The sequence below is a fragment of the Lathyrus oleraceus genome, chromosome 2, assembly GCF_024323335.1.
Source record: "Lathyrus oleraceus cultivar Zhongwan6 chromosome 2, CAAS_Psat_ZW6_1.0, whole genome shotgun sequence".
NCBI lineage: Eukaryota > Viridiplantae > Streptophyta > Magnoliopsida > Fabales > Fabaceae > Lathyrus > Lathyrus oleraceus.
Window position 1 is genome coordinate 21,240,589 of NC_066580.1, and position 72,089 is coordinate 21,312,677.

The 72,089-nt window shown below is 38.5% G+C and overlaps 3 protein-coding genes and 1 non-coding gene across 5 annotated transcripts; 3 read left to right on the plus strand and 1 right to left on the minus strand.

Moving 5' to 3' along the window:
- The first annotated feature begins 29,268 nt into the window (after positions 1-29,268).
- On the plus strand, positions 29,269-29,375 carry LOC127124690 (small nucleolar RNA R71). The gene has a single exon (XR_007804150.1). It is a non-coding gene; the product is annotated as a small nucleolar RNA R71 (small nucleolar RNA).
- Positions 29,376-47,325: 17,950 nt separating this feature from the next.
- Positions 47,326-47,869, plus strand: LOC127117768 (uncharacterized). The gene has a single exon (XM_051047875.1). The coding sequence runs from the start codon at positions 47,413-47,415 to the stop codon at positions 47,677-47,679; it is 267 nt and encodes an 88-aa protein (XP_050903832.1). The 5' UTR covers positions 47,326-47,412; the 3' UTR covers positions 47,680-47,869.
- A 9,015-nt stretch (positions 47,870-56,884) lies between these two features.
- LOC127117769 (conserved oligomeric Golgi complex subunit 5) lies at positions 56,885-64,306 on the plus strand. 2 transcript variants are annotated; one of them, XR_007802032.1, is made up of 4 exons: positions 56,885-58,086; positions 59,952-60,425; positions 61,979-63,048; positions 64,011-64,306. XR_007802032.1 is itself a non-coding variant. In XM_051047877.1 (3 exons), exons 1-3 carry the CDS (start codon positions 57,019-57,021, stop codon positions 62,915-62,917), a joined length of 2,481 nt encoding a protein of 826 aa, XP_050903834.1. In that variant the 5' UTR covers positions 56,885-57,018; the 3' UTR covers positions 62,918-63,270. The 2 variants fall into 2 exon arrangements, 1 of the variants encoding a protein (XP_050903834.1); XM_051047877.1 differs by lacking the exon at positions 64,011-64,306 and having other exon boundaries at positions 61,979-63,270.
- Positions 64,307-64,538: 232 nt separating this feature from the next.
- Positions 64,539-66,467, minus strand: LOC127117770 (GDSL esterase/lipase At4g10955-like). Its single transcript, XM_051047878.1, has 2 exons — positions 66,330-66,467; positions 64,539-66,095 (listed from the first exon to the last, which is right to left on the minus strand). The coding sequence occupies exons 1-2, from the start codon at positions 66,413-66,415 to the stop codon at positions 64,541-64,543; spliced, it is 1,641 nt and encodes a 546-aa protein (XP_050903835.1). The 5' UTR covers positions 66,416-66,467; the 3' UTR covers positions 64,539-64,540.
- Between the last annotated feature and the right edge of the window lie 5,622 nt (positions 66,468-72,089).

The following is a 72,089-nucleotide window of genomic DNA, read 5'->3' on the forward strand; positions in this document are numbered from 1 at the left end:
CCACCTGGTCATGTATGCCAGGAAAATGTCGACTCGGACCGATAATGACCAATTGCTCATCCACTACTTTCAGGACAGTTTATCCGGTGCTGCTCTGCGTTGGTACATGGGTTTAGACAGTGCGAACATCTGATCCTTCAATGATCTTGGCGAGGCCTTCGTCAAGCAATACAAGTACAATGTGGGTATGGCTCCCGATAGGGATCAATTGAGGGCCATGTCCCAGAAAGACAAAGAGACATTTAAAGAATACGCCCATAGGTGGCGAGAGGTAGCAGCACAGATCGTTCCTCCGCTAGAAGAGAAAGAGATGACTAAGACCTTTTTGAAGACCTTGAGTTCTTTTTATTATGAGTGGATGATTGCTAGTGCTCCTTCTGACTTCACCGAGATGGTGAATATGGGATGCGTCTAGAAGAAGGGGTCAGAGAAGGGCGTCTGACAAGAGAAGAAGGCTCTTCTGCCAAACGTTATGGGGCGTTTGCAAAGAAGAAAGATGGAGAGGCACATACTGTGACCTCCCATGTGAAACCAAGAAGACCCTCTGTGAGGAGGAAGACCGTGCGTCCCGCCGGTAACCAACACCAAGTGGCTCATATAGCACCTGTCTTCAGAGATAATCAGCAGTACCAGCAACATAACAACAATCAGCAACCACCTCCGCAATATCAACAACAACAGCACCGTTCGCAACAGCATGCCTACCAGCCTCGAAACAGTAATCAAACCAGCACGAGTTACGAGAGGAAAAGGGTCACCTTCGATCCTATTTCAATGACGTATGCAGAGTTGTACCCCTCTTTGATAGAGAGGAAGTTGGTTACTCCGCGAGACCCACCGGCTATACCTACTAACCCCCAGTGGTGGTATAAGCCTGAATTACACTGTGTTTACCATTTTGGTGCTCCCGGCCACGACGTGGAGAATTGCTACCCTTTGAAGACCAAGGTTCAAGACCTTGTGATGTGTGATATTTTATGTTTCGAGGACGTAGGTCCTAACGTGAAGAAGAACCCATTGCCCGAGCATGGGAAATCTGTCAACATGGTCCAGGGATGCCCTGGCAAATACAAAGTCAAATACGTCAGTCACATTCGACAATCTCTGGTCGAGATGCATCGTTTGCTATGTGAATACAGTCATTACGAGCATAATCATGATGGATGTCGAGTCTGTTCTGTTAATCAAAGGGGTTGTCGCCAGGTGCGCAAGGATGTTCAGGAAATGTTGGATGAATGAGTCATTGAGATCCTTCAGAATAGGAATGTCGATGAAGATGAGCCTGAGGTCAACGTGATTTCCCCGGTATTCCGGATACCCGAGCCTGTTATCATCAAGTATGATGGTAGCAAGCAGAAGGCTTCTCCTGCTCTTGTCATTAAGCCTGCCGGACCAATACCATACTCTTCTGAAAAGGCAGTTCCCTATCGCTACAATGTTGTAGCTGTGGAAAATGGGAAAGAGGTGTCCTTGCCTTCTTCGTCTGTTGTTAACATTGCTGATGTTAACAATCTGACACGTAGCGGTCGTGTATTTTCAGCACCACAAAAGCCCCAAGCTAATGTTGATTCTGTTGAACGCCCGATTGGGAATGCGGTGAGCACTCCGAATCCGGTACTTGTTGTTAAGCCCTCCTCTACATTGAAAATTCCTACTTCTGTTGGCCCTAGTGGCAATACGAAAGAAGACTGTGATGAGATGCTGAGGCTCATCAAGAGGAGCGAGTACAATGTTGTAGACCAGCTTCTACAAATGCCATCCAAAATATCTGTGTTATCATTGCTTTTAAATTCAGAACCACATCGAGAGGCTCTGCAGAAGGTGTTAGATGTGGCATATGTGGATCACGATGTCACGATAGAGCAATTCAATAGCATTGTTGCAAACATTACTGCTTGTAACAACTTGAGCTTTTGTGACTCTGATCTCCCCGAGGAGGGAAGAGACCACAACTTGGCATTACATATATCTATGGGTTGCAAAGACAACGCCATGTCCAATGTGCTGGTGGACACTGGGTCCTCACTAAATGTATTGCCAAAGACCACTCTTACAAAGCTGTCATATCAAGGGCCTCCCATGAGGCAGAGTGGAGTAGTTGTGAAGGCTTTCGATGGGTCTCGCAAAACTGTGATTGGCGAGGTCGATCTCCCAATCAAAATTGGACTGAGTGATTTCCAGATTACCTTCCAGGTTATGGACATTCACCCATCGTATAGCTGTCTCCTAGGCAGACCTTGGATTCACGAGGCAGGCGCCCTGACATCCACCCTACACCAGAAATTGAAATTTGTGAAGAACAAGAAACTGGTGGTGGTAGGGGGAGAAAAGGTTCTCCTGGTTAGCCATTTGTCTTCCTTCTCATATATAAATGTTGAGGATGAAGTTGGAACTCCTTTCCAAGCTTTATCTATTGCTGAGCCTATTGAGAAGAGCACTCCTTCATTTGCTTCCTACAAAGATGCAAAGTTGGCCATTGAGCGTGGTGCAACCGCTGGTTTAGGAAAAATGATTGAGTTAGAAGATAACAAGTCCCGGGCTGGCATAGGCTTTTCTTCTGGGGTTTCCAACGAGCGAGGGTTATTCAAGAGTGGAGGTTTCATCCACACCGATCAAGACGAGGAGGTTGCTGCTATCTTGGAAGAGGATACAGAGGATTCTGGCAATTTCGTCATCCCTGGAGGGGTCTACAATAATTGGGTCGCTGTGGATATTTCAACAGTTATCCATAAGTCAAAGTAATGTTCATTGTGTTTAAAAACCCTTCTCCCATGCCAAAGGGAGGAGTGATGACATTGTTGGCACATAAATACAATGATATTTTCATTCAATAAATTCATGTTAAATGTTAGTTTTCCCAATTATTTTCCCTTTTTGCTTTTGCATGAAATTGGTGATCACAAAAAACCCTAAAAATAAGAATAAAATCAATCTTTTCATCTGCATAATGATTTGCCTTGTTTGAATTCTAAAGCTTTTCATATCCAAAATCGTTATGCAGGTTGATCAAACCCATTGAACATAATGACCCAACACCATCTACCAACTTTGAATTCCCTGTATTTGAAGCAGAAGAAGATGATGTTGAAGAGATTCTTGATGAGATTACCCGGATACTTGAGCATGAAGAGAAGATCATTCAATCGCATCTTGAGAATCTGGAAACAGTCAACCTGGGTCTGAGGATTGTGTGCGAGAAGTAAAGATTGGGGCACTCCTGGAAGAATCTGTTAAGAAGGGGTTGATTGAATTGCTACGAGAATATGTTGATGTCTTCGCCTGGTCATATAAAGACATGCCTGGTCTAGATACTGATATCGTGCAACATTTCCTACCTTTGAAGCCTGAGTGCGTGCCTGTGAAGCAGAAGCTCAGAAGAACTAATCCTGATATGGCAGTGAAGATCAAAGAGGAAGTTCAGAAGCAAATTGATGCGGGGTTTCTGGTGACTTCTACATATCCTTAATGGGTGGCCAATATTGTGCCTGTGCCTAAGAAAGATGGAAAAGTCCGGATGTGTGTGGACTATAGAGACTTGAATAAAGCTATTCCGAAAGATGATTTCCCTCTACCACATATTGATATGTTGGTAGATAATACAACTAAATTCAAAGTCTTCTCATTTATGGATGGATTTTCCGGATATAATCAGATCAAAATGGCACTCGAGGATATGGAGAAGACAACATTCATCACACCTTGGGGAACATTCTGTTATCGAGTGATGCCTTTCGGTTTGAAGAACGCCAGAGTCACGTACCAACGCGCTATGACCACATTGTTCCATGATATGATGCACAAGGAGATCGAGGTATATGTTGATGATATGATTGCTAAGTCAAGAACGGAAGTTGAGCATGTAGAACACTTGTTGAAGCTTTTTCAATGTTTGAGGAAGTATAAACTTCGTCTGAATCCCAACAAGTGTACATTTGGAGTCCGTTCTGGCAAGTTATTGGGCTTTATTGTTAGTGAAAGAGGTATTGAGGTTGATCCTGCCAAGGTCAAAGCAATACAAGAGATGCCTGTGCCCAAGACTGAGAAGCAAGTCCGAGGTTTTCTTGGCCGCTTGAACTATATTTCCAAATTCATATCCCACATGACTGTCACATGTGCGCCAATATTCAAGCTCCTCCGGAATGATCAGTCTCACGATTGGACCGAGGATTGCCAGAAAGCTTTTGACAGTATTAAAGAATATTTGTCTGAACCTCCGATTCTGTCTCCGCCTGTGGAAGGGAGACCCTTGATTATGTATTTGACTGTTCTTGAAGACTCAATGGGTTGTGTCCTTGGTCAGCAGGACGAAACAGGAAAGAAAGAGTACGCTATTTACTACTTAAGTAAGAAGTTTACTGATTGTGAGTCTCGATATTCAACGCTTGAGAAAACATGTTGTGCTTTGGCTTGGGCTGCTAAGCGCTTATGCCAGTATATGTTGAATCATACGACTTGGCTGATATCCAGAATGGATCCAATCAAGTATATATTTGAGAAGCCTGCTTTAACTGGGATAATTGCCCGTTGGCAGATGTTGTTGTCTGAGTATGATATTGAGTATCGAGCTCAGAAATCTATCAAAGGTAGTACCTTGGCTGACCACTTGGCACATCAGCCAATTGAGGATTATCAGTCAGTTCAGTATGACTTCCCAGATGAGGAGATTCTGTATTTGAAAATGAAAGATTGTGATGAACCTACACTCGATGAAGGGCCAGAGCCTGGTTCCAGATGGAGTATGGTATTTGATGGCGCTGTAAATCAATATGGAAATGGTATTGGGGCAGTGATCATTACTCCTCAGGGCACACATATTCCTTTTACAGCAAGGCTAACTTTCAAATGCACGAATAATATGGCTGAGTATGAGGCCTGTATTATGGGATTGGAGGAGTGTATTGATCTAAGGATCAAGCATCTTGATGTTTATGGTGATTCGGCCCTCGTTGTTAATCAGATCAAGGGTGAATGGGAAACGAATCAGCCTGGTCTTATTCCATATAGGGATTATGCGAGGAGGATTTCAACGTTCTTTACTGAGGTTGACTTCCATCATATTCCTCAAGATGAGAATAGGATGGCAGACGCTCTTGCTACACTTGCTTCAATGATTGTGGTTAGACTTTGGAGTGAATTTCCCAATATCACTGTGATGCGCTTGGACAGACCGGCTCATGTATTTGCGGTTGAAGAAGTGAAAGATGATAAGCCGTGGTATTATGATATCAAGTGTTTCCTTCAGGACCAGTCTTACCCACCTGGGGCATCTGTGAAAGATAGGAAGACTTTGAGGAGATTGTCAGGCAGTTTCTACCTCAATGGTGATGTACTTTATAAGAGAAAATTTTGACATGATGTTGCTCAGATGCGTGGATAGACACGAAGCAGACCTATTAATGACTGAAGTCCATGAGGGTTCATTCGGTACACATTCCAATGGACATGCCATGGCTAGAAAGATGTTGAGAGCAGGTTACTATTGGCTGACAATGGAGTCTGACTGCTGCAAATATGTGAAGAAATGCCATAAGTGTCAGATTTATGCGGATAAGATTCATATTCCTCCGACACTCCTGAACGTGATTTCATCACCATGGCCTTTCTCCATGTGGGGAATTGACATGATTGGCATGATAGAGCCAAAAGCGTCCAATGGACACATATTTATTCTCGTAGCAATTGATTACTTCACCAAATGGGTTGAAGCGGCGTCATATGCAAATGTGACCAGGCAGGTGGTCGTGAAGTTTATCAAGAATCAACTCATATGCCGATATGGTGTGCCAGATAAGATCATTACTGATAATGGATCTAACTTGAACAACAAGATGATGAAAGAACTGTGTAGTGAGTTCAAGATTGCACATCATAACTCTTCTCCTTATAGACCCAAGATGAATGAGGCTGTTGAAGCTGCTAATAAGAATATCAAGAAAATTATCCAGAAGATGGTTAATACGTATAAAGATTGGCATGAGATGCTGCCATTTGCTTTACATGGATATCGTACGTCTGTCCGCACTTCAACAGGGGCAACCCCTTTTTCTCTTGTTTATGGCATGGAGGTTGTACTCCCAGTAGAGGTAGAGATTCCATCGATGAGAGTCTTGATGGAAGCCAAGTTGACTGATGTTGAATGGGTTCAGAGTCGTTATGACCAGTTGAATTTGATTAAAGAGAAGAGATTGACTGTCATGTGCCATGGTCAGTTATATCAACAAAGGATGAAGAAAGCTTTTGATAAGAAGGTCAAGCCTCGCGTGTTCCGAGAAGGTGACCTTGTGCTCAAGAAAGTCTTGTCTTTCGCGCCCGATTTCAGGGGCAAGTGGACTCCAAACTATGAAGGTCCATATGTTGTTAAGAGAGCCTTTTCAGGCGGTGCTTTGATACTTACAACTATGGATGGGGAGGATTTCACTCGTCCTGTGAATTCAGATGCAGTCAAGAAATACTTCGCCTAAAAATAAAAACAGAATAGCTCGCTAAGTTGAAAACCCGAAAGGGCGGCTTAGGCAAAAATGAGCGTCTCGATGGATTGAAAACCCGAAAGGGCGATCCAGGCAAAAATTAGAGATGTAAAAATATATATGTATCCCGCTAGAATGAGTACCTCATCCTGGGGAAATCTAGGCAAAAATTAGGGATTTGGCAAGTAACTGCATCCTGACAAGACTTTGTCCTACGACTGTCATCCTTCAGAGATTCTTGCTCATTCGTCATCAACCAAAGCTTCAAATACATCGGATTCAGAATTGGTGGAGAAATGGTCATTATGTTCAATGTAGCCCTTTTCCAATATATATCACCAATTTCAAATTTGTAAAGATCTATGGAGTCTTGCCATTTGCAAACTACCATTCCATCAAATAAATTTGAGCCTTTTATCCAATTATTTGCACTCTTATTTGTTTCTATTCAACAAATGTTTTGCATGTTTTAATTGAGAAAATATCATTGTTTTAAATAATCAAATTTTTATAATTTGTTTTTAAACAAAGTGAACATTCACAATGATAAGAGGATACTTAGGAGATCTTCAGTGCTCTCCCAAGGATGGTACGATCCCCAACAGGGCAAGACTTTTGTTCATGTTCCTGGCATGCTTGTATCTTATTATATCGGGTCCTTTTTGGTTTTCCTACCAAGCAGAGTGTGTGGAAAGACATTCATCCTTCTTCCTCAGCAGATGTGGTCTCTTCGTTAAGAGCGGTATTTGGTGGTTGATCCCCGAAATTCCTTTATCTCCTTGGATGAATTCCCCAGTAGAGTTGCTTATGTGGTGGATTTTATCTGTGATAAATCCTTCCCCCAGCTGGAATGACTGATGTTCACCTCCCTGTAGAGATCTTCGCTTCCCAGTAACAGTTGCCCTCAGTGGACCTGGCTTTCTCTTGAGATGTAGTACCGAATGTTTGTGTACTTATCCTTTGGAGCTGTTTGTGTTAAAAATGTCTGTTTGTCAGCATTCATCATATATAAACCATGCATGCGTGCATATAATATTTCAAACATTTAGATATTCATGATTGCATTCTTTGCCATATATCTTTGTTTGTTATCCCCTGCTAATGGGTAATACATTTCCCAAGTAGATGTCGGTGTCTGATCCCTCAATATAGAGTCAGCCCCTTAAGCAGAAATTGTTTATCTTTCCTTCCATATTCCCCACCGAGTTATATCCTCGTGGATGATGGTTGTTTCTGTTCCTTCCCAACATATATTGGGATCTGTTTCCCTATTGAGTTATATCCTCACTAGGACGAGTCTTGATTCAGTTTGCCTCTCTGGTTTGATCCTAGATTGGCCTTTTGTGACTTTTTCCTGCACTTCCCTGTGGTATAAATGAATAATTGCTCAATAATTAGTAATCATTCGTATTATCCCAGGTGGAGTCTGTGGTTTTCTACCTAGTATCCGGTAGATGTAATCCCCTCCTTGATGGTTATCTTCATCCAATATTCGGTGTCGATATCCCCTCATTTTCTCGGATAATTGCTTTGATCACGCAATTTATCCCCAGCGGGTCATCTCTCGTCTACCCCTTTGTTGTTGGTAACGATTGTTTCTCTCCTGGATTGGTCATCATTATATACCTAGTTTCGGTATCCCGATGCCTTTTTCTTTTCGGTCGATTTATCCTTTATTAACCCAGTAACCGGTTGTGGATAATCTTCCATGCGAGTATATTATCTACGTTCTGACGGTGATAGATAGTATATCTCATGCACTCTTTGGTCGAAGCCTTTTGTTCTTCCCCAGTTGAGTAAGATTCATAACTCTTTTTAGGAATCGAATGTCCATCCCATAATCGAGTTTGCTTTTAGCCCTCTGTTGGATGATGAGTGTCTTGGGAATATTCCCCAATTCGCGTTTTGGTTGGTCACCTATTATATGCCCAGTAACCGGTATCCCTGGTGTTCCCTCCTTTTGCTCCCTATTATGACTTTTTGTCCCCTGTGGAGTCAGAATCCCTGAGTTGAAACATACCTTTTAGGTCTTCCTCAGACGTTTTGGATGTTTGATAACCCTCACCCTTATACCGGTCTTAGATATTCATTCTCCCAGAGCATGTTTTTCCTTCACCTTGCTACCGATGGGATCACATGATCTCTTTTTGAGCTTATTACCCGGTAACCGGTAATACCTCATTTTTTATTTCCTCAGTTGAGTCCTTAGTGGACACCCCATATGAGTCCGGATTTTTATCCGAAGTATCCGTTGTGGATAGTCTTTGCTGTATTGGCATATTCCCCAATACGTGCATCTTCGAGTCAGCTCGAGTCTTTCCATTGATTTATTCCATGGATTCTCTCCGTGTCTCTCAGTACGTTTCAAGTCGTGACCTGCTCACGCATTTTTCCTTTACTCCTCGGTAGAGTCTCTACCCCATAGAATGAATTATTCATGGGAATCGTCAATGTCCTCCTGATCTTTGCCTTTGTGGACGCATATCCCCACAGAGTATTACCTTTTGCATACATACATTTGCATCATGAGGTCTCTTAGGGACCAAAATTCGTCTCTTTATTTTTTTATTTAAGCCCATTCTACCTCGTCGAGACGAAGATTTTAACCTTCACTTCTCCGGCTAGAATGACCTTAAATAGGGGCATCTGTAAGACCCCTATTTTGGCCCTAAGATCCCTCATGGCATCATAACATTGCATTTGCAAAGCCTCGAGGATCATAAGCATCTTGGTTCCCCTTGCCTTTGGGTGGGACTCCTTGTGAGTGGTTTGAGATCACCAAGCATGCTTGAATTGTATATTATTGCTTTTCTCATTTTTTTTACTAACCAAAATCACAAAAATATGTCACTAACATTTTTTGTTTGTAGCTTGAGCAATCACAAGGTTCAAAGCTTCTAGGAGATCATCTGTGCAATGACATGGTCAAGTGAAGATGAAAGCAAGCATGGCAATGGTTCCCAAATCTCTCATCCATCAAATATGCCTCCCTATCATCTCAATTCATCATTTTGATCAAATCAAGTCAAAGGGTTTGAGGTCTTGTTCTTCAAGGAAACCTTAATTCATCTGTGTACAACAATGCCTTGCTCATGAAGCAACCTCAGCCCATGGTCAAATACAATCAAGGTAAGTTCTTATTTCATCATTTCATGCATATTTGAACTTATTTGAGTATCCTTAACCATCAATTCATTAGGATATGAGTTGTGGACTTGAGAAGTTGATCAGTCAATTCATCTGACTATTTTGAAATGCACTGAGACCTAACTTTTAATGTGCTGGTCAAATGGAGATGATTCCAAAAGAAAGAATGTTTTTAAGGACAATATGAATAACTTTCATGTTCATCAAAAACTAATTTGAAGCTTGGAAGGTCATCATCCATTCCAAGACATTATAGGTCACTTTGACTGAAACCCTAATTTTAGGTCAACTTCCCAAGAACAAAACTCATTCATATTTTATGGTTTTGAGGTGGGATTAAATTAATTGGAAATCTTAAGATGTCTACTTCAAATGTTATGTTGAACAAAATTTCAAAATCTCAAAGGAAATACATGTGATAATGCAAACCATTATAGGTCATTTAGGACCAAATGCATTGAAAGGCAAAAAAGTTCAACTTCAAGTGCCCGTAACTCTTTCATCAAAAATCCAAATGATGCGAAATATAAGTCCATTTTTATTGTCTTGAGAATATCTACAACTTTTATGTTGGAGGTTTTTCCATTTGGAGCTTTCATCATTAAAACAGATGGGCTTGAACATTGGCCAAATTTGGAAACCTTGCCTTTACAGGTTTTGCACCTTGCACTTTAAACTCAAAATTCACCAATTTCCACACTTCAAATGGATGTTTGCCCAGCATAACAATTGTTCCTTACATCAAGACCTTTCCAACCATTACTCACATGATCATATTTGGATTTGGCAAATGATATTTTCGAAGAGGAGAAGTTTTAGGCATGATTATGCATAACATGTTGAAATTCATCACACAAGCCAATTCACTCCAAACTAAACGTCCAAACCATCTCACATTCATACCAGCTTGCATTTGCACCAAGTTTTAAGCCCCACATGCGCCTGTACAGGCCCATGCATGGAGGACCGAATTCACATGCACACGAGTTTTCTCCTTGCTTGCATCAGCCTTGGCTATAAATAGAATGCTTCATTCTCTTCAAAAAGCAACCTAATGGCGTTTGAAGCTCCGCACAAGTGAAATCCCAACCTCCATTAAAGGAATTCTGAGTTTTCCATTTCAATTTTCCAGTTCAGATTTCAACTTCATTTGTTGATCTCTGAATTTAAATTCCTAAGCCTTGCTTCCTTGTTACCTCAAGAACACATTGCACAAAAGATTTGGAGTGGATCAAGACCTGTAAAGCTGCACTTCAAAGGGATTCCAACTTGATCCAAATTGAGGAACCATTACCATGAGCTTCTAAGAGAGAGGGATCCAAGACATATTGAAGAGACTTCTAAGAGTTCATATGATTGTTGATTGCTTGAGTTTATGCTTGTGATTGCTTATTCCAAAGGATGGGAGCTACTTGGATCATCAATATGATCTAAAGAGAGGAACTCCTTGTGTGGTTTTATTCTTTTCCCTCTTACCTTTTGTATGCTTAGGATCTTTAGCCCTTCTTCTTCTTCTCTCCACTCTAACCCAAGCCAAAACTTCTTGTGCAAACATCTAACACTTGTTTTCAACATTAGAAACCTAAGCCTTATGCTTTTGATTTTCAAACTTTCTTTTCATAATACTTATTTTGAATTGAACCTTTAAATCAACTTTGACCATTTTGTACATATTCCTAATTGGTAAATGTGAAATTCTAATTATCAGACTTTAGATGTCACACGGGTTGTTATGACATCCAATTCTGCACAGTCAAGAATTATGCAGAACTTAAAAGTAAGTGCAGTAAATAACACAAGTAATTGTTTACCCAGTTCAGTCCAACATGACCTACATCTGGGGGCTACCAAGCCAGGGAGGAAATCCACTATCTGTAGTATTAATTCAAAGCTAAACTCACCCGTTTACAACTCGTCACTTAATCCCTACCCAATGCAATTTCAATCTTACTCTAAGATCAGAGTTCCTACTCACTCCCCCTCAATCACCTCAGTGATTACTACCTTTAATCAATATTAAAGACAATTTTGAAGTCACACTTCAAACAACTCTTGATTGTGCTTAACAACTTTAATCAAGATACACAGCACTCACGCTTAAAAGCTTTGAGCGACACAACACTTACAACTCAATGAACACCCTATGCCAAAGCAATCATCTACGTGATAATGACTTGGCTTACAAGATATGTCTAATACAAGACTCACAAAAATACAGCAGTGAAGTATGATGGACACACTAACTCTTCACGCCTCAAAATCCCCAGTTCTAAATGAAGGAACGACTTCCTTTTATATTGCAGTACTTGGGCCTTTGCACTTGTATTCTCCTGAATTTAAGGTCACGCGAGTTCCCCTAAATTCCACATCTAGGTTACTAACAAATAGGCTATTTGTTAGGTTCATTAAATGTAGCTTGGTTGTTGATTTCCTGGATTTTCTCTCAGCTGTTGAATCCCTGAAGAATAGCCTGAGAAAAAGCTGAAACAGAAAACTGAACAACCTACAATATAGCATATGCTGTCAGGAATGAATGTCACGACATTCAGCTTGACATCAAGGATCATATGCTAAGTCTGTTTTTCCAGAAAACAGACTGTACAATTTTGCTGACCTGTATATGACCAAAATGACCATACTACAGTAACAGCTTACATTAATAAATGTAAAAGTATCCAATTTGACATTTACACATTTGGCCTTAAGTCAGTTCTGTTATCCTCTTGAAGAACAGACTAAGAAATATGCTGAAGTATAGTAGAACACCACTCTGTCTATTGTTCAGTATATGCTGTCAATGATGAATGTCATAGCATCCAGTTTGACATTCAGTCAGTAGGCCTTATGCCAGGTCTGGTATTTCCTTGATAACCAGACTGGAAATGAATACTAAGTTCTAACAGAACACCAGCTGTTCTATTCCTTAGTATCTGCTGACAGGGATGAATGTCACAACATTCAATAAATCCTGTATTAGCTCATCCTACAGTAACTACTCAAGTGTGTCATGATATCAGTCAAGACATCAGAGTACAGTTAGATATTCTAACCTACAATGCAGTCACACATACACACCATGTCATGACATCAGTCAAGACATTAGAATCCAGCTAGTGTTTTACCATATAATGCAGCCAATTAAACACCTACAAACTCCCCCTTTGGCAAATTTTTGGCTAAAACACTTTGATCCCCATAACAGAGTTCATAGCAGCGGAATCACACATCTAGCAGGAAATAGACCTAGCTAATACACTCAGAGTGGCAGCACACTCACACACATGGAAGTTAAATAAAACTTCACATAGCAGCACACAAACAGAAGTTAAATAAAAACTTCTACACACATCAGCTGCAGGGGAGGGAATCTTGAATCTGTCATGAATATCTGTTTCAACACACTAATCTGTTGTCCTGGGGTATCACCTGTTACTCTCCCTTTTTGGCAAAAATATTGCTAAAGCAACACAGACTTACACATAACTGACAGACTTACAGACTTGGTTTTACTTCACAGTTTCAACCAAGTTAGCACCCACTTGATCTTGCTTCACAGCTTTGATCAAGTAATTACCCACTTTTTCTTTACAGTAGGTACAGCCATATCGGATGCCATGACTTTGTTTCTGACATCCAGAACCACTCCTGCATGAACAGCATCCTTGAATTCCTGCAGGTGCATAGGCCTTCTCACGTTAGGGTGTCTCCTTACCCTCTTGTTGCCACACTTGTTGTACGTGGCATAGCTGTGATTTGTTGACCAATCAGAGCATAGTTCAATTTTTTAATAGGCAGAGATATTAAACAATACATCCCAAACATCAGTGGTTGCTATAAGTTCTCAGAGAGACATATTCCCAGTTTGCCCCTTAAGTTTTCAAACTGAGTAGCATCCAGAGCCTTTGTAATTATGTCAGCCAGTTGAAGTTCAGTGGCTACATGTTCCAAGGTGATCACCTTGTCTTCCACCAGATCTCTGATGAAGTGATGTCTAATGTCAATATGCTTGGTCCTGCTGTGTTGGATGGGATTCTTGGAGATATTGATGGCACTGAGATTATCACAGAACAATGTCATGACATTTTGAGTGACATTGTACTCAGTGAGCATCTGTTTCATCCAAACCAGTTGGGAACAACTGCTTCCAGCAGCTATGTATTCAGCCTCTGCAGTGGACAGAGATACACAATTCTGCTTCTTGCTGAACCAAGATATGAGATTGTCTCCCAAGAAGAAACATCCTCCTGATGTGCTTTTTCTGTCATCAGCACTCCCAGCCCAGTCAGCATCACAGTACCCATATAGGACAGGCTCAGACCCATGTGAGTACAGCATCCCGTAGTCACAAGTCCCATTGATGTACTTGAGAATCCTTTTGACTTGATTCAAGTGGCTCACTTTAGGCTCTGCTTGGTATCTAGCACATACTCCAACTGCATAAGAAATGTCAGGTCTACTTGCAGTTAGGTATAGTAGACTGCCTATCATGCTTCTATACAAGCATTGATCAACACTAGGCCCTCCATCATCTTTGGTTAACTTCAGATGAGTAGGAGCAGGAGTCCTCTTGTGCCTAGCATTATCCATACCAAACTTCTTAACTATGTTTTTGGCATACTTGCTTTGGGAGAGAAACATAGAGTCCTCCATTTGGTTGACTTGCATTCCAAGAAAGTAGGTTAGTTCCCCAACCAGACTCATTTCAAACTCAGATTGCATTTGTTGAACAAAATGTGTTACCATTTGTTCTGACATACCACCAAAGACTATATCATCCACATAGATTTGAGCAATCATGATTTTCCCGTCTTCATCCTTCACAAACAAGGTTTTATCTATTCCACCTTTTCTGTATCCATTTGAGGTCAGAAATTCGGTCAACCTTTCATACCATGCTCTAGGTGCTTGCTTCAACCCATACAAGGCTTTCCTCAACTTGTATACATGCTTAGGTTGGTTAGGATCACAGAACCCTTTAGGTTGTTCCACATAGACTTCTTCATTCAAGTAGTCATTCAAGAATGCACTCTTCACATCCATTTGGAACAGTTTAAACTTCAGAATGCATGATATACCTAACAGCAATCTGATGGACTCAAGCCTAGCCACAGGAGCAAATGTCTCATCAAAATCAACCCCTTCAACTTGAGTGTATCCTTGAGCTACTAGTCTTGCTTTATTCCTAGTAATTACTCCTTTCTCATCAGACTTGTTTTTGTAGATCCACTTGGTGCCAATGATGTTGGTCCCTTCAGGTCTTGGAACTAGCTCCCATACTTCATTCCTTTTGAACTGCTCAAGTTCCTCTTGCATGGCATTGATCCAGTATTCGTCAGTCAGGGCTTCTTTCACATTCTTGGGTTCAACCTTGGAAACAAAACAGGAATTAGAGCTCATTCCCCTTGACCTGGTAGTCACACCACTATTGGGATCCCCTGTGATAAGATCCTTAGGGTGATCTTTCTGAATTCTGATAGATGGCATTTTGGTGATTGCATCTACTTCACATTCAGGAGGAGGTTCCTGTACTTCTTCAGACTTGACTGGAATGTCTGTTGAACTGTCAGGGAATGTTGCAACATCCTCTATGACATCGATTCCTTCCTCTTTATCATCCACAATAACATTTATGGATTCCATCAGGACATTGGTCCTGTAGTTGAACACTCTGTACGCCCTGCTGTTAGTGGAGTAACCTAGAAATATACCTTCATCACTTTTGGGATCCAGTTTCCTTCTCTGTTCACGATCTGTGAGAATGTAGCATTTACTTCCAAAGATATGAAAGTACTCCACAGTGGGTTTTCTGCCTTTCCATATTTCATACAGAGTGGAGGAGGTTCCTTTTCTCAAGGTGACTCTGTTGTGAACATAGCACGTGGTATTCATAACTTCAGCCCAAAAGTGCATAGGGAGCTTCTTTGCATGAATCATAGCTCTGGCAGATTCTTGGATAGTTCTATTTTTCCTTTCAACTATCCCATTCTGCTGGGGAGTTATAGGGGAAGAGAATTCATGACTTATTCCTTCAGACGAGCAAAACTCATCAAACTTGGAATTCTTGAATTCCGTACCATGATCACTCCTAATTCGGACAACACAGCTGTCCTTTTCCCTTTGGAGTCTGATGCACAGGTCTTTGAAGACATCAAATGTATCTGACTTCTCTCTGATGAAACTTATCCACGTGTATCTGGAATGGTCATCAACCACCACGTATGCATATCTCTTTCCCCTCAGACTTTCAACCTGCATAGGTCCCATTAAATCCATGTGCAGCAGTTCCAGAACTCTGGAAGTAGTAGGATGTCCCAGCTTCGGATGTGACATCTTGGTTTGCTTTCCCACCTGGCATTCTCCACAGACTCTTCCTTCATCAATGAGCAGCTTTGGAATTCCTCTGACTGCTTCCTTGGATATGATCTTCTTCATTCCCCGTAAGTGGAGATGTCCAAGGCATCTATGCCACAGCTTCACCTCCTGTTCTTCCTTGACTGAAGAGCATATTGTGGATAAGTTTGAGACTTTAGGTTCCCACAGATAGCAGTTATCTTTGGACCTAGATCCTCTCATAACTTCCTGATTGTCACCATTCGTCACAATACATAGCTCCTTAGTAAACTGAACATAGAACCCTTGATCACACAGCTGGCTTATGCTGATGAGGTTTGCAGTTAGTCCTCTTACTAACAACACATTATTCAGTTTTGGAACTCCAGAGCAGTCCAGCTTACCCACACCTTTTATTTTTCCTTTAGCACCATCACCAAAGGTCACATAGCTGGTAGTGTGAGGTTGGATATCTGCCAATAGATTTTCCATACCAGTCATATGTCTTGAGCATCCACTGTCAAAGTACCAGTCTTCTTTGGTAGAAGCTCTTAGAGCTGTGTGGGCTAACCTAGCATACCATTGTCGCTTCTTGTTGGAGACATGGTGCCTAAATGTCTTATGCTTAGGTCTGACATGAGGGACTTGGTTCGGGTAACCATGAAGCCTGTAGCAGAAGGCTTTTATATGCCCAAGCCTACCACAGTGGTGACATTTCCATTTCTGGAATTTCCTCTTCTGATGATTAGTCATCCTGGTTCCCCGATGTTGAGACATTGGATGTGACTTCCCTTTGAATTTCTGAACTTTAGCCTTTGGGCGTTTGCATTCAGCTGAGGATCTTTTCCCATAGCCTAAACCAGATGTGGTTCCAGACTTCTGTCCTACCTTTAGGATCTCTTCCAAGGTGTCAGTTCCTTTATTCATCATTCTGATGGATTTAGTCATCTGATTCAGCTTGGAGGTCAGCAGGGTTATCTCACCATTTAGATCCTCTATGGCCGTCAGATGCTTCAATTTCTCATCTTCCAGCTCCTTGATGAGTTTCTTCTGCTTTTCTCCTTGTACACGTACTTCTGTACTGGTGACACACAGCTTCTTATAAGCTGCAGCAAGTTCATCTGCACTTGAGTCATCACCAGTGGCACAAACACTAGTTAGTGCAGTGACATGTTTAGCAGATTCTCCTTCAGATTCACTTTCAGAATCTCCTTCAGACCATGTGATAGCTAGCCCCTTATTTTGCATTTTGAGGTAAGTAGGGCATTCAGCTCTGACGTGTCCATACCCTTCACAACCATGACACTGGATTCCCTTGCCGTGGTTGAACTTCTCTTCAGAAGTTGATATTTTCTTAATGTCAGACGGGATGTTCTTAACATTAGGTCTACCTCTTTGATCAATCTTCTTCACGAACTTGTTGAACTGTCTCCCAAGCATAGCTAAGGCTTCTGATATGCTTTCATCACCTCCAGTGTATCCTGCTTCTGACTCCTCTTCAGCATTAGATACAAAAGCTACACTTTTGTTCTTCTTTTCAGCATTCTCACCCAAGCCCATTTCAAAGGTTTGGAGAGAGCCAATTAGTTCATCCACCTTCATATTGCAGATGTCCTGCGCCTCCTCTATGGCTGTGACCTTCATAGCAAATCTCTTAGGCAAGGACCTGAGAATCTTTCTTACAAGTTTCTCTTCAGCCATTTTCTCACCTAGTCCACCAGAGGTGTTTGCAATTTCAAGAATATTCATGTGAAAGTCATGAATAGTCTCATCCTCTTTCATCCTCAGATTTTCAAACTTGGTGGTCAGCATCTGAAGTTTGGACATCTTCACCTTGGAAGTACCTTCATGAGTTACCTTGAGGGTATCCCAAACTTCCTTAGCTAGTTCACAGTGGTGCACCAGTCTGAAGATGTTCTTACTGATTCCATTGAACAATGCATTCAAGGCCTTGGAATTTCCAAGAGCTAATGCCTCTTGCTCCTTGTCCCACTCTTCTTCAGGAATCTGCACACTGACTCCATCTTCACCTGTCTTTGTTGGATGTTCCCATCCTTTGTTGACAGCTCTCCAGACTTTACTATCTAGAGACCTTAAGAAAGCTATCATACGAGGCTTCCAGTCATCATAGTTAGAGCCATCCAACATGGGTGGTCTATTTGAGTGTCCTATATCCTTGTCCATGGTACTAGAAATTAACTTCCCTAGATCTCACCCAGAAATTTACAGGCAGGGTGCCTGCTCTTATGCCAATTGAAATTCTAGTTATCAGACTTTAGATGTCACACGGGTTGTTATGACATCCAATTCTGCACAGTCAAGAATTATGCAGAACTTAAAAGTAAGTGCAGTAAATAACACAAGTAATTGTTTACCTAGTTCAGTCCAACATGACCTACATCTGGGGGCTACCAAGCCAGGGAGGAAATCCATTATCAGTAGTATTAATTGATGCGTGTTTTTCGCAAGTGTACGAATCACGTCAAAGTAATATAAAAGATTATCGAATCCACAGAGACCAAGTGTCAATCTATCAAACCTGTTGTTATGGTGTGTATCTAAGGCAACTATTTTTAAGGGTTTTAATAAGGGTGCAATGGTAAATAAAATTATAATTTTAAATAATAAATAAAGACAGGCTCGAATGTAATTCACGCAATCAATGATAATCCAGTACTTGTTAGTGGAACTACTTATGGGCAATGTTTTCTCCTTTGAAAAGAACTAATTTAACAGGAACTGTCGCTTTCGCGTATTCAGAACCGAGTTGTACTCTCTAATCAACCCCTCCTATTGTCACGGATAAAAAGGTGCGTACTGCGTTAGAGTAGTAAACCTATTTTTAAGAAATATAGTATCTTAACTAAGTTGAAAAGTATTTTAACCTGGACTTCTTAGCAAAAAGAGGTTCTTACGAACCAGAGTTTAAACTTCCTAACGCGTCCGAAAATCGTTTTAAAATCTCTTTTCTTTTTAATCTAAAATCTCCTAATAAACTAGACAAAGCGCTTTTGGCTGTTTTTGAAATAGTTAAAAACAATTACTTGAATTGAAAGATAAAATAGCCCTTAGGTGTTTCCACGAACAATTATACTGATTACTGGTTTAATTACGATCCTTACATTCTAACCTTTATAGAATTAGTTAGACATGATAAAGTAAATATTCTTTTTATAGTTTTTCATAAAAGTAATTTAAAGCGAGTGCGGATAATAAACAAAGTAAAGTGCGAGTGCAGGAAATAAACAACGTAAATGTGCGAGTGCAGGAAATAAACAACGTAAATGTGCGAGTGCAGGAAATAAACAACGTAAATGTGCGAGTGCAGGAAATAAACAACGTAAATGTGCGAGTGCAGGAAATAAATAAAAGTAAAATACGAACTTGAATTAAAATGGCGGCAGGATTAACTTCCTCCAGAGTGCTCCAAAAACTCGAACCACAGACAGATTACAGACTCGATCACTCGATTGCAGAGGCACCCCGATGTGGAATGGCAACTGCTTTATAACTGATATATGCCTAGAGAATTCTAATTCTGGATGAAGAAAAACGAAAATCTAAGGTCCTATTTATAGTAAAAACTGAAAGCATGAAATGACAGGGACGCCCCTCCACTAAAAAGTGGAGGTTACTGATTTTGGCCTTGTGGCGCCCGCCACAGGCCTATGGCGCCCGCCATGGTCCCTACAGGGGATGATGGAGTGGGGATCGTGGGTCTTGACGGTTGAGGAGTGGTCTTGAGACGTGGCCACGTCATGGCTAACCCCATGGCGCCCGCCACGGTGGGTGCCGTAAGTGCAAAACGCTGAATTTCTAGGTTTTCGCCCGTTTTCACTCCTTTTTCGCTCCTTTTCCCGATTCAAGCTCCGATTATTATAAAAACCTGAAAACATAAGAAAACAAAGAAATAACAAAGCAAAACAACAATAAAAGCTAAGAATGCATGCGAAATCGGAGTCAGAAATACGGTGAATTTTAGTGTGATCAAATTCTCCCACACTTAAACCTTTGCTTGTCCTCAAGCAAACATTAAAGCTTAAGAAAATATGGTGTCAACACTTGTCTTTGGGCTAAAGGGATTCTAAGTTCAAGTCAGGATGCAGTGACAGATACTAACTAAGTGAACCAAGGGTACCATAGTAACACAAACACAAACTTCAATCCTATATTAACCACTCCATATCATCCCACAATACCTAGGCCTATCTTCTCATCTTTTTGTGTCCTTTTCATTCAGGCGCAATCACATTAAGCCCGTTATCTGTACATGCTTCATAGTAGAGTGACCGGTTAGTGATTCTGATCCATAACATAAGGTTTCTGGCACATAAGCATGTGTAAACCTGTTTTATTTCGCCTAAATGTAGCTGCGGGGGATCGGATCGTAATCCGCCCTACCAAGTTCAGTGCCAGATACCTCTGAACCAACTAACAATAGGTGACTTGCAAAATTTTTTTTTTTTTTTTATTTTTTTTTTTAGCACTGGATCATTCACTTATGTTCATCGGCCCCCTACGTAGAGCATGCTTAAGCCGGAGCTGACTGCTAAGATAAACTACTTAGGACAATTTTTAAAATGATAGTAAAGGCCAAGATGGTGGGGTTTAGGAGTGATTCCTATATTCAAGAGGTCTATGGTGCTAAAATGGTTCTGATGTTTCAAAAAGTTGACCTAGGTCACTACATCCTAATCTAAACCTGTCCCAAAGCCCAAAAAACATGTGAAACAACATCATTTTCTTAAAAATTTTCTGGTAAGGCTAAGGAAATGGGAAAAAATGAAGATGAACTAAAAAGACACTATACTGGTGACTCGTCAGACTCATGCATTATCTAAGAAAATTAAATTACTGAAAGGAAATAACTGAAAGGAAATAATTAACTAAAAAGGGAAATGACAGAAAGCAATAAAATCCCCTCCCACACTTAGATCGAACATTGTCCCCAATGTTTCGAAATAAGATAAGGGGGGTAACCTGAAAAAGACTACTGAGGAGGGGCACTGGTGCCTTCGCCGTCCTGATGTGATGGTCTGGAACGACGGGATCTACTACGATGCTGGTCCCTCCGGTCGAGTCGTGCTGATAAAGCAGCCTGAGCACTCCGAACCTCTCGAAGGTTACCTAAGATGGAACCCTGAGTGGCCTCGACAAGCTGGTAGTGTTGGCTGTTGAACTCTCTCTGACGGTTCTGCTCTAATGAGATATCGTTCAAGGTACGGCAAACGTTGCTATAGGCACGATCCGAAACCAATCGCGATTGTTGCATGAAGCTCATATTGTCCGTCAGCTGCTGTGAAATAGTAGAGAGAAGGCCATCACGCCTTTCTTCTCTAGCTGTCATATCACGCCACATCTCCTCGGTGACATGGAATCCAGGAGCAGTACCTGCAACAGGGTTAGAGGAAGATGGTGCGGTGTGTGACTGTGAAGGACGATGGGGGGACATGTGAGGGATGGGAGACTGCTCTCTCCGATCATACTCATCATCAGTGTCATGTGCCTCCCCATTGGGAATATTAGGAGGAAGTGGACCCAAAACACGTGGAGCATTAAGATCATAGGTCCAGTTCCTTTCATCACGTACATCAGTACGTCTACTGCATGGTAAAGCAACAGATGGGATAGCTACCCCATGAACCATCAACTCATAACCACCTTCTCTCCTTGCTCGGCACAATTTCATGTCTTTCAGAAATTTTAAATTAATTGTGCGAGGAGGTAGTGGTTCAAGTGTAGCTATCTCATCGTTCAGGCCAAGAGCCCGAGCAATATACGTAACAAGCCCTCCAAAAACAATCGGTCCTGTTTTGTTAGTAAATAAAGTCATATGAGCAAGCATAAACGGGACCGGATTGATGTGGGTTCTAGTGAGGCATCCTTGCAAAAATAGGAGTTCACGAGCATTTACCTTGTTTGGACTTTCCCGGCCAAAAATAGTACATGCCAAAAGAAGTCTAAAAACTCTTATGGCCGGGTTGTGAATGGTCGACGCAAGTATCCCTTCGAAAGAATTAATTGAAGAACTTGAAAGCCTTTGCCAGAAGGTAAATACCTCGGCCGACCACTCCGCATCCAAAGGTGCCTCACAAATTGCACCTTCCCTATGAGGGATTCCTAACAAACCTGCTAGATTGTCGGTACTGAATTCATACTCAATTCCGAACAGTCTAAAAATAACAGTACCAACAGTGCTAGCAGTGTTAGGACTGACAGTGTATATTAAAGAACTCAAAAACTCAGTTGTCAGTCGCTCATAGGTAGGTTCCTGATTAATGAAAATATTATGCAAGCCTAGAAATTCTAATAAATTAAAAACACTATGATAAATACCCAAAGCATACAGACAGTTATCGTCAACGTACCTAGTCGAGAGAATTTCTCGACTTTGAAGCCTCTGAATAATTTTCCGTTGCCTTTCGCCCGGTCTTCCATCACGAAGAAGAAATCCGTTGAACTCCATTGTTGAATGCTCCTTAGGTAGTGAAAATGGTAGAAAAAGTGGTTTATGAGGGAATGATAAAGTTTTGATTTTTTTGGTTTTTTTGATGGATGAAAATGGAAATGGATGTTGGATATGTTTTATGGATGGTGGGTATTTTGGAAATGAGGGAGCTTTAATGGGGTTCAAGGAGGATTTGGAAGGTTGGAAAAATGGGTTTTTGGTGAAGAAAGGGATGAAAATGGTGGAAATGGGGATTCAGCCCCGTACTTGTTGTTGGTACGGTGTGGCGCCCGCCACAGGGCCTATGGCGCCCGCCACAAGGCCAATTCCTGGGCCTTGTGGTTTTGGATCCTCCTTTTGGGCCTTCTTGCACCTTTGTTTTCCGGGGGGTCTGAATAGCGTTTTCTTCTTCTTTTCAAGGCTTGAGGCTTGCATATTTTTTGTAAAGACAAAAATGAAAATATTTTTGTCTTATATATTTTTTTCTTTGCACGACAAAAAATAAAATAATTAAAGAAACAAAAGAAAAAGAAAAAGTTAACATTAGTGCATAATATGTATATATATAAGAAATTCAGAGTGCATGGAAATATAAAAGCTGCAGTAAAGTAAAATATGTCTGGAAATGCGATAAATAAAATACTAGGGTAATGCTGTCAGGGTAGAATGAGTCATGTGGTAGGCGTCTTTTCCTGGCTTGATCCACGAAACTCAGCTATCTCCCTCCGAAGCTCTTCAATCGCCTGATGTAGAGCATCGGTCTCTGAGGCATGAGTGAGATCAGAAACCTGCATCTGTAACTCTAAGTCTGCCACTTCCTGCTTGAGCAGGGCAGTCTCCTTACGGAGCTCATAAATCTGTGTTTGTAGGTCAGGTGGCTGCAGAGACAAATTGTTAGACATAACAGTGATCTGGGGAGTAAGAGGTGTAGGAGTGTACTCAGCGGCGGGAGGCGATTTCGGCTCTTCGACAGTCTCTCCATAACCCTCTAGAGCATAACTCCAATTTTCAGGATCATGGACACTGGTCATCAGCTGATCTGGTAATGTGAAATAGTGTATCGCTTCGCCGTCGATCAGCAGTCTAAACATGTTGGGCTCAAAAAAAACCCTCCTCATCAGTCCTCTATCAAGACAAAAATCAATATCCAGGGTGGTGTAGAAGCAGAAGGTCCTGAGGTGCAATAACTTGCGAGACAGACCCAATGCAGTAGCAATCTGTGTAACAATCCCACCGACATGGATGATGCCTACGGATGATCTGGCAACACTAGCCAAGCCCTTTAACAGAAAGTTGCCACAAGCAACAGGGCGAGACTGAGTCGCACAAAACAGTAGGAAAATCTCCTCTTCACTTAGCAGTGTCTCTGTATCTGGAAAACCTAGGAAAGAATGTGCTAGAATCATCTGGAAGTACCTCAATGCAGGGTTGTGGATTACCTGAGAAAACTGGGTAGAAGGATCTTGGCTCCCTCCGCCGGATATTTTAGTCCAAAACTTTTCCACTTCTCTGCTCATAAAATACCCCATCGGTGTATCTGGAATAGCATCAGGAGTAGTCTGGAAACCTAGCAAATCACCAAACTCCTTGTGAGAGAATGAGTAGTCAATCCCGAACAACCTGAAAACAGCGAGTCCATCGGGTCCAGCCCAGGGGTCATAATGAAACGAGCTGAGGAACTCAAGAGTCAAGTTCCTATAAGTGTTGTTCCTGTAGTCAAACTGTTCCCACTGGAGTTGATGGCATAAAAATCTGACGCTTGGCTCTATCCCTAAGGCATCCATGCAGTCATGGTCAGGGTACCTGGTAGGAGCCATAGGGCGTCTCATGTGAACATAGTAACGCTCTCTCTGTGCATCATCTCTAAAGGCCACGTGCATGTCATCAGGGTTCTGCATTCTGTACAAGGTTAGCAAACAAGTCCTGAAAGCACATAAAACATTCAATCGTTAGTCCTGACATAATAATAATAATATAAACAAAATAAAGTAAAAGTAAAAAATAAAAAGTACAAAAAATAAGAAAAACCATGGGTTGCCTCCCATGCAGCGCTTGTTTAACGTCATTAGCTCGACGACCGATATTTAAACATCATTGGAAGGATATGGTGGATCACTCAGAGTATGGCAGGTGTATGTTGTCGGGATGTCACCTCCTTCGTAGGGCTTCAACCTCTGTCCATTGACGATGAACGGTTTACATGTCTGGTTCTTGATTTCAATAGCACCGGATCTCAGGATCTTAGATACTTCGAAAGGGCCAGTCCATCTCGAACGGAGTTTACCTGGAAAAAGTCGTAACCTAGAATCGAACAGGAGAACAGGATCGCCTATTTTGAAGTCTCTTCTTATGATTCTTTTGTCATGCCAAGCTTTTGTTCTTTCTTTGTATATGATGGCATTTTCGTAGGCAGATTGTCTGAGCTCTTCTAATTTGTGGATGTCAAGGATACGTTTCTCACCAGTTGTCAAGTAATCCAAATTCAAAGTTTTGATGGCCCAATAGGCCTTATGTTCCAATTCAAAAGGTAAGTGACATGATTTTCCATAGACCAGTTGATAAGGGGTTGTTCCTATAGGAGTTTTGAAAGCGGTTCTATAGGCCCATAATGCTTCTTGAAGTTTCTGTGACCAATCCTTTCTAGATATAGAGACAGTCTTCTCGAGGATTTGTTTTATCTCCCTATTAGATACTTCCACTTGTCCATTGGTCTGTGGGTGGTATGGTGTTGCTACTCTATGCTTAACTCCATACTTGCTTAAAAGTTTATCAAATATTCTCGATATGAAGTGCGATCCTCCATCGCTTATGACTAAACGGGGTGTTCCAAACCTGGGAAATATATAATTTTTGAATAATTTGATGACTACTCTGGTGTCGTTTGTGGGTGCGGCGATAGCTTCAATCCATTTAGACACGTAGTCAACAGCTACTAAGATGTACTGATTTCCAAAAGATGGTGGGAACGGTCCCATAAAGTCTATACCCCATACGTCGAAGAGTTCTACTTCTTGGATATTTCTTAACGGCATTTCATTACGTCTTGAAATATTTCCTGTGCGTTGGCATCTATCACACTTGACAATGAAAGCATGGACATCACGCCACATAGTAGGCCAGAATAGGCCAGCTTGAAGAATCTTGGCGTAGGTCTTAGATGTGCTTGCATGTCCACCATAGGGTGCAGAGTGACAATGCTCAATTATATTATTTACCCCTTCTTCTGGAACACAACGGCGGAAAATGCCATCTTTACCTCTCTTGAAAAGAAATGGTTCGTCCCAATAGAAGTTTCTCACATCACTATAGAACTTCTTCTTCCGGTGGTAGTTTAGATCAGGGGGTATGATGTCAGCGGCTAGATAATTAACAAAGTCTGCATACCAAGGTACATCACTTATGGCTAAGGATTTTTGAAAATACTCATGAGGGTCTGGGTTATCTTCTTCAATGGTTTCTAGTTGGGCTATCAGTCTATCATAGGCAAAATCGTCATTTATGGGAACTGGATCAGGTTTCAGGTATTCTAGCCTAGATAGGTGATCAGCTACCACATTATCAGTGCCTTTCTTATCACGGATATCCAAATCAAACTCTTGCAGTAATAGAATCCATCGAAGTAACCTAGGCTTGGCATCCTTTTTGCTTAGTAAGTAACGAATGGCAGCATGGTCGGTATAAACTATAATCTTGGCTCCTACTAGATAAGATCTAAATTTGTCTATTGCAAAAACTACAGCTAGGAGCTCTTTTTCGGTTGTTGCGTAATTGAGCTGTGCAGCGTCTAGGGTTCTACTGGCATAATAAATCACATGTAACTTCTTATCTTTTCTCTGACCTAGAACGGCTCCAACAGCGTAATCACTGGCGTCACACATTATCTCAAACGGTTCTGACCAATCAGGGGGTTTCATTATAGGTGCTGAAGTCAGAGCTTCCTTCAGAAGATTAAATGCTTCAGTACATTTTTCATCGAAGATAAATTCAGCATCTTTCATTAAAAGACCAGTTAAGGGCTTTGTTATTTTGGAGAAATCTTTGATGAAACGTCGGTAAAATCCGGCATGTCCAAGAAAACTTCTTATCTCCCTGATAGTCTTCGGCGGTTTTAGATTCTCTATGACTTCTATTTTTGCTTTATCTACCTCTATACCTTTTTCGGAAACTATATGTCCTAAAACAATCCCTTCGGTGACCATGAAATGACATTTTTCCCAATTTAGCACAAGGTTTACCTCCACACATCTCTCCAGGATTTTCTCAAGGTTGACAAGACAATTTTTGAAATCTGATCCACAAACTGAGAAATCGTCCATAAATACTTCCATAATTCCATCTAAATAATCAGCAAAGATAGACATCATGCAGCGTTGGAAAGTTGCAGGAGCATTACAAAGTCCAAAAGGCATTCTTCTATAGGCAAAAGTTCCAACTGGGCATGTAAAGGTAGTTTTTTCTTGATCTTCGGGGTGAATAGGTATTTGGAAGAATCCTGAATATCCATCTAAATAACAAAAGTAAGAGTGTCTGGCTAGGCGCTCCAACATTTGATCTATGAATGGTAATGGGAAATGGTCCTTCCTAGTTGCTTTATTTAATTTTCTATAATCTATGCACATACGCCAACCTCCATCGGTTCTTTTTGCTACAGGTTCGCCCTTCTCGTTTTGTACGACTGTGATGCCTCCCTTTTTGGGTACTACATGCACGGGACTCACCCATTTACTGTCCGAGATCTGATATATTATACCTGCCTCTAGTAACTTAAGAACTTCAGTCTTAACTACCGCACTCATTATAGGATTTATTCTACGTTGGTGTTCTCTGGAAGGTTTTGAATCTTCTTCAAGCAAAATCCGATGCATGCATACGGATGGGCTTATTCCTTTTAGATCAGAGATCTTATATCCTAAGGCTGAGGGGTACCTACGTAAAACTTCTAATAATTGATCGGTTTCTTTTTGGTTTAAGGTAGCACTGACTATAACTGGACGATTCATATCTTCATCCAGAAATTCATATCTCAGGTTTTTAGGCAGTTCCTTAAGTTTTACGGTCGGTTTCATAGGGCAAGGCATAGGATCTGGGGTAAGAGATAAACATTCGTGAAGGTTATCATCAATGTAGGGTGTTTTATAATTGTCATCTTCCAAAATAAGGGTTGATGGCAATTTTATAGATTTATTTTCTTCTTCTTGTTCTAATTCCCTAATGCATTCTTCGATGATATCTAAGGCATAACAAGAATCTCCTATCACAGGTGCCATAAGAAATTTTGACAATATAAATTCTATCTTCTCTTCACCTACCTCAAAAGTTAGTTTTCCTTTTTTAACATCTATTACGGCTCCAGCAGTCGATAAGAACGGTCTACCTAGGAGGATTGGTATGTCGTCATCTTCTTTAATGTCCATGACAACAAAATCAGTAGGTATAAACAACTGACCCACCCTAACAGGGACGTCTTCAAGTATGCCTATAGGGTATTTAACGGATCTATCGGCTAATTGAAGCGACATCTTAGTAGGTTGTAATTCTCCTAAGTTTAATCTCTCACAAACTGCTAAAGGCATTAAGCTCACACTAGCTCCTAAGTCTAGAAAAGCTTTTTCGATGACATGATTCCCTAAAATACAAGGAATGGAAAAATTTCCGGGATCTTTATCTTTCTTTGCTAACCTATCTTCGGAAATAGAATTACATTCCACGGGTTTCGGATCTTCAAGTCTACGTTTATTCGTAAGTATGTCTTTGAGAAACTTAGCATAAGAAGGTATTTGGGTGATGGCTTCTGTAAAGGGGATTTCTACGTGAAGTTTTTCTATAACCTTAACGAATTTTTGATATTGATTATCGATTTGGGTTTTCTTTAATCTTTGAGGGTATGGTATTGGTGGTTTGTATGGCGGTGGTGGTACATAGGTTTTATTTTTAGGTTCTTCTCCTTTTTCTTGACTTTCCGGGGTTTCAGGCTTCTCTGGTTCCTTTTCCTCACTCCTCTTAGAAGTTTCAGGCTCACTTAATCTAGGGTTTAAAGGCTCCTTATAAGCGGTTCCACTTCGTAGAGTAATGGCATTAGCTTGCCCTTTCGGGTTTTGTTGAGGTTGTCCAGGGAACTGTCCTCCAGGGGTAGTCTGTGGGGCTTGGTTTAACGCTACCTGAGAGATCTGGGTTTCAAGCATCTTATTATGAGTAATGATTTGATCAACCTTGGTTCCTAACTGGGTAATTAGTTCGTTAACATGGACGCTTTGGTTCATGAACTCTTTGTTTTTCTGTTTTTGAGCAACGATGAAATCTTTTACAATTTCTTCAAAGCTCGGGTTTGGCGGTACAGGTTGCATAGGTTGATTTGTTCTAGGGGCTTGGTAACCTTGTTGTCTCGGAGGTGCGGTATTTTGAATAGGGTTATTATTTTTGTAGGAGAAGTTTGGGTGATTCCTCCATCCAGGGTTATATGTGTTAGAAAATGGGTTCCCTTGGGTATAGTTCACTTGCTCAGTGTTGGTTTCATTTAACAGATTGCATTCGGCGGATTGGTGTCCTTGCGTTCCACATATCTCACAATTCGGCGAAACTGCGGCTACAGTATTCGGAGTTGTACACATATGTTCGACTCTAAGGGCCAACGCGTCCATTTTAGCCTGCATCATGTCTATAGAGCTTAGCTCATGTATTCCTCCTTGGGCTTCCTTCTTTTCCACTGTCGCTCGTTCTACTCCCCATGATTGATGGTTTTGGGCCATATCCTCGATAAGGGCACTAGCTTCAGGGTAAGGTTTATTCATCAGTGCGCCACCAGCGGCAGCGTCGATGGTCATCTTAGTGTTATAATGAAGTCCATTATAGAAGGTTTGGATGATTAGCCAATTCTCTAAGCCATGGTGTGGGCATGCTCTTAATAGTTCTTTATATCTCTCCCAGGCTTCGAACAACGACTCTCCTTGGAGTTGGGTAAATCTAGTTATAAGGTTTCGAAGAAGAGCGGTCTTACTTGGGGGAAAATATCTAGCAAGAAAAACTTTCCTAAGGTCATTCCAAGTTGTTATTGAATTGGGTGGAAGGGAATCTAACCATGATAGAGCTTTATCTCTGAGGGAAAAGGGAAATAATCTTAAGCGTATCGCCTCAGGAGAAGCTCCATTGGTTTTAAAGGTGTCTGCTAACTGAAGAAAGTTTTTTAAATGTTGGTTTGGGTTATCAGTAGCGAGACCTGAGAATTGTCTCTGTTGCACTAATTGCAGCAGGGATGGTTTAAGTTCAAAATTATTGGCTGGGATAACGGGGTTTACTATACTGGAACTAGGTTCCTCGTTTGATGGTTGGGCGAAGTCCTTAAGAGGTCTTCGGTTTTGTTCTTCGGCCATAGCTATCCTATTCCTATGGAAAAATAAACGTGCGCGAGCGTAACGTTCAGGTTCAGCTAGAGGGTCTACTAAACTTCCGGCACTGCGAGTCTTTCGCATTGACCGGTGGGTAACAACCTTAGTCTAAACGGTATAACTACAGGGTAATGAAATTTGACGAAATTGGTCCCCGGCAACGGCGCCAAAAACTTGATGCGTGTTTTTCGCAAGTGTACGAATCACGTCAAAGTAATATAAAAGATTATCGAATCCACAGAGACCAAGTGTCAATCTATCAAACCTGTTGTTATGGTGTGTATCTAAGGCAATTATTTTTAAGGGTTTTAATAAGGGTGCAATGGTAAATAAAATTATAATTTTAAATAATAAATAAAGACAGGCTCGAATGTAATTCACGCAATCAATGATAATCCAGTACTTGTTAGTGGAACTACTTATGGGCAATGTTTTCTCCTTTGAAAAGAACTAATTTAACAGGAACTGTCGCTTTCGCGTATTCAGAACCGAGTTGTACTCTCTAATCAACCCCTCCTATTGTCACGGATAAAAAGGTGCGTACTGCGTTAGAGTAGTAAACCTATTTTTAAGAAATATAGTATCTTAACTAAGTTGAAAAGTATTTTAACCTGGACTTCTTAGCAAAAAGAGGTTCTTACGAACCAGAGTTTAAACTTCCTAACGCGTCCGAAAATCGTTTTAAAATCTCTTTTCTTTTTAATCTAAAATCTCCTAATAAACTAGACAAAGCGCTTTTGGCTGTTTTTGAAATAGTTAAAAACAATTACTTGAATTGAAAGATAAAATAGCCCTTAGGTGTTTCCACGAACAATTATACTGATTACTGGTTTAATTACGATCCTTACATTCTAACCTTTATAGAATTAGTTAGACATGATAAAGTAAATATTCTTTTTATAGTTTTTCATAAAAGTAATTTAAAGCGAGTGCGGATAATAAACAAAGTAAAGTGCGAGTGCAGGAAATAAACAACGTAAATGTGCGAGTGCAGGAAATAAACAACGTAAATGTGCGAGTGCAGGAAATAAACAACGTAAATGTGCGAGTGCAGGAAATAAACAACGTAAATGTGCGAGTGCAGGAAATAAATAAAAGTAAAATACGAACTTGAATTAAAATGGCGGCAGGATTAACTTCCTCCAGAGTGCTCCAAAAACTCGAACCACAGACAGATTACAGACTCGATCACTCGATTGCAGAGGCACCCCGATGTGGAATGGCAACTGCTTTATAACTGATATATGCCTAGAGAATTCTAATTCTGGATGAAGAAAAACGAAAATCTAAGGTCCTATTTATAGTAAAAACTGAAAGCATGAAATGACAGGGACGCCCCTCCACTAAAAAGTGGAGGTTACTGATTTTGGCCTTGTGGCGCCCGCCACAGGCCTATGGCGCCCGCCATGGTCCCTACAGGGGATGATGGAGTGGGGATCGTGGGTCTTGACGGTTGAGGAGTGGTCTTGAGACGTGGCCACGTCATGGCTAACCCCATGGCGCCCGCCACGGTGGGTGCCGTAAGTGCAAAACGCTGAATTTCTAGGTTTTCGCCCGTTTTCACTCCTTTTTCGCTCCTTTTCCCGATTCAAGCTCCGATTATTATAAAAACCTGAAAACATAAGAAAACAAAGAAATAACAAAGCAAAACAACAATAAAAGCTAAGAATGCATGCGAAATCGGAGTCAGAAATACGGTGAATTTTAGTGTGATCATTAATTCAAAGCTAAACTCACCCGTTTACAACTCGTCACTTAATCCCTACCCAATGCAATTTCAATCTTACTCTAAGATCAGAGTTCCTACTCACTCCCCCTCAATCACCTCAGTGATTACTACCTTTAATCAATATTAAAGACAATTTTGAAGTCACACTTCAAACAACTCTTGATTGTGCTTAACAGCTTTAATCAAGATACACAGCACTCACGCTTAAAAGCTTTGAGCGACACAACACTTACAACTCAATGAACACCCTATGCCAAAGCAATCATCTACGTGATAATGACTTGGCTTACAAGATATGTCTAATACAAGACTCACAAAAATACAACAGTGAAGTATGATGGACACACTAACTCTTCACGCCTCAAAATCCCCAGTTCTGAATGAAGGAACGACTTCCTTTTATATTGCAGTACTTGGGCCTTTGCACTTGTATTCTCCTGAATTTAAGGTCACGCGAGTTCCCCTAAATTCCACATCTAGGTTACTAACAAATAGGCTATTTGTTAGGTTCATTAAATGTAGCTTGGTTGTTGATTTCCTGGATTTTCTCTCAGCTGTTGAATCCCTGAAGAATAGCCTGAGAAAAAGCTGAAACAGAAAACTGAACAACCTACAATATAGCATATGCTGTCAGGAATGAATGTCACGACATTCAGCTTGACATCAAGGATCATATGCTAAGTCTGTTTTTCCAGAAAACAGACTGTACAATTTTGCTGACCTGTATATGACCAAAATGACCATACTACAGTAACAGCTTACATTAATAAATGTAAAAGTATCCAATTTGACATTTACACATTTGGCCTTAAGTCAGTTCTGTTATCCTCTTGAAGAACAGACTAAGAAATATGCTGAAGTATAGCAGAACACCACTCTGTCTATTGTTCAGTATATGCTGTCAATGATGAATGTCATAGCATCCAGTTTGACATTCAGTCAGTAGGCCTTATGCCAGGTCTGGTATTTCCTTGATAACCAGACTGGAAATGAATACTAAGTTCTAACAGAACACCAGCTGTTCTATTCCTTAGTATCTGCTGACAGGGATGAATGTCACAACATTCAATAAATCCTGTATTAGCTCATCCTGTAGTAACTACTCAAGTGTGTCATGACATCAGTCAAGACATCAGAGTACAGTTAGATATTCTAACCTACAATGCAGTCACACATACACACCATGTCATGACATCAGTCAAGACATTAGAATCCAGCTAGTGTTTTACCATATAATGCAGCCAATTAAACACCTACAAAATGTAACCCATCCAAATACCTTTTTGTGGTTTCAATGGCCACATTCTAATCAAAACTTTTTCATAACCTTTAGCTATTAGGTTTGAGTTATCTTTGTGGTAGATGTAATACTCACCTATATCCTTAGTGATGGAGAATGAGTCTTCCATGCTTATTATAGGGTTAACCCCTCACTAGCATGTTGAAGTTATCCTCACATGGTGGATTTGTGGTTTTAGGTTGAGTTTTCTCCCTTGGATAACAAAAGACCTCAAGGCTTTTGAACCAATCAATCCACTCACTCATTTTTGAGATTTTTACCCCGAACTACGAGGTTTTGATCCTAATCTTTTTTAAGATGGTACGTAGGCAATGGGTTCATCCATCCAAACACAAAAATGTAAATAACTTGTATATTCTCTTCTCATCTCTTTAATCCTGTTTGCACAAACCAATTTTCACAAAATACCAACCTTACAACAAAATGTGAAAAGGGCTCCCTAGGAGTACCTAGGATGTTTTGGGTGCCTAACACCTTCCCATTGCATAACCAACCCCCTTACCCAGATCTCTGACTCTCTTTTACTAGTTTTTGATAAAACTTTTAGGTTTTTGTTCGCTTTCTAACCATTCCTTTGGATAAATAGAAGTGCGGTGGCGACTCGACTTGTATGATTTACCTTGGATTTAGTCAATATCTCCAATGGTAACGAATACCCCGCTACAACCAGCACCTTTGAAATCCAGTTGTAACTGGTATCCTTTTAAAGTCTGGTCGTCACCAGCACCTTTGAAATCCAGTTGTAACTGGTATCCTTTTAAATTCTGGTCGTCACCAGCACCTTTGAAATCAAGTTGTAACCGGTATCCTTTTAAAGTCTAGTCGTCCCCAACACCTTTGAAATCCAATTGTAACTAGTATCCTTTTAAAGTTTGGTTGTCATCAGCATCTGTCAAATCCAGTTATAACTGGTATCTTTTTAAAGTCTGGTTGTCGCTAGCATCTGTCAGATCCAATTGTAACTGGTATCATTTTAAAGTCTGGTTGTCACCAGCATCTGTCAAATCCATTTGTGAATGGTATCTTTAAGTCTGGTCGTCGCCAGCGCCCTTGAAGTCCAAGTGTAACTGACACTAATTTGTTTGAGGAGGGTTGTAACCTATATTTATGGTATAAGTCCAATTTTTGTTGGCACCTACATAAAGTTTTCTATCCTATTGGCCCCAGCACTTCCTAGAAAGTTGTCATTTTGACTCTTTCATTGACCGTAATTTCCAGAATTTTTAATCGGATGATTTTCTTGGGAGAAATATCCGAATATTGTCAAGAATGTTCAAGTTGTCATCAGGTCATGTATGAACTTATTGATATACTCTCTTTGAATTTTTGGATGTTTCCAGGTCATGTTTGAACCTACTGTCAAAACTTCTTGATATTCCCCATCATTGTCAGGTCATGTATGAACCTCTTGCTGAACTTTTTATTCCAACATTATCAGGTCATGTCTGAACCTATTTTTGAAGAACTTGGTTTTCTTTGATTATTCCAGTGTTGTCAGGTCATGTATGAACCTGTTGTGGGATTTGTCTAAAAAATATATATTCAAGTTGTTAGTAAGTTATGCGTGAACTTACTGACGAAATCTCTTGTATTCTAAGTGTCATTTATCAATTTTCACTTTGAGTACTCTCCAGTGTGTGTCTGACTCTCCAACAGGATTGTTATCCCCAACGAGTTGTTTTACCCTTTTTGTCTGTTTTTCTGTGGGCTATCAGTATTCCCTACGGATCGGTCTGTCTGGCATGACATCTCCTGTTAAGGATTCACCGTGTCCCTAACACATAAATTCAGAAGTAAAAAGTCTTCCACCCATGCATATCATATCATGGCATTTTCATTTCAGAATCAAAATCTGGGTATTCTTAGTATTTAACTATCTCCCACTATGATCATATGAAGAGTGTTCTGCTTCATATTCTCTGGTTGAAGATACTTAAATAGGGGCAACTGTCACACCCCGATTTTGACCCTGAATCGACGATTCAACACATTCATCATAGATATTGCATACCTACATAGCATAACATGCATTCCATACCGCATAATGCCTAGAATATCAGTCGAAATATTTTTTTTGGAATTACAAGCGAACCGGTTGAATTAATCGCCAGATGTGCGTCAAATCAGTAGACGAAATTTTTTAAAATCAAGCTTGCAAACACCAATTTTATTAATCTACGTTTCGCGTAGTTTAATCTGGTATGCTCGAATTATTTTTCGGCTAAATTTTTGGCCACCTTTCGACCCGCCTGAGCCTTTTAACCGGTCAAAATTTATTTTAAAATTAAAAGAAACGCTGTATTTTTCCAATAAGTTTATTTCGCACTGATCATTTTAATGCAGTCAGTTTAATTTTTCGAGCAGTTTTGCGCTCGATTTTTTATTCATTTCTAATTTGTTTATTTCCATTTTTTAGCCAAAGTAATTAGGACAATTATTTAGAATTAATCATGCTTTTATTTTGAATTTTGATTATGTCATTCATTTTTTAATTAATTTTTGAGGTTTCACTATTTAATTTAATTTTGTTAAAGAAAAAGTGATGAGAAAAAAATATCTTCTTTCCTCTCCCTACTGAAGGCCACGTGTCTATTCTTGGTTGGCCTATGTCCATAGGATTCCTTACACCTTCAATTGGACAGCTAGCAAATTATTCAAACGGACCAATTCATTTGTAGGTGGACAGTTGTGAGAACAAAGGGGAGGTGGTTTTTTTATCTATTTTAAAAAAAGAAACATGTGATGAAAGAGGTGGATAGAATTTGGAGATGGTTAAGACTTAGAGAGAGAAAACGAAAAAGAAAAAAGAGACCTTATACAACCCATTATTCTTCCATTCCTCCATCCTCACAACTTCCCTTAACCATAATAGTCAACATAAACTCCAAACACCACCGTTGTGTTGTTGTTCCGCCGCGTCGGAGCACCCTTCCTCTCAAGATCATATTTTCATCTTTCATCTCCCTACAAACAAAACTCCTTCAACGTCAATATTTATATACTCCATTTTTCTCCAACCAATAGTCATAAAAACAGTAGCTCCGGTAGCTGCTACGAGCAACATTTATCGCATGAGCTTTGGCGCCTTCGAGCTTCAACGAGTTCATTGTGGTTGATATTTTGAATTTATACGAGTATTTTATTGTTTGGATCTGGATTTGCAGTGTGTAATTTTTGTGTTGTGATGCTCTGTTTACCGTTATGTTTCGGTACTCATTATTGTGTGTCATCTTGATAAGGAAGTCACTGTGTTTTCTTTTGTTCATGATGCTTGGTTTAATGTTATATTTGCATTGTTATAATAAATAGTAAAACTAAATACTGCTATTGCATTGTTATTAATAAATAGTAAACTAAATACTGCTCCTGCATTGTTATAATAAATAGTAAAACTAAATACTGCTACTGCTTTTTGGTTTTGTAAATGTTCTAATTAATATAACGCATGTTTTGAGTATATATATATAAATGAACATACATTAATATCCAAAAGTGAGTTTGGTTGACCTGGTAAGGTTGTGGTTTATCATGCCTTAGAACATGGGTTCAATACCTTGTGCTTATTTATTGTTTAAACATCGATTTTTAATTTATGGATTCCACAATTCCCATGTTGTTATTCCATGATTATTTTATCGATATATTGATAGTATTTCGCCGCGTTTTGATTAATCACGTATGACATTTCAATTGTTGTCAATATGCGCAAACTGGCTTTGAGCACATTATATAGGGTTTTTGTTTTTTTTTTTCAATTTCCATTTGCCTTGCACGTTCTTGCGTTATGTGACTTTGATTCGCATCCTCGCATCTTGATTTTAACCCGTGCACGTCCCGATTTTACTCCTTTTGATTTAATTTTTGATTATCTTGTAAATATAACTTCGTGTTGGCTATTTTCTTCACATGGCTTACTCTTGGGCCTTCTTACAATGAGACAGTTATCTCGCACCTACACTCATGCATTGTTTATTCATTGATTGAGCCCGATTTATTTGTTTCATTATTTTTGAATCCCCATTCGACAAAATGTACCCCCACTCCCATGATGTGTGATAATTTTACTACTTTATTTCTTTATTTGCTTGACTGTTTATCTAGTTACTAACACAAGAATAAAATCAATTTCTTTTCGAAAATCTCAAAAATAAAGACTCGATCCAACGTCGAGTATTTTCTCAATAAATAAATCCATCCATTTCTATCCATCCATTTTTATCTATTCTATTTCTTTCAAACCTTCATTCAAATCTCTCTTAAACGTCTGTCAAATACTTGATCCAACGTCAAGTCATTTTTCATAATAAAACTCAAAAAATACTTAATTCCTATTTAATACTTTTTCAATAAAGGTGGAAATGGAACGTGGTGGATATCACACACTCCTGAGACTAAGATTCGAGATGGATATCTCGCATATCTTAGCTATCGCCATCATTTAAAATTGTCAATGCGGTTTCTTCAAACCCTTTCTCAATCAAATTCAAAAACACTTAATTCTTGTTAAATACTTTTGCAAATAAGATGGAAATGGAACGTGGTGGATACCACGCCCTCCTGAGACTGGGATTCGAGATGGATATCTCGCCCATCCAAGTTCTCGCCATTACTCAAAACACATCAAACCAATCAATTTCTTTTCTCGCTGCCGCGCGATTGACTCTTAAACCTTTCCTCGCCGCCGTGCGATTGACTCTTCAAACCCTTTCTCAAACGAAAGGTACTTTGTTTCAAAACAATGCAAAGCAATGTTTCCCCACTTGTTTTGGATAGTCCAACAATGTTTTCGTCGATTGATACAAAGAAGCTTTCGCTAAAATCGACCAACAAACATTTTTATACCCAGAACTATGTAAGCCTTGATTTCTCTATTGAGATACGTAGGAGAAGGATTTGTAAATCTTGCCAGACCCACTAATAAAAAACTTAGGTTTAGTCCTTCGTCGAAAATCCAAAAACATTCTCCTCTCTTCCATTCTTTCTTTCCCACCTAATAACTTGAAAAGCCTAACATTTCAAACTAACACTAATGCGCACAACTAACCTAACGGTTCCCGTTGAGTACAACGGACGTGAGGGGTGCTAATGTCTTCCCCTTACGTAACCGACTCCCGAACCCATATATTGGTTGTGATGACCATATCTTATCCTTTCTTTTAGGGCTTTTATCAATATTTTCCCTTTCCCTCTTTGGTAATAAATAACGTCTGGTGGCGACTCTGTTCAGTCCATCATTGTGAGCGTGCGATTGCGCTTCTCTAGGTCGTGTCTCTCATTTTTTTTCGAGGTACGACAACATGTTTATAACAAATAGAACCAAACACCTTCAGATGGCTCACACTTTGCTTATCTCCATTCCAATTCTCCAAAGGAACAATTTCCTTCAACTTCTTAGTTGGACATCTATTGAGCATATATGTTGCAATGGCAAAAACTTCTTCTCCTTCGGCATGTTCCTTGTCATATCAAGCAAAATTCTATTTCTTCTTTCAGCAAGACCATTATGTTGAAGAGTGTATAGAGTTGCAACCTCATGCTCAATTCCATTTTCCTCACAGAACCTTCTGAACTCTATAGAGTTGTACTCACTTTCACCATCAGTTCTAAGAATTTTCGTCTTCTAACCACTTTGTTTTTCAGCCTTCACCTTGAACTTTTGAAACTCAACAAACACCTCATGTTTAAACTTGATGAGCGCTACCCATGTCATTCTTGTGAACTCATCCACAAATGACACGATATACTTGTTTCCTCCAAGTAAAGGTACTCCAAATGGTCCACATACATCAGAATGCACTACTCTTAAAGAATGTTTTGCTCTTGGAGTCACTTCTGATGCAAATGACAATCTAGGTCACTTACTTTTCATGCATATCTCACATGACTTCTCAGGCATAAAATCTTAAGAATGTAATGTACATGCTTCTTGGAACTCGGATGCCCTAAGCTTATGAAGTTCAAATGCCCTAATCTCTTATGCCATAACTCACTATCACCTTCAACATCTTCTACACTAAGGCATTTAGTTTCAGTTGTTTCCATATTCACCTTGAATATTCGGTTGCTTCCCTGTTCAAACTGCATAATCAACTTTTGATAAGAATCATACAAATCCAAGAGATTATCCTTCATAGTAACTGAGAAATATTTCTCAATTAGCTGACCTACACTCATCAGATTGCTCTTCATGCCAGAAACCTACAAAATATCCTTGATTAGAACAATTTTTCTATTATTCACTCCGACCTTGACATTTCTCATTCCTTCAGTATTCAAATACTTATCATCATCACATCTGGTTTTTGTTCTCTTTCTAGAGTCAAAACTAATCAGCCATTGTTTGTTTCCAATTAGGTGATTTGAACAACCATTGTCCATATACCACTAGTCTACCAAATATCCACCATCAAACTCAGAAGCTATCAATAACACAGGTTCATCATCAGACTCTCCTCTGGCTATATTTGCTTCTTCTGATTTTCTTTTCTTGTTTGACCAACAATCAGCAACAAAATGGCTAAACTTCTTACAACAATAGCCTTGAACATTCTTCTTGTCAAACTTCTCCTTTCCATTTTGAAGTTTCTTTTTATCAGAGTTAGAGACTTCTTACTTATGATAACCACCACCATATCTCTTATTGGCCTCTAACCAAGACTGCTTCTGATTCTTCTTATCAGAAGATGCCTTCAGAGCCTTCTCTACATCTCTTTCAGAGGTTCTCTCAGTCAGATGCAACACTTGTGCCTCTGGACTGCTTTGCAGCTCTTCAATTCTCATGGTGCTCAGATCCTTAGAGTATTCAATTGCTACAACAATGTAATCAAACTAAGGAGTAAGTGATCTTAATACCTTTTCATTGACTACTTGTTCAGAAAGAATCTCTCCACAAGATTTCATCTCATTTGTGATTATAATCACTATGAATATGTATTCAGGTACATTCTCATTGTTCTTCATGTTGAGATTCTCATACTACTTACGTAGAGACTGAAGCTTCACTTTCTTCACTGATGCATCAGGACCGTAGTATTGTACCAGTGTATCCCACACAGCCTTTGCCGTCGTCGAATCAACGATCTTCTCAAACACATTCACATCAACATATTAATGGATGTAGAACAAAGTTTTTTGATCCTTCTTCCTCATCTCTTTATACATGTCACTTTATGCTTCAGTTGCATCTGCTACAACAACTGTGTAACCGTCATTGGCGAGATCAAGAACATCTTGAGCTCCAAACAACACACGCATCTGGATCATCCACCTATTCCAATTATTTTCATCAAAGATTGGAAGCTTTATATTCAAGCTACCGTTTCCACCATCCATCTTCAATCTTGTGCAAGAATTCACTAAGATTTCACAAACACTCGTGTTTCCCAATCCCTCTGAATTAAGAAATGTGACTCTGTTACGATTTTGATCGTAAATTCAACGCGGATTTAAGAAACAAAATCAATCACACACACCACACATACACTCGTGTTTCATGTGGTGTTTCCCATGGATCCGAATCGGAGTTCTAAATACCAATTGTTAATACACAAGAGAAAAAAGATGAAGATGGTGGAAGAGAGAGAAAACTCTAACTCAATTATTTATATAAAAATTTGTTACATCTTTGCTTTTATACACAAATCTAACCTAAATAAAACTCAAATCCAAAACTAAATTAAATCTAAACATATAACATATTAAAGAAATCAAAACCAATCTTCAAGTAAGCATTCCGTTTATTAAAAAAATGAATATGACTTAGATATTTTAATAAATAAAAATTTCAAAAATAGTTAATGCAATTTCTAAAAACAACAATATACTTTTCAAATTGAAAAACAAGGTTCGTTTAAATTTTGTATGATTGAGGAACAATGTGTAGAAAGAAGGACCAGCAAAGAAACATGACAAAGGAAATCTATATAAAGAAAAGTAACATAAACAAATTGCAATAAAATGAATATTTTTTTCATTGAAATAATTATATTTGAAATGTGTCGATAAAATATGAATATTTCTCTAAAATTTCAACGAGTAGCAAATATATGTACTATATATAGTCTATATAAGTATGACTATGGGAGTTCTTATCTTGACAAAAGAAAACATTATTTTGAAAATATATAATAGAATTTGCTTTACCTTCATTAAAAATAGTTGTTTATCAGTATAAATAATTTATTTAAGAAAATAAAAATAAAAATTTTTAAAATGTAAAATATAATAAAATAATACTAATACAAATAATTAACTTTTCTAATTTTTATTATTACTTTTTAAAAACAAAAAATACACGGTAATATAAAATATATTATATTTAAATAAAAAAAGCACCGCTCTATATATTATATACTATGTTAGAAAACTTTATTCATAAAAGAATTATACTTTTTTCCCTTCACTCTACTACAATTTTTTTTTAATCTTCTACATTTCTTAACCGAAATTTAAAAATTATTTTTTTACTTTACATATATTTAATCTAATTTTTCCATTAAACCCATATGCTTTCTGTTAGAGATTGGGTATGATAATCCTGGATAACTTCGAAGAATCGTGTTCGTACACTTTCCGAACAAAGTATTTCGACCCTATTCTTGCCTGGGTTCACGAAATCTTTGTGGGGATAATTCTTGAAGAACAATTTATTTCTGGCAAAGAGAGATGTTCAGGAATGTAGAGAGAAAGTTTGATTTCGTTATCACTTTTCAAACTGAGGCCAAATGACTCCTTATATAGGAGATGAATAACAGAAACCGAAAAGACGCAACTGTTCAGAAACGGTTACGTCGGTTGGGAAAGGATTCGAAATTCAAAAGAAAATTTCGAACGTTGGAACCCCGTTTCAATTATTCGCATTCAATTATACGTTGACTCGACGAGCGTGCACTCCGCACTATCCCTAACTCGTTTCCAAGCTTTAACGCATAATTGCATCGGCCTATAATAAATCACATTACTACTAAAATACATTGATGATACTAAAATCACCAACAAATCCCCCCCATTTTAGTGTAATCCTTGATTTACTCAGTATATACAATTATATATACAAGGGTATAACACACAGGTATAACGATCAAACAAATGCATAAATGAAAATGTCTTGCGATTGAATTTTCATCTTAGTACAAATACACATTCCAAATACTCAAAAATCGGGGTGTCATAGCGATTGAACCCGTCAATCCATTTGAGTGTCTGAAGATACAGTACACATATGTTTCTTACAATACTCTACTATTCATACTTGACACTTTACAAGCCATGTGTCCTTATCCATTAATAAGCATATAGGAAGCCAAGTCCAAGCTTCTTGAAGCGGCAAAACTTCATGCTCACATAGGTGATTCTTTTAATCTTGCACCTGCATTTGCAATTTTCCAAAAGAACCATTAAGAAGATATAATTCAACCTAACCATCACTTGCAGGTCTGAGCACATACCTTGGGAAGATAAACACAATTGCTCCAATCTCTAACTATGATCTTTCCACATTGAATTCTGCTTCTAATATTGTATTAGAAGGGAATTGGGTATACCATAGCTAACAGATTTAAATGGACTTTAATCCCATCCCAATTACCGACTTCTTCACTAAGTCTCTAGCTAACCCCTTCGTCAAGTGGTCAGCTAAGTTTTGTTGCGACCGAACAAACTCAATAGATATCACCCCATTCATGATTAATTCCCTAATCATACTATGTCTAACACCCAAATGTCTAGACTTTCCATTGTATATTTGACTATAAGCTTTAGCCAATGTGGCAGTACTATCACAACAGATAGAAATTGGTGATATCGGTTTAGGCCATATCGGAATCTCATATACCAAATTCCTTAGCCATTCCGCTTCTTTACCAGCAGCAGCTAATGCTACAAACTCAGATTCCATTGTGGAACCAGTTATACATGTTTGCTTCTTGGAAGCCCATGAGATGGCACCTCCCCCAAGCAAGAACACCCATCCACTTGTAGAGGATGAATCTTCAGCATTATTTATCCAACTAGCATCCGAATAACCCTCTAACACCGAAGGAAATCCCATATATGACAATCCATAATTTATTGTACCCTTCAAGTACTTGAATACCCTAGTTATCGCATGCCAATGATGTCTACTAGGATTACTAGTAAATCTGCTCAACTTTCCAACCGCATAAGCAATATCCGGTCTAGTGCTAATCATAGCATACATCAAAGAGCCTATAGCTTTTGAATATTCGAGTTGATCCACAGGTTTACCTGTATTTGGCATAAGCTTTTCTCCCGGATCCATGGGAGTACTTACTGGAGAACAACTTTCATAATTGAACTTCTTGAGTATTTTCTCAATGTAATGAGATTGCGTAATTACAATCCCCTTATTCTCCCGTTTAATCTTAATACCAAGAATAACGTCCGCTTCTCCCATATCCTTCATGGAGAACCTTGATGACAAGAAATTCTTCGTTTTATCAACTTGATTTTGGTCGGTGCCAAAGATCAACATGTCATCAACATATAAACAAATGAAAACTCCTTTACCGGAAGTATCAAATTTGCTATATACACATTTGTCAGCTTGGTTTAGAATGAAACCATTAGACAAGACAACCTCATCAAACTTTTGATGCCACTGCTTCGGAGCTTGTTTCAGCCCATACAATGACTTAATTAGCTTACACACTTTATGCTCATTACCAGGCATTACAAATCCTTCAGGTTGCTTCATATACACTTCTTCCTCCAAATCACCATTCAGAAATGCTGTTTTGAGGAAGAAGTGTATATGAAGCAACCTGAAGGATTTGTAATGCCTGGTAATGAGCATAAAGTGTGTAAGCTAATTAAGTCATTGTATGGGCTGAAACAAGCTCCGAAGCAGTGGCATCAAAAGTTTGATGAGGTTGTCTTGTCTAATGGTTTCTGATAATCATGGCTGGAGGAATCACCGTCAAGGAGATGACTACAAACTTCAGAAAATTGGACAAGTTTCAAGGACAAGACTTCAGGCGTTGGCAGAAGAAGATGCATTTCATGTTGACAACGTTGAAGGTGGTGCATGTCCTGTCTACACCGATTCCAGAACTTCTGGAGGAAGACACAGTTGAAAATCTGAGACGTTGATCAAAATGGGAGAACGACGACTACATATGCAGAGGGCACATTCTTAACGGTATGTCTGATCCCTTATTTGATATTTATCAAAACATAGAATCTGCAAAGGAATTGTGGGATTGTCTCGAATCCAAGTACATGGCAGAGGACTCATCCAGTAAAAAGTTTCTGGTAACCGATTTCAACAATTACAAAATGGTTGAATCGAGGTCTGTCATGGAACAATTTAATGAACTCCTCCGAATCCTTGGACAGTTCACACAACACGGATTGAAGATGGATGAAACAATATCTGTCTCAAGCATCATAGACAAGTTGCCTCCTTCGTGGAAGGATTTCAAACACAATCTGAAGCATGGAAAAGACGAACTGTCTTTGATCCAACTTGGAAGTCACTTGCACATAGAAGAATCTCTAAGAGCGCAGGAGGATGACAAAGGAAAAGGCAAAGAAATTGCTGGACCCTCGGTTAATATGGTCGAAGAGGGTGGTAAGAACGGTAACAACAAAAACAAAGGAAAAAAGCGTGCTTTCAAGAACAATAAGGGCAGTTTCGGTGCTAACAAGAAACCGAAACTAGAATGCTGGAAGTGTGGCAAAACAGGCCACTTCAAGAAGGATTGTCGTTCCGGCAAAAAGCATGATAACGCGAATGCAAGTGGTTCAGGAAAGGGGTCTAAGGACCAATCCGAAAACCAAGGTCAGAAATCAATTCGTGATTTGAATAGTTTGATTAAACATTCGGTTTCACTAAATTCTGAAGCATTCTATGTGCAGGATGATGCTATCGCGTGGTGGATTGATTCTGGCGCTACAACACATGTTTGCAAGGATCGTTTCTGGTTCAAGACTCTTGTTCCAGTGGAAGATGGTTCTGTCCTCTACATGGGAGATGATCACTTCGCTCCCGTTGAAGGCAAAGGAAACGTGGTGCTAGAATTCAGTTCTGGAAAGACTATTACTTTGTTTAATGTTTTGTATGTTCCTAAACTACGTAAGAATTTAATTTCTGGTCCTGTATTAAATAAGCTTGGATACAAGCAAGTGTGTGAATCCGATAAATATGTTTTATCGAAGTCTGGTGTGTTTGTAGGATTTGGATATTATAATAATGGTATGTTTATGATGAATTTGAATGGAGTTCCTAATGATTCTGGTTCTGTATTTATGTCCTCTTTGAATGTTATCAATTCATCGTTATGGCATGCTCGTCTAGGACACGTACATTATAAAAGAATGCATGAAATGTCTAAAGATGATTTAATTCTTGTTTTTGATAAAAATATAGAAAATTGTAAAACCTGCATGTTAACAAAGATCACTAGGCAACCTTTTAAAAGTATAACAAGGAAATCTGTCATTCTTGAGTTGATACATAGTGATTTATGTGATTTGCATGCTACTCCATCATTAGGACATAAAAATATTTTGTCACTTTCATAGATGATGCATCTAGATTCTGCTATGTTTATTTGCTGCACGCTAAGGACGAATCCTTAGATAAATTCAAAATTTATAAAACTGAAGTTGAAGTGCAACAGAATGTGTTGATTAAAACATTACGTACAGATAGAGGTGGTGAATATTATGATCCTGTATTTTTCCAATCCGTAGGAATCATTCATGAGACTACGGCACCATATACACCTCAACAAAATGGTGTGGCTGAAAGGAAAAATAGAGTGCTTAAGGAAATGGTGAATGCCATGTTATCTTACTCTGGTTTGAGTGAAGGGTTTTGGGGAGAAGCTATGTTAACGGCTTGCTATTTGTTAAATAGGGTTCCTAATAAAAGGAACAAGACTACCCCATATGAACTTTGGTATAAGAAACGACCCAACTTAACATTTCTACGTGTTTGGGGTTGTAGGGCCGTGGTTAGACTCCTGGACCCAAAAAGGAAAACTTTGGGTGAAAAGGGTGTAGCTTGCATCTTTGTTGGATATGCTGAGCACTCCAAGGCCTATAGGTTTTATGTTATAGAACCTAATGACTCGATTTCTATTAACACGATTATAGAATCGAGAGATGCCATATTTGATGAGAATTGTTTCTCTTCTATACCTAGACCAAAGGACTCTATACCTAATTCAGATGAATCTCTAAAGGATGATCATTCAAATGATGTGCCAAGTGAGACACTTGAACCTCGTAGGAGCAAAAGAGCTAGAAAATCTAGATCTTATGGATCTGATTTTCAACTATATTTAGTTGAGGGATCAAAGGATCAGATTGACACTCAATACTATTATTGCTATAATATAGAGGAGGATCCAAGAACGTATGATGAAGCTGTGAAATCTCGAGATTCTGCTTTTTGGAAAGAAGCAATTGACGAAGAGATTGGTTCTATCATGGAAAATAATACTTGGGTATTATCTGATTTACCACCAGGTTGCAAACCATTGGGTTGCAAATGGATCTTCAAAAGGAAGATGAAAGTCGATGGTACAATTGACAAGTTTAAAGCTAGATTAGTTATCCAAGGCTTCAGACAAAAGGAAGGGATTGATTATTTTGATACCTATGCTCCTGTTGCCCGTATCACTACTATTAGATTGTTGATTGCCTTGGCGGCTATTCATAATCTAGTGATTCATCAAATGGATGTCAAAAACTTTGTTCGTTTGTTAGAGATTGGGTATGATAATCCTGGATAACTTCGAAGAATCGTGTTCGTACACTTTCCGAACAAAGTATTTCGACCCTATTCTTGCCTGGGTTCACGAAATCTTTGTGGGGATAATTCTTGAAGAACAATTTATTTCTGGCAAAGAGAGATGTTCAGGAATGTAGAGAGAAAGTTTGATTTCGTTATCACTTTTCAAACTGAGGCCAAATGACTCCTTATATAGGAGATGAATAACAGAAACCGAAAAGACGCAACTGTTCAGAAACGGTTACGTCGGTTGGGAAAGGATTCGAAATTCAAAAGAAAATTTCGAACGTTGGAACCCCGTTTCAATTATTCGCATTCAATTATACGTTGACTCGACGAGCGTGCACTCCGCACTATCCCTAACTCGTTTCCAAGCTTTAACGCATAATTGCATCGGCCTATAATAAATCACATTACTACTAAAATACATTGATGATACTAAAATCACCAACACTTTCTATAATTTTTAATATAATATTAAACTTTTTTAATTGTATAATCTAATAAATTCATTTCCAATTCAATTTTGTCTACTTTGACCAATAATAATAATAATGATAAATATATCTCATGTATTAAAAAATATTTTTATTTAATTATTTATTAAAATTTTAATTAATCCGAAGACTGAAATGGTCAAATAGAAAATTCAACTATAGATTATTTTACTGTATTATTTTGACAATTCAACTTAACGTATTAATGCTTGGTGGGACCATGTTAGTGATAGACAGCAATAACAGAAGATTCTTGTCTCTGAAGCATCCTAAGACATCTCATATTCTTCTCAACCTAATCAAAAATCCTATAAAGAGTAACAATTTGATGCGTCTATTATAATCAAAACACCATGGAAAACCAAACCAAAGAAACTAGAAAGAGTTGTTTCAGAAAGCTTGTTATGGGAAGAAACAAGAGTAGAAGAATGTTGTGGTTCAAGAAAGTGAAGAAGGAGATTTGGAGTTGGAGATTCTCTGCGTTTAGGTGGAAACGACTGGATAATCTTCAAACGACATTCATGGATACTGTCGTTTATAGGATACTCTCGGTTGCTGAGGCTGTTGTTCTTGTTTCCACTGTTTGCTTCTTCTATCTTTGCTGTGGCTGCCATTTCTGATTTTCCTCGCATTTATTTTTTAAATTCATTTATTCATTTTTTTTTTACAAGTTTAACTTGTTTTTGTTTATTTTGTGAATTGATTTTGTGGCTACATAAAGCTTGTAAATTTTGTAATCATTTTTATTCTTACATTATTGAATCATTGGATTTTAATTTAAGTTGTTAATGAGATAATGTTATTGAACAATCTTGAATTGGTCTGGCTATTTTTTACTTGTCGTAGTTTATTGGGTTTTGAGAAGGACTTTGATATGTATGTTAACAACATATACATAGACTAAACTATCATGGCTCAATTATAAGTAAATGCCAATTATATATTATCTAACATTTTCTCTCAAACTCACAATGCATTAATATGAAATATTGAGAATTTGTCAAAAAAAATAAAATAAAAAATATATTAAAAAATAAACAATATAAATATAAAACTTGAATATTTCCCTTTAAGTCAAAGTTTGTTAAACTTTAAACTTGTTACAAATTACTCCTAAAAGTAAGTAATAAAACCAAATTAATTAATATCATAATTATCAGAAATATAGAACAATAAGAAGTCGAAGAGAGAAGTAATAACTAAAGATTACAAAAATCATTGAAGAAGTCGAAGAGAGAAACCAATGAAGAGAGGAGGAGCATCCTAAGAGGACCAACAAATCAAATTAAACCATATCAATTTGAATCAAACCAAACTGAATCAAACTAGATCAAATTAAGCAAATCCAATCTAAATCAGACCGACATAATCAATCCATGTCAATTTGGACCAAATCGAATCATACCAAATCAAATCGAACCAAATTAATTTGAACAAAATCAAGTTGAATCAATCGTATTGAAATGAACTAAATCAAATTAGATCAAATTAAATCAATCCAATTTAATACAATCTAAATCATACCAAATAGAATAACCAATAGAGATATGAGTAACCAAATAGAAGAACTAATAAGAGAGAGAAAAAGAAACAATAAAACAGAAGAACTAATGATATATATATATATATATATATATATATATATATATATATATATATATATATATATATATATATATATATATATATATATATATATATATATATATATATATATATATATATATATATATATATATATATATATATATATATATATATATATATATGGGAGAGAGATAGAGATAGAGATATAGAGATAGATAGATAAATAGATAGAATAAACCAAGCAAAAGAACCAAAAAGAAGAGGAATAGTCAATGGAGAGAGAAGCAACCAATATGGATAGACTCAACCAAAGTCATATAAAATTCAATCCTGATCTTCATGCACACAAAAATGGGAGACAACCGAGAATAATTTAGCAATTCAACATAATGATTTTTTCTTCAACAGACTTATCATTATAAAATCAAAATAAACACATTTCCAACTTTTTTGGAACTCAATGTCGGAAGCAACAATTAGTTCAAGGAGGATCGAATCAAACTCTAGATATCATGTTAACAATAAAGATACCAAAGTATGGAAGAGAGAAAGAGACTAGCGTTTCAATAATATGAATAACATAACTTATGCAAATAAGGGTTATAAATAGAATATACAATAAGACATAAATAGACTAAATTACCCATAGTCTAACTATAAGTAAATGTCCATTATATATTATCTAACAATGTCATCAACATAAAATGGAGTACTGCAAATGAAAAGTCAAATATATATTTAGCTCTTAACCGCTAGAAGTTGTTAGAAGTAATTCATATTCAGTAGTAGTAGTAGTTTTTGTTAAGCTTAACCTAGCTAGTGTAGGTTAGCATTTTGCCTACGTGAAGCATTGTGTGATTGATTTCGTTTCTTGAATTTGTGTTGAATTTTTTTATCGGAATCATAAAAGAATCACATTTCTTGATTCCGCGGGACTGGGAAACACTAGTGTTTGGCGAGATCAGAGTGATTTGCACAAGGTTGAAGATGAACGGAAACAATAATCTTAGTACTAAGCTTCTAGTGTTCGATGGCAAGAACTAAAATCAGTGGATGATTCAGATGCATATGTTGTTTGGTGCTCAAGATGTTATTTATCTCGTTAATGAAGATTACGTTCCGATTGCACTTCCGGAAAATACAACAAATGTATAGAGGACTGCTCAGCGTGATCTGAGGAAGAAGGATCAGAAGGCATTATTTTACATCCATCAATGTGTGGATGCAAATGTGTTTGAAAAGATCGCTGATTCAACAACGACGAAGGTTGCGTGGGACACACTAGTACGATGCTACGACGGTGATGCATCAATGAATAAGGTGAAACTTTAGTCTTTACATAAGTAGTATGAGAATCTCAACATGAAGAATAATTAAAATGTATGTGACTACATCTACAGAGTGATTCTAATCACAAATGAGATGAAGTTGTGCGGAGAAACTCTCTTTGATGAAAGCATCATTAAGAAGGTACTTATATCTCTTACTCCTTAGTTTGATTACATTGTGGTAGCAATTGAATATTCTGAGGATCTTAGCACCATGAGAATTGAAGAGTTACAAAGCATTTTATAGGCACAAGAGTTACGTCTGACCGAGAGAAACTCTGAAGAGCAATAGACTCTGAAAGCAGCTTCTGGTAAGAAATATCAAAAACAACCTTGGTCAGAAGCCAGGAAGAGATCTGATGGTGTTCAGAAGTCAGAAACCTCAACTTCTGAAAGGCATAATAATGCTTAGAAGAGGAAGGAGAAGTATGATAAGAGGAAGGTTCAATGCTACCGTTGTAAGAAGTTTGGTCACTTCGCTGCTGATTATTGGTCAAATAAGGAAAGGAAGTCAGAGAAAAGCAAATGTAACCATAGGAGATTCTGATGATGAATCTATGCTATTGATGGCTTCTGAATCTGATGATGCATATTTGACAAACTAGTGGTATATGGACACTGACTGCTCAAATCATCTTACTGGAAATAAGAAATGGTTGGTTGTTTTTGACTCTAGAAAGAGGACAAAAATCAGATGTGCTGATGATAAATACCTCAATGTCGGAGGTATGAGAAATGTCAGAGTAGTTCTGAATAATGGTAAAAAATCATTGATTCAGAATGTGTGGTATGTTCCTGGCATGAAAAGCAATTTGATAAGCGTAGGTTAATTAATTGAGAAAAGATTTTCAATTATCATGAAGGACAATCTTTTGAAGTCATATGACTGTAACCAGAAGCTGATTATGAAGTCAAAACAAGGAAGGAATATGAAATTCAAAGTGAATGTTAAAACTGCAGACTCTGAATGCCTTAGTGCAACAAATGTTGTGAAGGAAAGTGAGCAGTGGCATAAAAAATTTGGTCATCTGAGTTTCAGAAGCTTAGGGCATCTAAATTCAAAGAAATTGGTACATGAGATTCCTACAATTAAGAAGCCATAGGAGTCATGCAGTGTCTGCATGAGAGGGAAGCAATCAAGACTACCATTTGCATGTGAAATGCCTCAAAGAGCAAAGCATGATCTAGGTGTGGTGCATTCTGATGTGTGTGGACCATTTCCAGTATCTTCACTTGGAGGGAATACATAATTTGCGTCATTTATTGATGAGTAGGGATGACGTGGGTATCCCTTATAAAGTTCAAACACAAAGTGTTTGCTGAATTTAAGAAATTCAAAATAAAGGCTGAGAATCAGAGTAGTCAGAAGCTGAAAATTCTCAGAACTAATGGTGGAGGTGAGTATAACTCTACAAAATTCATAAAGTTCTATGAGGAAAATGAAATTGAGCATGAGGTGATTGTTTCATACACTCCTCAACAAAATGGTCTTGTTGAAAGAAGAAATTGAACTTTGCTTGATATGACAAGGAGCATACTGAAGGAGAAGAAACTACCTCACACCTTGTGGGGAGAAGTTGTTGCCACTGCAGTATATGTGCTCAACAGGTGTCCAACCAAGAAGTTGAAGAAAATTGTTCCTTTAGAGAAGTGGACTAAAGATAAGAAAAGTGTGAGTCATCTCAAGGTGTTTATTTCTATTTGTTACAAACATGTTCTAGATGCTAAATAAAATAAAAACAAATGATATTCACAATTTTTTTTGTCAATTCATAAACAACATAAATAATCAAACACAAAATATTTAATATTTCAAATACTTTGAAATATATTAAAGTGTAAATAAAATATTGATAAATGTCACAAAATCATTATATGATGAATTTTTAAATGAATTATTTTCTCGTCTTGATGATCCATTTAATCCTATAAAATATATATGAAATTAAATTCTAGATAATATGCAACTCATATACTAAAAGTATATATCGATATGTAATACAACACAACAACTTATAAAAAAATTAAGTTATTACAAACAAAATAATAAATAAAATGAATAAAATAAAACACGTGAAAAAAAAGAAAGAAAGTTGAGTCATAGTAAAAAAAATAATGGAGTTGTCGTTAAAAAAATATGGAGAATTTTTGATAAGGTGACAAATTAATATATAATATTTATTAAGGACACTTTAGAATTATAATAAAAAAATAAGGGTAAATTTATCGATATAACAAAAATAGATTTTACCCCTCCCTTAAAAAAAACCAATTAGGGGGAACGAAAACTACTCCATGAGGGATTCAGATTATACTTGTTCTTTAGTGACCGGGTCCCAAACAACGCCCTTAATTGTCATTACTCACAATAATGAATATTCAAGTATATAAATGATAAGTACTGCACTCGGGGGACATGTTTGGATATGTTAATGCCACAAGATGGTCTTTAAATGCTTGCCTACTAACAACTTTCCTAGGGCGGCCTTTGGCTAGCCAACTCTTCCTATTTGGACTAATTCATTCTCGGTCATGGTCGGAAAATCTACCCTCACAATTTTTCGTAATGTACACAACCCCCAAACAAGAGGCCTAATGGAACGAAATGCTTAAGGAGAAAGTCATCTAAACAATTGTTGAATTATTAATTCCTTGTGTCGAAGCAGGTTGTTCGACAGAAGTAAGGAAGTGTCGAATCACCTAGTGTGTTGAGTTGTATTAGTGTGTCGAAGTGTCGAAGCATGCTGGTTCACACAAGATTTTGACTTAGGTCTATTTTTAGTAGTGTTAACTATTTTGGGCTTTTATAGTTTTAGGCCTTAGCTTAGTGGGCAAGTTAACTTAAATATATAAATAGAGGGAGTAACCCTTATTCTTGTAATGAAGTGAATGTTGTATTCATAATATTGTATTCACAATATTTTACAGTTGCAAAGTGAATAAGAAGTTTCTCCACAGGTTGTGGCCAGAAGGAAACTCTGCAGAAAATTCTTCTTCTCCTTAATCGTTCTTTATTTTCTTTCTCAACTGTTCTTCTCTTTTTCATTGTTATTGTGTGGGTGATAACAAACTTGTTCATCGAGATTGATTGAAATTCTCCATAGATTGTGGTGGATTTCCAACATCTGATATCAAGAACTTCAATTTAAACGATTTGTGGGAAGAAAATCACGATGATAATGAATCATCCAAACAGGCGTTTTCCAGCAAATCTTGTGATTCTCAAGAATAACAATTTGAGAATTGGTGCAAGCAGATAAAGGTTGTATTCTATTATCAAGATCTTTGGGATCTTGTGAAGGAAGGAGTAACAACGCTTGCAGAAAACACGACAGATCAAGAAAAGGCTATACATAAAGAATTGAAGAAGAAAGATTATAAAGCTCTCTTTATAATCCATTAATATGTTGATGCATATAACTTTGAAAAGGTTAGTGATGTAGAGTCAGCGAAAGAAGCATGAGAAATTCTGGAGAAGTCGTTTGGAGGCACAGAGAAGGTGAAAGAGGTGAGGTTACAAACTCACAAAAGGACATATGAATTACTTCAGATGGAAGACAATGAAAGCATAACTAATTTCTTCACTAAGGTTACGAAACTGGTGAATCAAATTAAGGTATGTGGATAAGTGTTGACATCAAGATCTGTTATTGGAAAGATCTTGAGGTCGTTGGCTCCAAAGTTCGACCACATGGTAGTAGCCATAGAAGAGTCGAAAGATTTGTCGAAACTGAAAAAGGAAGAGCTTCAAGGGACGCTTAAATATCATAAAAAAAGAATGGCTGAAAGAGCTGCAGGAAAGTCGAAGAGTGATATGGCTTTGCAGGCGTAATCAACAAAAGAAAGGAAAGGCGAAGGAAGCTGGAATAGCAACAAAGACAAAGGAGGCTACAATAATTCGACTGGTCGAAATCAGCAAGGAAGCTGGTCGAATAAGAGAAAACCCTGGCGCCAAGGCAACCAAAGAGGTGGTGCTGTAGGTAGAGGAAGAGGTGGTGGTCAAAAGCCAGACATGAGTCACATTTAGTGTTACAATTGTCAGAAGCATGATCAATATTCTAGTGATTGTCCAGAAAAGCAGAAGAATCAAGAAACTTATGCAAAGCTGGCGAAATATGAAGAAGAAGAGATGTCGCTGATGGTTACAACGAGAGATGAAGAGAGATTCAGGGACCAATGGTACTTGGACTCAGGATGCTCATCACACATGTCTGGAAGGAAAGATTGGTTTGTCAACATAAAGCCCTCAATGAAGAACATGGTGAAATTTGCAAATGACAATACTCTAGCAGCTGAAGGTGTTGGTGATGTTCTGATTATGAGGAAAAAAGTCAAGAGGTCAGTAATTTCAAATGTGTTGTACATACCAGGCATGAAGAGAAATTTGCTCAATATAAGACAGTTAGTTGAAAAGAACTACAAGGTGTCGATCCAAGAAAAGATTATGAGAGTTCTCGACTCAAATGAAAGGTTGATCTTGAAGGCTCAAATGTCTTAGAATAAGATCTTTAAGATTGAGCTTAATGTGATGGAGCATAAGTGTCTTGCAACAACAGCCAGCAGAGATGAATTAATATGGCATTATAGACTTGGTCATTTCAATTTCAAAGACATCAGAGATTTGAAGAGAAGAAATATGGTTTTAGAATTACCAAAAATAGACATTTCAAACGAAGTGTGTGAAGAATGTGTGCCGACGAAGAAGCACAAGAACAACTTCAGTAAGGATGCATGAAGCAGGTCGAAGGCAACTCTTGAAGTCATATACTCTGATGTATGTGGTCATATCCATGTGGATTCGATTGGAGGTAATAGATACTTTGTTACATTCATAGATGATTTTAGTCAAAACTGTGGGCTTACCTGATCAAGAAGAAAAGTGGAGTGATCGAGGTATTTGCCAAGTTTAAATCTATGATCGAAAGACAAAGCGGTCGAAAGATCAAGATTCTGAGGACTGATGGTGGTGGAGAATATGTGTCAAAATACTTCGACATATTATGTGTGAAAGAAGGGATTATGCATGAGATGGTGCCACACTCCACTCCACAGCAGAATAAAGTGAGAAAGGAAGAATAGAACCATCATGAATATGGTTAGAAGTATGTTGAAAGGTAAGCATCTACCCAAAGAATTATGAGGAGAAGTTGTGTCGACTATGACATATATCCTGAACAGATGTCCGACGAAGAAGCTAGAAGGAATCACGCTAGAAGAATGTTGGTCTAGTGTCAAGCCTAACTTGAGTCATCTGAAGGTGGTCGGATCTATAACACATAAACATGTGCCAGATCAGTTGAGAAGAAAACTTGATGACAAGTCAAGTCAGATGATCCTGATAGGATATCATTTGACTGAAGGATACGAGTTGTTTGACCCATTGAATAAGCAAATGGTGATCAACAGGGACGTGATCATATATGAACTTAAGGAATGAGATTGGACTGAGAATGTTAAGAAGAATTCAGTGAGAATCTTTTGTGATGAACCAACTAGTGAAGTCGAAAGAGAAGTTCGACAAGAAGTCATAGGTGAAGTAGGCCCAAGCAGACCTCAACGAACAAGACACATGCCTGCAAGGTTGCAAGAATGTGTGATTACACCAAATGATGTGATCAATGAAGAAGGTGAGCTGGTACATTATGCTTTCTACGCAGATGACGAACCAATCAATGCAGCTGAGGCATTGAAAGATTCAAAGTGGATGAAAGCAATGAACGAAGAACTGAAGTCAATCGACGTCAATAACACTCTGTCACTTGTCGAATTGTCCCAAGACAAGAAGAAAATTAATGTGAAATGGGTATACGAGGTAAAGTTGAATTCCAAAGGAGAAGTGACTCGACACAAGGCGAGACTTGTGACGAAATGATTTCTTTAGAAAGAAGGAATCGACTTTGACGAAGTTTTTGCACCAGTTGCTTGGAGTTCGAGAAAGGAGCCAGTAATGACATTATTGTCCTGCGAAGCAGAATACATAGTTGATTCTCTTTGTGCATGTCATGCAACGTGGATGATGAATCTGGTTGAAGAGATAACATCGAAGAGCCATGAAGCAATTACCATGAAGATCGACAATATGTCAGCTATCAATCTAGCAAAAAATCCGATAGCACGTGATCGAACCAAGCACATCGAGATGAGGTTCCATTATCTTCGAGAGCAGGTAGCAGATGGCAAGATGAATGTGGAACACTACAGAACTGAGAATCAGATTGTAGACATCATGACGAAGGGAGTGTAGGTCGAAGTGTTTAGAAGACTAAGAGCTATGATGAATGTAGATAGCTTAAACACAATGAATTATGTGGTGTGTTGAATTGTAATTCCTTGTGTCGAAGCAGGTTGCTCGACAGAAGTAAGGAAGTGTCAAATCATCTATTGTGTTGAGTTGTATTAGTGTGTTGAAGTGTCAAAGCATGTTGCTTCACACATAATTTCAACTTAGGCATATTTTTAGTAATGTTAACTATTTTGGGCTTTTATAGTTTTAGGCCTTGGCTTAGTGAGCACGTTAACTTAAATCTATAAATAGAGGGTGTAACCCTTATTCTTGTAATGAAGTGAATGTTGTATTCATAACATTGTATTAACAGTATTTTGCAGTTGCAGACTGAATAAGAAATTTTTTCACAAGTTGTAGGCAGAGAGAAACTCTGCAGAAATTGTGTGGGTGATAATAATCTTGTTCATCAAGATTGATTGAAATTCTCTATAGATTAGTGGAACGAGATGCTTAAGGAGAAAATCATCTAAACCATTAGGCCATATATAAGAACCGAGACTCCAAATTCGACCATTACAATTTCTCGGATGTAGATAATATAATGTTAAACATGTTTTGAATATATTGAAGAAAAGAAAAGAAAAAGAGAAAATAGGTAACATTATGTTATTACGAAGAAAAGCAATAAAAGTGAGAAATGAAGATAAGAACATATTTCAACATAGTTAAAAAAAACTGCTAAAAGAAAAAGAGACATCAAAGTTAGTTGAATGAGAAGAGGAGTGTAGATCGCTCCACTCATCAAAGAAATAACGACAATGGCATCACCAGCGGCGGCGAGGTCGCCGGTACCATCCGCCGCTACTCCACTCTCACGCCTCTCAACATTCAAAAACCCCGTTACCACCACAGCTTCCTCCGCACTCGATTCCTTAGCCTCCGATCCCATCTTCTCCGCATTCCTCTCCCCTTCGTTCTCCTCAACCACCTTCTCCGCTGCCGCACTCTCCTCCGGATCCCCTGCCTCAACCGCCGAAAAACTCCACCATGCCATCGGCCTCCTCGAGAATCAGCTCCGTTCCGAAGTCCTCTCCCGTCACGACGAACTTCTCTCTCAGCTCTCCTCCCTCCACCACGCCGATCACGCTCTCTCAACACTACGATCCGCTCTTTCTTCCCTCCAATCCTCTCTCCGTCGCCTCCGTTCCGAACTCTCCGATCCACACCGTTCCATCGCCTCCAAAACCGCACAGCTCTCCAACCTTCACCGGACCACGGAACTCCTCCAACACTCCGTCCGTGCACTCCGCCTCTCGAAGAAGCTTCGAGATCTCATGGCTGTTGAGCCTGACAAGCTCGATCTTGCTAAGGCTGCACAGTTCCACTCCGAGATCATCAGCCTGTGCAACGAATACGACCTAACTGGAATCGAAGTTGTTGACGAAGAGCTTCGCTGGGTGAGGGAAAGTGGAGATCTGTTGAGGAACGAAGCAATGAAGGTTCTTGAAAGAGGAATGGAAGGGTTGAATCAAGCAGAAGTTGGTACTGGCTTGCAGGTTTTCTACAATCTTGGTGAATTGAAGGTTACTGTGGAGCAAGTGATCAACAAGTATAAGGGAATGGGTACGAAGAGTGTGAGTGTGGCATTGGATATGAAGGCAATTACTGGATCGAGTGCGAGCGGGTTTGGCCCCGGTGGAATTAGGGGCACTGGAACCCCTCAGATTGGAGGAGGAGCTAAGGCTAAAGAAGCTCTGTGGCAGAGATTGGCGAATTGTATGGATCAATTGCATTCCCTTACTGTGGCAGTGTGGCATTTGCAGAGGGTGCTTTCAAAAAAGCGTGACCCGTTTACCCATGTTTTGTTGCTTGATGAAGTCATCCAGGTTAGGAGAGGATCATTCTCATCAGTATTTTGTGATCATACTTCATTTTACATGAAAATGGAACTATTATGTCTTGCTTTACTTGGATTCATGTATTCATACATGATTGTGTGCATCATACAAAGGAATCCTACATGAACTGTGATTTTATTAGACACTGGCTTCTTATCTGCATATTAATGTTTTTAGAAGCTTTCTGGTTTAACTTCTTGATAAGGATCTATGAACCTATGAAACTTTTTTTCAAGTGAAAAATTGTAAGCTTGTTTTAATTGAGAAATTCTCAAAAGTTATTAGAAGCTAATCCAAACTGGGTCCTTTGACTTCCCTGGTTTAAATGGGAAAGGAAATACTAGTACTTCTATCCTACAAGGGATTTACTGATATAATTGTGTAACACATACATGTGGATTATATAAAGCTTCCAACTTTCATCCTGTTGAAGAAACCAAATTTTGGGGGTTGAATTTAAGTTCGGAGCTTGTAGGAATTGTCAACACAACCATGTTACTTTGTTTTTAGTTTTTGAAACCTGATTTAATGTGAAGTTTAGTGTATGGGAGTTATTTTTTGTGTGTTCTTTTTCTAAATGGAAGCAATAGGGAATTACAGTAATAGCTTGAATAGTGTCAAGGAATTAATATCACATTATAAGTTCATTTTGTAATGATTCTTATGAAGAAATGGACATGACAACATGTCAAGATTTATAAATCTATTGAAGGCATGTGACAAAGTTCTGTAAATGCCAGAGATCCCACAAGTATGATCATTTCCTTTTTAAAAAAAACGAAAATTCAGTAAATTCGCTGTGCTTTATGAATCATTTGCCAGCCTTGTAAATCCCTTCTTTCTGTGATTTTTTCCCACCCTGTTACAATGTTGTTAAATAGAAGCTATATCGGTGCTATGCCGCTATGGCGTAGGGGAATATGGACAAACCACTATTGTCCTACGTATGATATGCTATTTGGTACAAAATGTTGTTAAATTGTCGATATAGTGGCGGTATAGCACTATTATATAGCAGAATATTAACAATCCACTATTTTCCGTTATCCGGGATTGACAACTTATTGTTCTTTGAAGTTGAGGTGATCAGATGTGGTGGGATTACTTATGTTACTGTACTAATATAAGGGAAGAGAGAGTATGCCATAAGGAGATAAGGTCTATTGTTTCTTGTTTCTCATTTTTGTATAGTTATTCATTCAGATAGGCTTTCAGACAGTCAAAGATATTTATATCTTAGCTTATGCTGTAAATAGGATGCAGGGTAGGAAATCGTAAAAATTTATGCCAGCTCATTTACTTCTGATTCTGATGCACCAAACATCACTGGATGGGTTGCATTGTATTGGACATGATCAATACATAATCTCCTGAAGTTGTATTCTTTCATTTGTATTCAGAATAGAATAAAGTGATTAGTATGCTAGATGTACAAAGATGCTGCATTGAGTTTTTTTAATGATGTCTTTTATCTAGGTTTTTAAAAATAATACCATCTTGTGCCAAGGGAGAAAAACATCTCCGATAGACTTTATAGGGTGTCTGAGCTGTTAAGGAAAGAGAACATGAGAGACATATATTGCAAAAATATATAGACCAAAAATAATAATTATATACTAGTTTACAGTGATTCTAATTATTGTTATTACATGATTTTTTCAACCTATGCAATGAGTTTGGCTACTATTTATATATACTTCCCTACTGGATCTGTCATACTTTGACAGTAATGGGTTCTTATCAAGGACCATTGATTGCACTTGCTCTTTCGGAGTAGCTGCTATCAGTCACAATTTTTTATTTTCTAATTATATTTTTTCTCCGCTGTTCTAACATTGACTGCTGCTGAATAGGAAGGTGATCCTATGTTAACGGATCGAGTCTGGGAGGCCATTGCAAAAGCTTTTGCAAGCCAAATGAAATCTGCTTTCACTGCTTCAAGTTTTGTTAAAGAGATTTTTACGATGGGATATCCAAAGCTTTACTCCATGATAGAAAATCTCCTCGAAAGAATTTCACGTGACACAGATGTCAAAGGAGTGTTACCAGCAATTAATTCAGCTGGAAAAGAGCAGATAGTTTCAGCTGTGGAAATATTCCAGTCTGCATTTTTGGGTCACTGCTTGAGTCGTCTCTCAGATATAGTGAACAGTGTATTTCCAATGTCCAGTCGTGGAAGTGTTCCCTCCAGGGAACAAATATCAAGAATAATAACGCGCATTCAGGAAGAGATAGAAGCTGTTCAGATGGATGCACGCCTTACTCTTCTTGTTTTGCGTGAAATTGGCAAGGTTTTGCTTCTTTTTGCTGAGCGAGCTGAATACCAGGTAAACAGTGAAGACCTCATTGTATTTAAGGTGCTATTTGCTATTTATAAAATGCTTTATAAACTACATTTATTAGTCAGGAGGTATTAAACAGCTAGCCAGTTTGTGTTTTTTCAGGAAAGCTATCCAATTAACTGTCAATCTTTTATTTTTTTGTTTATTAAGGATTATTCCATGACAAGGAAAGAGGGGATACACGGAGAGGAAAATAATGTTAACTAAAGTTATGCATATATATCAGTAAATAATGGTTCTGTATTCTTTAGTTGCAGAGTTCATTTGTGCATGTGTTGCCAAATCTTGTGACATTACTACTTTACTGATCAACTACCACTGAAATATGAAACTTGTTTTTCTTTGTTGGTATGTTATTATATTAAATAATTAATGTTTAAGCTAGGCTTATCAAGCATCAAGCATCAAGCATCAACCATCTATGTATGTTACTAACATGTGACTTGTCATATGATGATAGAACTAGAATGAACTGGTATATTATTACTGAAAATCGGGAGGAATCCCCTTTGATTACAATGGTAGCACTTCAAGGGTCTGCCTACCTCCCAATGCCAAAAGGCCCTATTCCTCTCAAATTACAAGATAATCCCTTCTCTAATCCTCCTCTCTATTTATAGGCAACATGCCTTATTTGGCCTAATTAACCCTCAACAAACTACTAACTATCCCATTAACTACTAACCAACTACTTAACTAACAATAACAGACCTATCATATGGTGAGGCACAGTCTTTGATGATAGGCACTTACCATGGACGTGTAATGCTTAAATTATAAAGAACTTGAACTTAGTCAATCTCTGAGTATACAATTTTAAAGTAGCTATTTGATGTGATAATTGAACTTAGTCAATCAGGAAATATAGTGAGTTTGCCAACTTATTTCCCTTAGTCTCGTGGATAAATTTTTATATCCAAAGATATGTTAAGTCTCAACAAAAGGTAATGGCTAACCTAATGCGTATTCCACATTTAAGCTTAATGGGATTGTGAATTTGTGACATGTAAGTTGTAACTTCTTTAGCTAGTTACTGAGTTAGAGAATTAATTTGACAGTGTTAGATGATATGCTATAAAAAGGGGAAAGGAAAATTAACAAGGGTTATCTTTGGTTTTAGAAAGGAATTTAGAGCGGGAGAGAACTGGGACTCTACAATACCTGGAATGGAATGTAATAAAGTCTCTATCAACAAACACTATTTTCTTCTGAGTTATTAGCCAGTTCCTATTATATTGGTTTTAAGAGATGCACCTTCATGCCTCCAGAATGTGCAATGTCGTAATCACTTTTATTATTGAGTGAGAAAGTACCGATCTTTCTTTCCTGTTCAGTTTCTGTTTATAGGTTTTGTAATACTGAAAGTGCTGTCGCTGTATGTTTTCTCTGGTTACCTTAAGGCAATATTTTTATTCTGTGGATGAGTTTTCAAATCCTTAATCTTTAGAAACTTTTAGTCCATTTTATACACGAGAAAGGAAGACTATTTTAGAAGTACAGTCTAATCTTTTAATTATTCATTTTCATTGTTATGGCAGATATCCACTGGTCCTGAGTCACGTCAAGTAAATGGCCCTGCAACACCTGCACAGCTCAAGAACTTTACATTGTGTCAACATCTGCAAGATGTTCATTCACGGATATCAACCATGCTTAAAGGAATGCCCAGTATTGCTGCAGACGTGTTGTCTGCTTCGCTGGGTGCAGTATATGGCGTTGCATGTGACTCAGTAACGCCTTTATTCCAGTCAATGCTCGATCGTCTTGAGTCTTGTATATTGCAAATACATGATCATAATTTTGGAATGCTTGGAATGGATGCTGCTATGGACAATAATGCATCACCTTACATGGAGGAGCTCCAGAAATGTATTCTTCACTTCCGCAGTGAGTTTCTATCTAAGTTGTTGCCTTCCAGAAAAACTGCAACACCGGGAATTGAAAACTTATGCACCAGGCTTGTCCAGAGTATGGCTTCCCGTGTTCTGGTATTCTTCATTCGGCATGCCTCTCTTGTCAGACCACTTTCAGAATCAGGGAAATTGAGAATGGCTAGGGATATGGCTGAATTGGAGTTAGCTGTGGGTCAAAATTTGTTCCCTGTTGAGCAACTTGGTTCCCCATATCGAGCACTTAGAGCATTTCGTCCACTTATATTCTTGGAAACTTCCCAGCTTGCATCATCTACCCTTCTTCAAGATCTGCCACCAAATGTTATACTTCATCATCTGTATACCCGCGGTCCTGAAGAATTGCAGTCACCTCTACAAAGAAACAAGCTGACTCCATTGCAGTATTCATTGTGGCTTGATTCACAAGGGGAGGATCAAATATGGAAGGGCATCAAAGCAACACTTGATGATTATGCTACAAATGTGAGGAGTAGAAGAGATAAGGAGTTTAGCCCTGTTTATCCTCTTATGATTCAATTGGGTTCATCGTTGACTGAAAAGACTAAGGCTTCCTCAAACTCTTGATCCAGTAAATATTGTGGTCTAGCAATAAATCAAATGTGTAACTTCCCAGGTTGTTTTTTGAAAGTTGTTAGAAATGATTTAGTTGCGGAAACATGAGGAAGAGGCCTGCTAGTTCTGCTGGTATGCACAAGGTACAAACTCTTAAATGATTTAATAGGTTTGTACTTTTATTTTTTTTCTTCTTCCTTACCTTTTTTATATAATGGAACTACCGTTGTTGGTTCAAGTTCCTAATCAGTTGATAGTTGTATTCAAATGTAGAGAAATATAACTTTTTGATGAAGATAGTAACAAGTGCTGTTATAAACTCCCCATTATTAATGAGTATTTAATCCATTATTAAAATGCTACAATGTTTGCATCAGTATTGAAAATCAACACATTTGTTCAAAGGCGGAGTGGACCATAATGAAAATTGTTCTTTTGAAATTGATGTATTCATGACAAACAATCATTCCCAGCATATGTTTTGATTATTTATAAGAATATTAATGCGATACATTGCTGTCAGTGTAAAACAACTTTACATTGACAACCATTCAAAATCAATAGACTTGCCACATTAGATTTATGTTTCTAATACGTAGCCATGTTTTTCTGTGGTAGCATGCACTATGAATTCCCTCATGACTCATGCCCCGACCCAAAATCCTTGGTTTGCCTCTAATTCCCACTCCTGTAACTTCTGCCGGCAAGGGATATCTCTTATTTTCTCTCCAAGTCTGTCCACAAATTCTCAAAAACATGGTGGTTCTGTTTTCTTGAACAGATTAATATGACTGTTCGCATAATGATACAACCAATATTTTTTATAACCTCATTAGTAACTCAACTGCACTTTCTGGCCATTTCCCCCCTTCATTTTCTTGATGTTGTGGGATATTATTACTCTAAGTAACCAATGTTATCTAGCCTGTTTTGTTTGGCTCTGATATACATGTTCTTGGCCCTTGTTTTGCTAAAATCTTAGTTGATTTCTACCTATGTGTTATTTTCTCCATCTTTTGTTGATCTTTATAGCATTAAATTTAATAGAATTTGAGGCTTTGATTTGTTATTGTGCTCTCTAAAAGTTTCCCTTTCTCTCTTTTAGGTACAGGTCATGCATGCTATCAAGGTTCTGTTCGGACAATGAGAGGTGACCCTGAAAAAACATTTTTATCATATTTGGCAACAAGTGTGGTGTTGTGTGGGAAGCCTTAGAACAGTGCCCAAGAAAGATACCGAAGAGTTCAGATGTAGACAACATTTTTCTTATGGAGACATCAGCTCTTAAAGTTTTATAATATATAGATTTTGCTTTTGGCTTTGTATTTTCATGTACTATTAAGATTGAATTTATTTACACTAAAAAAAAAGAGTGAATTTATTTCTATAATTAACTGACAATTGAATTTGACCCTTTCAAATAAGTTAACTCAATATAAAACTTTTAAAAGGACACCAATGTCCTTCATTCAAGCGTAAAGTGCAGACAATTAATGTGCAAAATAAGGTACTCAAACATTCGCAAGGTCACAATACTTCAAAAGCAGATGCAACTGCATTGTTAATACTGGTAACTAGTTATTTTGCGAATCACGTAATAAAATCCTTTGTTAATTTGAGACTTTTCCTGTGTTATTATTGCAAATGACCCTTATTCTTCCTGTCAACCATTTTCTCTCCTATGCCACCACTTCTCTGGTTAGCATACAGACAGGGAACAAATTTTCCCACCCCCAAAACAGCATCCTTCATGCGAGATAATTGGAGTTTCCACTTCTTCAAACCTACACTTGAAGTCTTGTTTGAATCATTGTTGACTAGACTTTCATTACTTGAAACAAAGTTTTCTTTTTCTCCATTATTTCCATGACTCATGGCTAGTGAAACAAAAGGTAGATTAAACATAGGTGAAGCCCTTTTCACCACCACAAAACAACCATCCTTGACGCTTGATAACGAAGGCATCCAACTCTTTATCGATACATTTGATATCTTGTTGTCATCGTCATTTTTCAAGCGAGTTTCACTACCAGATAATTGCGGTACCCAACCCATCAAACCTTTACCACTTCTATGAGGCATGCATTTAAGTATATTCCAAACATAATCGGTCGCTTCTCTAATATTTATTTGGCCCGTGGCTAATGAAATATATTGTGGATAATAGAAAAACATTATCTGAGAAGGTGTAATGGTGTTCAAAGATTTAAGTTGCGTGCTTACGAGTTTGTTATTGCGGATATCATGCTTAAGCTCTAAGTTACCGTCACTTGACCACCATTGTCTCATGCCATGAGCCTCGAGAAATCTCTGGTCTTCATTTGAGACAACAAACAACTTGGCTCCATTTTGCTCATTTGCAGCATCCGTATTCTCCACATCGACGATCTTCTCTCTTTTTCTATCGGTATGGATATAAAAGTGACTGATCCAGTCATTGTTGTTAACATAAAGATGAGGAACCCATTTTCCTTTCCCGAAACCAGCGTCCATCAACCGCAGTAACACAGGCATGATTCTCTTCGATTCTATAGTATAAGTCTCGTCCACATCGTTGCTGACTCGAGGTTCACTACTCAAGGGAAGGTGAAGCATAGGCTTGATTCGATTCCAAACACATTCAGCTTTTTCTCCAATTTTTCCAAGACTCATAGCAAGTGAAACAGAAGGCGGATTAAACAAATGTGTTTCCACATTAATCCTTTCCTTCGCCAATTCCTTTCCGACTTGAAGACCAAATCCAGCGCCTAGAGAATGTCCTGCAATGCAAACATTTCTGCTTCCATGTGTTTCAGAAACTGATCTTATCGCATCCATAGTTACTTTAAACCTTGCAGAGTCCTTCAAGCTTTCCAAAGCAACGAAGCGGAAATCATCTTCCAAATCTCTTCGCATTGTAGGGATTCTGATCAATGTTCCTCTAAGTGCTAATACAGCTCTAGGGGCACCAACTGGTTTAAATGGTTTGAGTTCAGACAATGACGCGGATCGATCCCATTCGAATATTGCACCGAAAATGGACCCATCTCTTTCATCAATCAATACTTGTGTAGGCTTATACTTGAAGGGAATCCAAAAATCTCGAGCTAATGAATTCTCTCGTGTTCTATTCTCTTGTCTGTCAAGTTCAAGCGAGTACACTGCTTGTATAAGGCTTGCAATGGCTCTTCGTTTATAACTCGCATCATTCCTGTTTACAATAAAATGCTTATCAATAATGTTGTTGGTTTGATAAAGTTTTGAACTTTATACACATTTGTTACAACCCATTATGCCAACATACTAAAAAATTTCAACAAAAAATCATATGAATGTAATGCAACCATTTAGTGTTGGTATGTCTCTAGCACATGAATAACATAACAAATGGTTCACTTCTAAGATCATGCATCATCAAATCCAAAGGTAATTACTACTTACTTACCATTTAGGATTGATGAAGTCCCTCCAATCAAGTGTTGTGATCAAGCTGTGAAGATCAGACCCTTTCTCCACAACCTGGTTTGCCATGAATCAATGTAGCAAAAGGTTTTCCAATTTCCTATGTGATGACTATGTTAATAAATTGATTGAACAAACTTTGACTTCTTAGTGGAAAATCAACCGATAATAATAATGCTTCATTATATGGTTTTCTTATATCAGATAGATATAACAAAATTTAGATAAACAAAATTAAAATCAATGCAATCTAGGAATGTCAACTTAATAGAAACCGTCCAAAATCCTTCTTGGGAGTGTTGATATCCATTACTGTATTTTTTTAAATGTTTTGAAATATATATACAAAAATATTTAGAAAAGTGAGTTGGAGACTTTATAAGATGACAATGCTAGATGATGCCTTGGTCCGGCGGCCTCTTTCTTGGTATGACGGTGTATTAAGGAGGGAACACTCTAACATCTAAGTTAATGAATGGTCGAGCCAGAAAGTGAAATATTTTTAGATTTTTCAGAGTGTATATCTTGTTTATGACGCTTGTGATTTATTTTTATAGAGATCTTATTAGAATTTATTCTAGTTCTCGTCCTTTGGATTTAATCAAGACCGTTCATATTAACTGATGTCGAGATTTAGGCTTCATCTAGCATTATCATCTTATCAAGTCTCCACCTCTGACACATAAGCCAGTGAATGGTCGAACCCGGAAGTGAAATGTTTTTAGGTTTTCATGAGTGTATACCTTGTTTATGACGTCTTCCATTCCTTTTATAGAGATCTTATTAAAGTTTCTCCGGGTTCTCGTCTTTTAGATTTAATCAAGACCGTTCATATTGAAAGATGTCAAAATTTGATTCATTATGTTATCCAATGGTCTTACCTTTATTTTATGTTTGGATCAAGTGTTTTTTTAGGGCAAGTCCATTTTTGCTCTTCAAATCCTAGAACCTCGCGCTTAGTGGTAATTTCATGACGCCATTGTTTTAATGTCATCCTTATTGCAAATATCTTTGTCTTTTGGGCTTATATGTTCTTTCTCTTATAGGGTCGAGATCAGTTTAGATCAATCGTGACATGAGTCCATAGACTATAATGATATTAGGCTAATTTCAATCCTGTCTCGGTCCATGTAGGAATGATTTCCCCCAAGTATGGCATGAGAGGTTTAAGATTGTAAATCTTTTTGTGGTTAGAATTTTAGAAATGATTATAATGGAGTTTCCTCCATCTTTTCTCTATCTTTTCCCTTTAGTTTTTTTGGTATTCTTAGATCTTGCTGTCAATAAATATTTCCTTGATTTATGTTCTAGTAAATCATGTTAGAAAACTACGCCGAATTTCCTCTTAGTCAGATTCGTAAAAACAATAATATGCGGAAGCATAAAAACACACACACAATTGATAACGGAGTTCGGCCAAGTATGCCTACGTCTCCGGGCTGCTGCAGACCTTTTACTGAAAAGAGAAAAATATACTGTGTTTACAAACACTCAAAAGTTTCTCTCACCCACAACCCAATTACACCCAAGAGTTTCTCTCACAGAAATTTTTCTCACACTAGAAAATTTCTCTAACTCTCAAATTACAATTTTTCTGTCAAATGCAAATGTATTCATTGCCTTGAGAAGAATTGAATTTTCCTACAACTTCAATGAGTATTTATAGGATTCATGTGGTATACCTCATGTCCATGCAAAGTGACCTTTGTGATTTTCTCTTCACCAAAAACAATGTTCCAAATTCAAAGTTACTATTCTCTTGGTCAAAATTCAAAGTTACTATTCTCTTGGTCAAAATTCAAAGTTACTATGCTCTTGGTCAAAATTCAAAGTCACTATTCTCTTGGTCAAAATTCAAAGTTACTATTCTTTTGTTGACTGCCATTGAAAAATAGAGGGTGGAATAGTATGGCTAGAAATGTAGGCATGTGGATCTAACAATCTCCCACTTGAAGACTGACTTCAGTCGGTCTTCACACCTCGATCATGCAGCAGCCTCTCCTGCATATTATTCTAGCAGGCCAACTGAAGTTGAGCACAACTTCAGTTTGTCAATGGTCACCACCTTTGTCAACATGTATGCTGGATTCTTGCTTCCTAAGATCTTCCTTAATGTTAGTACCTCATCCTCAATCAGAGATCTGATGAAGTGATAACGGAGATCAATGTGCTTCGTTCGAGAGTGAAATGCTGAATTCTTTGCCAGATGTATTGCACTCTGACTATCACTGTACAAGACATTATCCTCTTGGATGAAACCCAACTCTGTTAACAATCCCTGAAGCCATATCAATTCTTTGCTAGCTTCTGTTACTGCGACATATTCAGCCTCTGTAGTGGATAGAGCAACAATCTTTTGTATCCGCGACATCCAACTAACAGCACTAGTACCAACAGTAAATATGTAACCAGTGGTGCTTCTTCGGTGATCAACTTCACCTGCAAAGTCTGCATCTACGTAGCCTTGTACTTTTAAATTACCTTTACTAAAGCACAAACACTTCTCCTTAGTGCCTCGTAGATATCTCAAAATCCATTTCACAGCTTCCCAATGAGCTTTACCTGGATTTGACATAAACCTGCTTACAACTCCCACTGCATGGCCAATGTCTGGCCTCGTGCAGACCATCGCGTACATCAAACTTCCTATGGCTGAAGCATATGGAATCTTAGCCATTAATTCCTTATCTTCCTCTGTCTTAGGGGACTGATCCTTTGATAGACGAAAATGACTAGCCAAAGGTGTGCTAACTGGTTTGGCGTTGTCCATGTTGAATCTCTGCAAAACACGGTTGATGTACTCTGTCTGAGATAACTGCAAGGTTCCCTTTTGCTTATCTCTCGTGATTTGCATTCCAAGGATCTTCTTCGCTGGACCTAAATCTTTCATGTCAAATTCTTTTGACAATTGTTTCTTCAAATTTCTGATCTCGGTCATATCTGGACCTGCTACTAACATATCATCGACATAAAGTAGCAAAATGATATAACTGGAGTTATATCTCTTGAAGAAACAACAGTGGTCAGCATTGCACTTCTTGAAACCTTCCTTGTGCATGAAGCTCTCAAACTTCATATACCACTGCCTTGGAGCTTGCTTTAGGCCATACAAGCTCTTCTTTAATCTGCACACCATATTCTTTTTCTCTGAGAAACCTTCTGGTTGGTGCATATAGATCTCCTCATTTAGGTCTCCGTGAAGAAATGCAGTCTTCACGTCCAACTGCTCCAAGTAGAGCTCTTCAGTGGCAACAATACTTAACACAGACCTGATAGTATTGAGCTTCACAACTGGTGCGAAAATCTCGGTGTAATCGACTCCTTCCTTTTGCTGGAATCCTTTTACAACAAGTCGAGCTTTATATCTTTTAGAGCCATCATGCTCCTGCTTCACTCGATACACCCATTTGTTGTGAAGTGCCTTCTTTCCCATAGGTAACTCTTCTAGTTCCCATGTTTGATTTGAGATCAAAGACTTCATCTCGTCTTTCATGGCAAGCTCCCACTTGTTCGCATCTACTGTCTGACATGCTTCTGCATAGTCTTCAGGTTCTCCTCCATCTGTCAACAACATGTAGCTCATGTATTTCCTGTTAGGTACAGGAACTCGAGAAGACCTCCTTAACTCCGGAGCTGGAGTAGAATGCTCTGTTCTGTCAGACTGCTGCACATTGCCTGGTTCAGTTGATTCTTCTGGCTGAGGACTATCAATTGTGGGTCTTTCAAGGACATCGTCCACATCTGCATAAACTGGCCCACTTGGTTCTGAGTTGTTGGCACCTGTATCATGCTTGTCCTTGTACATTACCCTCTCATTGAAGATCACATCTCTACTGCGGATCATCTTTCTGTTCTCGTCATCCCAAAGACGGTAACCAAACTCATCTTCACCGTAACCAATGAAAGTACACTTCTTTGATTTGGGATCAAGCTTGTTCCGGCCTTGATCGCTGATGTGTACATATGCTGTACAGCCGAAAATTCTAAGATGTGAGAGTTTTACCTCTTTTCCGCTCCATACCTCTTCTGGTAGTCTATGTTCCAATGGCACTGATGGACCTCGGTTGATCAAGTAAGCTGCTGTGTTGATTGTTTCTGCCCAGAAATGCTTTGGAAGACCTGATTGCACACGCATGCTTCTGGCTCTTTCAGTCAATGTTCGGTTCATGCGCTCAGCTATACCATTGTGTTGAGGCGTACCTGGCACGGTCCTCTCTATTCTGATCCCATGCCCATAGCAAAACTTCTTGAATCTGGTGTCTTCATATTCACCACCATTGTCGGTTCTGAGCTTTTTGATCTTCAACCCTGTCTCATTCTCCACCATGGCTTTCCATATCTTGAAAGCTTCAAATACTTCAGATTTATGTTTCAGAAAGTATACCCATACCTTTCTGGAGTGGTCGTCAATAAAAGTCACAAAGTATCGTTTTCCACCAATGGATGAGACTGTCGTTGGACCCCAAACATCAGAGTGAACGAGCTCGAGTCTCTCCTTCTTTGGCTTCCTTCCGTTTGTCTGAAAGCTAACTCTCTTCTGCTTTCCAAATATACAGTCTTCACACATGTCAATTTCTACTGACTGAAGACCTGGAAGTTTGCCCTTCGAGTGCATTACCTTCATCCCTTTCTCACTCATATGGCCAAGTCTCTGGTGCCATAGGTTGGGATTTCCACTTGCTGCAACCGAAATAAGATGACATTCTCCTGCCGTCTTGTAAAGAGTACCACTCTTTTTACCGCGAGCTATCGTCATTGCACCCTTTGAAATTTTCCACTGATCTCCGTGGAAGATTGTTGTGTAGCCGTCACTGGCCAACTGGCCTACTGAGATTAAGTTCTTTGTCAGGTCGGGGATATGTCTGACATTCTTCAGCTCCCAAACAGACCCGTTCAACATGATCTTCACTACACCTTTTCCTACAATCTCACAAGATTGTTCATTACCAAGGTAAACTTTACCAAGGTTTCCAGGGACATAATTCTCGATGAGTTCTTTCTGCGAAGTTGCGTGAAAGGATGCTCCAGAGTCTAACACCCACGACTCTTCCTTGTTCTCCAAAGAGCATATTAATGCATCACCTCCTCTTGAGGTTGAAGCAACGTTTGCCTCATCTTTCGCCTCATGTCTCTTTGGTGCACTCCTGCACTGGTTTTTATAGTGTCCCGTCTTCCCACAATTCCAACACTCAATAGTCTTTGAGTTGTTAGAACTATGATGATTTCTGGACTTGGATCGCCTTTCTTTTGATTTTCCGCGTCCGCTTCCTTTGGTTGAACTCCTTCCTCTTGACTCTGTATGCAATACTGAAGAGGTTGATGATTCACCCGACTCTCTCCGTCGGATCTCCTCACTGAGAACCAAATCACGAACATCATCAAATTTTAACTTGTTGCTTCCCGATGAGCTACTCACAGCTGTGACAGTAGCATTCCAACTTTCTGGTAGGGAAGACAAGAGTATCAAAGCCCGTACTTCATCATCAAAGTCGATTCCAACTGAACTCAACTGGGTTGTGACTGTGCTGAGTTCATTTAGATGTTGCGCCGTTGATGCACCTTCTGCCATCCGTAAGTTGAACAACCGCCTCATCAAATGAACTTTGTTTGAGGCCGATGGCTTTTCGTACATGTTAGAAAGGGCCTTCATAAGACCAGCTGTAGTCTTTTCTTTGGCAATATTGAAGGCAACATTACGAGATAACGTCAATCGAATGACTCCAAGAGCCTTTCTATCAAGAAG

Excerpts from the sequence above, each read along its gene's own strand:
- LOC127117768 (XM_051047875.1), top strand. The coding sequence starts at position 47,413 with ATGGAAAACCAAACCAAAGAAACTAGAAAGAGTTGTTTCAGAAAGCTT.
- LOC127117769 (XM_051047877.1), top strand. The coding sequence starts at position 57,019 with ATGGCATCACCAGCGGCGGCGAGGTCGCCGGTACCATCCGCCGCTACT. Across the intron at positions 58,087-59,951 it reads TGCTTGATGAAGTCATCCAG|GAAGGTGATCCTATGTTAAC; the intron begins GTTAGGAGAGGA and ends GCTGCTGAATAG. Across the intron at positions 60,426-61,978 it reads CTGAGCGAGCTGAATACCAG|ATATCCACTGGTCCTGAGTC; the intron begins GTAAACAGTGAA and ends TTGTTATGGCAG.
- LOC127117770 (XM_051047878.1), bottom strand. The coding sequence starts at position 66,415 with ATGGCAAACCAGGTTGTGGAGAAAGGGTCTGATCTTCACAGCTTGATC. Across the intron at positions 66,096-66,329 it reads GACTTCATCAATCCTAAATG|GAATGATGCGAGTTATAAAC; the intron begins GTAAGTAAGTAG and ends TATTGTAAACAG.